A 72,089-nucleotide genomic window follows, 5' to 3' on the forward strand; every position below is an offset into this window, starting at 1 on the left:
TCTTACTTATGCAGCCAAATGAAGCGAGTTAGAAGATGGAGACCGTGTTCTCTAGCCTTCCCATGCAAATTAAAATGAGAGTGATTTTCAAAGCTGATCTTAATTTAAGTATTAACAACTTGCACAAACATCTTTTTTTTCATCTGAGAAACATTTCTGAAGGCGAACCATTTAACTCAGCAACAATGCAGAAATGCTTATGCATGCTTTTATGAGCTGTTGGTGACTCCATGAGAAAATTGCAGTGAATTCCAAAAAGCAACAGCAAGAATTTTAAGTAAGATTTTTGTGTTTTCACATCTCGATTCAGCCACGTTTGTGTACTCGTCTGTCTGCAGACATGCAGATCACTGCACGTCTCAGAGGGCAAAAAAGGTGTCCGCTGCTACACAATCAGTATCGGACCCCTGCTCCTTTTCACTGTGGTCCTGCAACTGAGACTGAACATGGGGCGCCGGGAATTGAGGTGCATTGATCTGTCCTCTGCAGCGACTCCCTGGACTGGTGAAATCATTAACCTCGCTGGTGCAGACACGGGAAGCAACAACAGAGCATCTTTGAGAGGTTAATTAAAAATAAAAGCACAAGGGGGGGAAGGGCAAGGGTGTATCCACCAGGGAAAAGAGCACTGACTTCCAAAAAAGCTCACTCCTGCAGCTGAGTGGAAAAATATGTGGTCAGAGTATTAAATATCAGACGTACCTGTTTTGTTTTTTTAAAGACCAACAAGGTGAGTCCAGCTTGAAGCTGTTAAACTTTATTGATTTTTTCCTTTTCACAATAAACATGGCACACGACATGTTTTAAGTCTCAATCTACAACTCACTCTCAACAAATAGCCTACTGGCTGATTAGTTAAGGCATTGTACTTGAATTGCAAAGACTGTGAGTCCCATCTAGTTTGTCCAAAATGTAACATAAAAAATTGTTGTTTTTTATGGCAACCAAAAAGTCACCTCAAAGTCATAAGTCAGTATGTTGTCCAAATTTTGAAAAAAAAGTCATAGGTTTCTATGTCATCCAAAATTGCACCAAAAAGTCCTAGGTTAGTATATCATCCAAAATTGCACCAAAAAGTCATGGGTTAGTATGTCGTCCAAAATTGCACCAAAAAGTCATGGGTTAGTATGTCGTCCAAAATTACACCAAAAAGTCATAGGTTAGTATGTCGTCCAAAATTGCACCAAAAAGTCATAGGTTAGTTGACATTGCGACAACAAATGGCCTACTGGCTGATTAGTTAAGGCATTGTACTTGAATTGCAAAGACTGTGAGTCCCATCTAGTTTGTCCAAAATGTAACATAAAAAATTGTTGTTTTTTATGGCAACCAAAAAGTCACCTCAAAGTCATAAGTCAGTATGTTGTCCAAATTTTGAAAAAAAAGTCATAGGTTTCTATGTCATCCAAAATTGCACCAAAAAGTCCTAGGTTAGTATATCATCCAAAATTGCACCAAAAAGTCATGGGTTAGTATGTCGTCCAAAATTACACCAAAAAGTCATAGGTTAGTATGTCGTCCAAAATTGCACCAAAAAGTCATAGGTTAGTTGACATTGCGACAACAAATGGCCTACTGGCTGATTGGTTCATGTGTTGTATTTGAAATACAAAGACTGTGAGTTCAAGTCCCGTCTAGTTTTTTGAAATGTAACAAAAAAAGTTGTTATTTTTATGTCAACAAAAAGTCACTTAAATGTCATAGGTTTGTATTGTCAACAGGATTGAAGAGGTTGGGCAGTGGCTGAAAGGGTAAGAAACTGGCCTTATAAGGCAAGGACTGTGGGTTCAAATCCCACTTGTGCTCTAGCCTGGTGAAATATCAAAGAGTCACAGGTTAGTATATTGTCCCAAAAAGTCATAGGTTAGTATGTCGTCCAAATTTTGACAAAAAGTCATAGGTTAGTATGTCGTCCAAAATTTGACAAAAACTTCATAGGTTAGTATGTCGTCCAAATTTTGACAAAAAGTCATAGGTTAGTATGTCGTCCAAAATTTGACAAAAACTTCATAGGTTAGTATGTCGTCCAAATTTTGACAAAAAGGTCATAGTTTACTATGTCGTCCACATTTTGATAAAAAGTCATAGGTTAGTATGTCGTCCAAATTTTGACAAATAAGTCATAGGTTAGTATGTTGTTCAAAATTTGATAAAAAGTCATAGGTTAGTATGTCGTCCAAAATTTGACAAAAACTTCATAGGTTAGTATGTCGTCCAAATTTTGACAAAAAGGTCATAGTTTACTATGTCGTCCAAATTTTGATAAAAAAGTCATAGGTTAGTATGTCGTTCAAAATTTGATAAAAAGTCATAGGTTAGTATGTCGTCCAAATTTTGACAAAAAAGTCATAGGTTAGTATGTCGTTCAAAATTTGACAAAAAGTCATAGGTTTGTATGTCGTCCAAATTTTGACAAAAAAAGTCATAGATTAGTATGTCGTCCAAATTTTGACAAAAAAGTCATAGGTTAGTATGTCGTCCAAAATTGCACCAAAAAGTCATAGGTTAGTATGTCGTCCAAAATTTGACAAAAACTTCATAGGTTAGTATGTCGTCCAAATTCTGACAAAAAGGTCATAGGTTAGTATGTCGTCCAAAATTTGATAAAAAGTCATAGGTTAGTATGTCGTCCAAAATTTGACAAAAACTTCATAGGTTAGTATGTCGTTCAAATTTTGACAAAAAAGTCATAGGTTAGTATGTCGTCCAAATTTTGACAAAAAAAGTCATAGTTTAGTATGTCGTCCAAATTTTGACAAAAAAGTCATAGGTTAGTATGTCGTCCAAAATTGCACCAAAAAGTCATAGGTTAGTATGTCGTTCAAAATTTGATAAAAACTTCATAGGTTAGCATGTCGTCCAAATTTTGACAAAAAGGTCATAGTTTACTATGTCGTCTAAATTTTGATAAAAAAGTCATAGGTTAGTATGTCGTCCAAATTTTGACAAAAAAGTCATAGGTTAGTATGTCTTTCAAAATTTGATAAAAAAGTCATAGGTTAGTATGTCGTCCAAATTTTGACAAAAAAAGTCATAGTTTAGTATGTCGTCCAAAATTTTGACAAAAAAAGTCATAGTTTAGTATGTCGTCCAAAATTTGACAAAAAAGTCATAGGTTAGTATGTCGTCAAAAATTGCACCAAAACGTCATAGGTTACTATGCCGTCCAAAATTGCACCAAAAAGTCATAGGTTAGTATGTCGTCCAAAATTGCATCAAAAAATCATAGGTTTGCATGTTGACATTGTGACAACAAATGGCCTACTGGCTGATTGGTTCACGTGTTGTATTTGAAATACAAAGACTGTGAGTTCAAGTCCCATCTAGTTTTTTGAAATGTTACAAAAAAAGTTGTTGCTATTATGTCAACAAAAAGTCACTTAAATGTCATAGGTTTGTATTGTCGACAGGATTGACGTGGTTGGGCAGTGGCTGAAAGGGTAAGAAACTGGCCTTATAAGCCAAGGACTGTGGGTTCAAATCCCACTTGTGATCTAGCCTGGTGAAATATCAAAGAGTCACAGGTTAGTATATCGTCCCAAAAAGTCATAGGTTAGTATGTCGTCCAAATTTTGACAAAAAGTCATAGGTTAGTATGTCGTCCAAATTTCGACAAAAAGTCATAGGTTAGTATGTCGTTCAAAATTTGATAAAAAGTCATAGGTTAGTATGTCATCCAAATTTTGACAAAAAAGTCATAGGTTAGTATGTCGTCCAAATTTTGACAAAAAAGTCATAGGTTAGTATGTCGTCCAAAATTGCACCAAAAAGTCATAGGTTAGTATGTCGTTCAAAATTTGATAAAAAGTCATAGGTTAGTATGTCGTTCAAAATTTGACAAAAAGTCATAGGTTAGTATGTCGTCCAAATTTTGACAAAAAAGTCATAGGTTAGTATGTCGTCCAAATTTTGACAAAAAAGTCATAGGTTAGTATGTCGTCCAAAATTGCACCAAAAAGTCATAGGTTAGTATGTCGTCCAAAATTGCACCAAAAAGTCATAGGTTAGTATGTCGTTCAAAATTTGATAAAAAGTCATAGGTTAGTATGTCGTCCAAAATTTGACAAAAACTTCATAGGTTAGTATGTCGTCCAAATTTTGACAAAAAGGTCATAGTTTACTATGTCGTCCAAATTTTGATAAAAAAGTCATAGGTTAGTATGTCGTTCAAAATTTGATAAAAAGTCATAGGTTAGTATGTCGTCCAAAATTTAACAAAAAGTCATAGGTTTGTATGTCGTCCAAATTTTGACAAAAAAAGTCATAGTTTAGTATGTCGTCCAAATTTTGACAAAAACTTCATAGGTTAGTATGTCGTCCAAATTTTGACAAAAAGTCATAGGTTAGTATGTCGTCCAAAATTTGACAAAAACTTCATAGGTTAGTATGTCGTCCAAATTTTGACAAAAAGGTCATAGTTTACTATGTCGTCCACATTTTGATAAAAAGTCATAGGTTAGTATGTCGTCCAAATTTTGACAAATAAGTCATAGGTTAGTATGTTGTTCAAAATTTGATAAAAAGTCATAGGTTAGTATGTCGTCCAAAATTTGACAAAAACTTCATAGGTTAGTATGTCGTCCAAATTTTGACAAAAAGGTCATAGTTTACTATGTCGTCCAAATTTTGATAAAAAAGTCATAGGTTAGTATGTCGTTCAAAATTTGATAAAAAGTCATAGGTTAGTATGTCGTCCAAATTTTGACAAAAAAGTCATAGGTTAGTATGTCGTTCAAAATTTGACAAAAAGTCATAGGTTTGTATGTCGTCCAAATTTTGACAAAAAAAGTCATAGATTAGTATGTCGTCCAAATTTTGACAAAAAAGTCATAGGTTAGTATGTCGTCCAAAATTGCACCAAAAAGTCATAGGTTAGTATGTCGTCCAAAATTTGACAAAAACTTCATAGGTTAGTATGTCGTCCAAATTCTGACAAAAAGGTCATAGGTTAGTATGTCGTCCAAAATTTGATAAAAAGTCATAGGTTAGTATGTCGTCCAAAATTTGACAAAAACTTCATAGGTTAGTATGTCGTTCAAATTTTGACAAAAAAGTCATAGGTTAGTATGTTGTCCAAATTTTGACAAAAAAAGTCATAGTTTAGTATGTCGTCCAAATTTTGACAAAAAAGTCATAGTTTAGTATGTCGTCCAAAATTTGACAAAAAAGTCATAGGTTAGTATGTCGTCAAAAATTGCACCAAAACGTCATAGGTTACTATGCCGTCCAAAATTGCACCAAAAAGTCATAGGTTAGTATGTCGTCCAAAATTGCATCAAAAAATCATAGGTTTGCATGTTGACATTGTGACAACAAATGGCCTACTGGCTGATTGGTTCACGTGTTGTATTTGAAATACAAAGACTGTGAGTTCAAGTCCCATCTAGTTTTTTGAAATGTTACAAAAAAAGTTGTTGCTATTATGTCAACAAAAAGTCACTTAAATGTCATAGGTTTGTATTGTCGACAGGATTGACGTGGTTGGGCAGTGGCTGAAAGGGTAAGAAACTGGCCTTATAAGCCAAGGACTGTGGGTTCAAATCCCACTTGTGATCTAGCCTGGTGAAATATCAAAGAGTCACAGGTTAGTATATCGTCCCAAAAAGTCATAGGTTAGTATGTCATCCAAATTTTGACAAAAAGTCATAGGTTAGTATGTCGTCCAAATTTCGACAAAAAGTCATAGGTTAGTATGTCGTTCAAAATTTGATAAAAAGTCATAGGTTAGTATGTCGTCCAAATTTTGACAAAAAAGTCATAGGTTAGTATGTCGTCCAAATTTTGACAAAAAAGTCATAGGTTAGTATGTCGTCCAAAATTGCACCAAAAAGTCATAGGTTAGTATGTCGTTCAAAATTTGATAAAAAGTCATAGGTTAGTATGTCGTTCAAAATTTGACAAAAAGTCATAGGTTAGTATGTCGTTCAAAATTTGATAAAAAGTCATAGGTTAGTATGTCGTTCAAAATTTGACAAAAAGTCATAGGTTAGTATGTCGTCCAAATTTTGACAAAAAAGTCATAGGTTAGTATGTCGTCCAAATTTTGACAAAAAAGTCATAGGTTAGTATGTCGTCCAAAATTGCACCAAAAAATCATAGGTTAGTATGTCGTCCAAAATTGCACCAAAAAGTCATAGGTTAGTATGTCGTTCAAAATTTGATAAAAAGTCATAGGTTAGTATGTCGTCCAAAATTTGACAAAAACTTCATAGGTTAGTATGTCGTCCAAATTTTGACAAAAAGGTCATAGTTTACTATGTCGTCCAAATTTTGATAAAAAAGTCATAGGTTAGTATGTCGTTCAAAATTTGATAAAAAGTCATAGGTTAGTATGTCGTCCAAAATTTAACAAAAAGTCATAGGTTTGTATGTCGTCCAAATTTTGACAAAAAAAGTCATAGTTTAGTATGTCGTCCAAATTTTGACAAAAAAGTCATAGGTTAGTATGTCGTCCAAAATTGCACCAAAAAGTCATAGGTTAGTATGTCGTTCAAAATTTGATAAAAAGTCATAGGTTAGTATGTCGTCCAAAATTGCACCAAAAAGTCATAGGTTAGTATGTCGTTCAAAATTTGATAAAAAGTCATAGGTTAGTATGTCGTCCAAAATTTGATAAAAACTTCATAGGTTAGTATGTCGTCCAAATTTTGACAAAAAGGTCATAGTTTAGTATGTCGTCCAAATTTTGATAAAAAAGTCATAGGTTAGTATGTCGTCTAAAATTGCACCAAAAAGTCATAGGTTAGTATGTCGTTCAAAATTTGATAAAAAGTCATAAGTTAGTATGTCGTCCAAAATTTGACAAAAACTTCATAGGTTAGTATGTCGTCCAAATTTTGACAAAAAGGTCATAGTTTACTATGTCGTCCAAATTTTGATAAAAAAGTCATAGGTTAGTATGTCGTTCAAAATTTGATAAAAAGTCATAGGTTAGTATGTCGTCCAAATTTTGACAAAAAAGTCATAGGTTAGTATGTCGTTCAAAATTTGACAAAAAGTCATAGGTTTGTATGTCGTCCAAATTTTGACAAAAAAAGTCATAGTTTAGTATGTCGTCCAAATTTTGACAAAAAAGTCATAGGTTAGTATGTCATCCAAAATTGCACCAAAAAGTCATAGGTTAGTATGTCGTTCAAAATTTGATAAAAAGTCATAGGTTAGTATGTCGTCCAAAATTTGACAAAAACTTCATAGGTTAGTATGTCGTCCAAATTTCGACAAAAAGTCATAGGTTAGTATGTCGTTCAAAATTTGATAAAAAGTCATAGGTTAGTATGTCGTCCAAATTTTGACAAAAAAGTCATAGGTTAGTATGTCGTCCAAATTTTGACAAAAAGGTCATAGTTTACTATGTCGTCCAAATTTTGATAAAAAGTCATAGGTTAGTATGTCGTCCAAAATTTGACAAAAACTTCATAGGTTAGTATGTCGTCCAAAATTTTGACAAAAAAGTCATAGGTTAGTATGTCGTTCAAGATTTGACAAAAAGTCATAGGTTAGTATGTCGTCCAAATTTTGACAAAAAAAAGTCATGGGTATGTCGTCCAAAATTTGACAAAAACTTCATAGGTTAGTATGTCGTTCAAAATTTGACAAAAAGTCATAGGTTAGTATGTCGTCCAAATTTTTATAAAAAAGTCATAGTTTACTATGTCGACCAAATTTTGACAAAAAAGTCATAGGTTAGTATGTCGTCCAAAATTGGACAAAAAAAGTCATAGGTTAGTATGTCGTCCAAATTTTGACAAAAAAGTCATAGGTTAGTATGTCGTCCAAATTTGGATAAAAAAGTCATAGGTTAGTATGTCGTCCAAATTTTGACAAAAAAGTCATAGGTTAGTATGTCGTTCAAAATTGCACCAAAAAGTCATAGGTTAGTATGTCGTTCAAAATTTGATAAAAACTTCATAGGTTAGTATGTCGTCCAAATTTTGACAAAAACTTCATAGGTTAGTATGTCGTCCAAATTTCGACAAAAAGTCATAGGTTAGTATGTCGTTCAAAATTTGATAAAAAGTCATAGGTTAGTATGTCGTCCAAATTTTGACAAAAAAGTCATAGGTTAGTATGTCGTCCAAATTTTGACAAAAAGGTCATAGTTTACTATGTCGTCCAAATTTTGACAAAAAAGTCATAGGTTAGTATGTCGTCCAAATTTGGATAAAAAAGTCATAGGTTAGTATGTCGTCCAAATTTTGACAAAAAAGTCATAGGTTAGTATGTCGTTCAAAATTGCACCAAAAAGTCATAGGTTAGTATGTCGTTCAAAATTTGACAAAAAGTCATAGGTTAGTATGTCGTCCAAAATTTGACAAAAACTTCATAGGTTAGTATGTCGTCCAAATTTCGACAAAAAGTCATAGGTTAGTATGTCGTTCAAAATTTGATAAAAAGTCATAGGTTAGTATGTCGTCCAAATTTTGACAAAAAAGTCATAGGTTAGTATGTCGTCCAAATTTTGACAAAAAGGTCATAGTTTACTATGTCGTCCAAATTTTGATAAAAAGTCATAGGTTAGTATGTCGTCCAAAATTTGACAAAAACTTCATAGGTTAGTATGTCGTCCAAAATTTTGACAAAAAAGTCATAGGTTAGTATGTCGTTCAAGATTTGACAAAAAGTCATAGGTTAGTATGTCGTCCAAATTTTGACAAAAAAAAGTCATGGGTATGTCGTCCAAAATTTGACAAAAACTTCATAGGTTAGTATGTCGTTCAAAATTTGACAAAAAGTCATAGGTTAGTATGTCGTCCAAATTTTTATAAAAAAGTCATAGTTTACTATGTCGACCAAATTTTGACAAAAAAGTCATAGGTTAGTATGTCGTCCAAAATTGGACAAAAAAAGTCATAGGTTAGTATGTCGTCCAAATTTTGACAAAAAAGTCATAGGTTAGTATGTCGTCCAAATTTGGATAAAAAAGTCATAGGTTAGTATGTCGTCCAAATTTTGACAAAAAAGTCATAGGTTAGTATGTCGTTCAAAATTGCACCAAAAAGTCATAGGTTAGTATGTCGTTCAAAATTTGATAAAAACTTCATAGGTTAGTATGTCGTCCAAATTTTGACAAAAAGGTCATAGTTTACTATGTTGTCCAAATTTTGACAAAAAAGTCATAGGTTAGTATGTCGTCCAAATTTTGACAAAAAAGTCATAGGTTAGTATGTCGTCCAAAATTGCACCAAAAAGTCATAGGTTAGTATGTCGTTCAAAATTTGATAAAAAGTCATAGGTTAGTATGTCGTTCAAAATTTGACAAAAAGTCATAGGTTAGTATGTCGTCCAAATTTTGACAAAAAAGTCATAGGTTAGTATGTCGTCCAAATTTTGACAAAAAAGTCATAGGTTAGTATGTCGTCCAAAATTGCACCAAAAAATCATAGGTTAGTATGTCGTCCAAAATTGCACCAAAAAGTCATAGGTTAGTATGTCGTTCAAAATTTGATAAAAAGTCATAGGTTAGTATGTCGTCCAAAATTTGACAAAAACTTCATAGGTTAGTATGTCGTCCAAATTTTGACAAAAAGGTCATAGTTTACTATGTCGTCCAAATTTTGATAAAAAAGTCATAGGTTAGTATGTCGTTCAAAATTTGATAAAAAGTCATAGGTTAGTATGTCGTCCAAAATTTAACAAAAAGTCATAGGTTTGTATGTCGTCCAAATTTTGACAAAAAAAGTCATAGTTTAGTATGTCGTCCAAATTTTGACAAAAAAGTCATAGGTTAGTATGTCGTCCAAAATTGCACCAAAAAGTCATAGGTTAGTATGTCGTTCAAAATTTGATAAAAAGTCATAGGTTAGTATGTCGTCCAAAATTGCACCAAAAAGTCATAGGTTAGTATGTCGTTCAAAATTTGATAAAAAGTCATAGGTTAGTATGTCGTCCAAAATTTGATAAAAACTTCATAGGTTAGTATGTCGTCCAAATTTTGACAAAAAGGTCATAGTTTAGTATGTCGTCCAAATTTTGATAAAAAAGTCATAGGTTAGTATGTCGTCTAAAATTGCACCAAAAAGTCATAGGTTAGTATGTCGTTCAAAATTTGATAAAAAGTCATAAGTTAGTATGTCGTCCAAAATTTGACAAAAACTTCATAGGTTAGTATGTCGTCCAAATTTTGACAAAAAGGTCATAGTTTACTATGTCGTCCAAATTTTGATAAAAAAGTCATAGGTTAGTATGTCGTTCAAAATTTGATAAAAAGTCATAGGTTAGTATGTCGTCCAAATTTTGACAAAAAAGTCATAGGTTAGTATGTCGTTCAAAATTTGACAAAAAGTCATAGGTTTGTATGTCGTCCAAATTTTGACAAAAAAAGTCATAGTTTAGTATGTCGTCCAAATTTTGACAAAAAAGTCATAGGTTAGTATGTCATCCAAAATTGCACCAAAAAGTCATAGGTTAGTATGTCGTTCAAAATTTGATAAAAAGTCATAGGTTAGTATGTCGTCCAAAATTTGACAAAAACTTCATAGGTTAGTATGTCGTCCAAATTTCGACAAAAAGTCATAGGTTAGTATGTCGTTCAAAATTTGATAAAAAGTCATAGGTTAGTATGTCGTCCAAATTTTGACAAAAAAGTCATAGGTTAGTATGTCGTCCAAATTTTGACAAAAAGGTCATAGTTTACTATGTCGTCCAAATTTTGATAAAAAGTCATAGGTTAGTATGTCGTCCAAAATTTGACAAAAACTTCATAGGTTAGTATGTCGTCCAAAATTTTGACAAAAAAGTCATAGGTTAGTATGTCGTCCAAATTTTGACAAAAAAGTCATAGGTTAGTATGTCGTTCAAAATTTGATAAAAAGTCATAGGTTAGTATGTCCTCCAAATTTTGACAAAAAAGTCATAGGTTAGTATGTCGTTCAAAATTGCACCAAAAAGTCATAGGTTAGTATGTCGTTCAAAAACTGATAAAAACTTCATAGGTTAGTATGTCGTCCAAATTTTGACAAAAAGGTCATAGTTTACTATGTTGTCCAAATTTTGATAAAAAAAAAGTCATGGGTATGTCGTCCAAAATTTGACAAAAACTTCATAGGTTAGTATGTCGTTCAAAATTTGACAAAAAGTCATAGGTTAGTATGTCGTCCAAAATTGGACAAAAAAAGTCATAGGTTAGTATGTCGTCCAAATTTTGACAAAAAAGTCATAGGTTAGTATGTCGTCCAAATTTGGATAAAAAAGTCATAGGTTAGTATGTCGTCCAAATTTTGACAAAAAAGTCATAGGTTAGTATGTCGTTCAAAATTGCACCAAAAAGTCATAGGTTAGTATGTCGTTCAAAATTTGATAAAAACTTCATAGGTTAGTATGTCGTCCAAATTTTGACAAAAAGGTCATAGTTTACTATGTTGTCCAAATTTTGACAAAAAAGTCATAGGTTAGTATGTCGTCCAAATTTTGACAAAAAAGTCATAGGTTAGTATGTCGTCCAAAATTGCACCAAAAAGTCATAGGTTAGTATGTCGTTCAAAATTTGATAAAAAGTCATAGGTTAGTATGTCGTTCAAAATTTGACAAAAAGTCATAGGTTAGTATGTCGTCCAAATTTTGACAAAAAAGTCATAGGTTAGTATGTCGTCCAAATTTTGACAAAAAAGTCATAGGTTAGTATGTCGTCCAAAATTGCACCAAAAAATCATAGGTTAGTATGTCGTCCAAAATTGCACCAAAAAGTCATAGGTTAGTATGTCGTTCAAAATTTGATAAAAAGTCATAGGTTAGTATGTCGTCCAAAATTTGACAAAAACTTCATAGGTTAGTATGTCGTCCAAATTTTGACAAAAAGGTCATAGTTTACTATGTCGTCCAAATTTTGATAAAAAAGTCATAGGTTAGTATGTCGTTCAAAATTTGATAAAAAGTCATAGGTTAGTATGTCGTCCAAAATTTAACAAAAAGTCATAGGTTTGTATGTCGTCCAAATTTTGACAAAAAAAGTCATAGTTTAGTATGTCGTCCAAATTTTGACAAAAAAGTCATAGGTTAGTATGTCGTCCAAAATTGCACCAAAAAGTCATAGGTTAGTATGTCGTTCAAAATTTGATAAAAAGTCATAGGTTAGTATGTCGTCCAAAATTGCACCAAAAAGTCATAGGTTAGTATGTCGTTCAAAATTTGATAAAAAGTCATAGGTTAGTATGTCGTCCAAAATTTGATAAAAACTTCATAGGTTAGTATGTCGTCCAAATTTTGACAAAAAGGTCATAGTTTAGTATGTCGTCCAAATTTTGATAAAAAAGTCATAGGTTAGTATGTCGTCTAAAATTGCACCAAAAAGTCATAGGTTAGTATGTCGTTCAAAATTTGATAAAAAGTCATAAGTTAGTATGTCGTCCAAAATTTGACAAAAACTTCATAGGTTAGTATGTCGTCCAAATTTTGACAAAAAGGTCATAGTTTACTATGTCGTCCAAATTTTGATAAAAAAGTCATAGGTTAGTATGTCGTTCAAAATTTGATAAAAAGTCATAGGTTAGTATGTCGTCCAAATTTTGACAAAAAAGTCATAGGTTAGTATGTCGTTCAAAATTTGACAAAAAGTCATAGGTTTGTATGTCGTCCAAATTTTGACAAAAAAAGTCATAGTTTAGTATGTCGTCCAAATTTTGACAAAAAAGTCATAGGTTAGTATGTCATCCAAAATTGCACCAAAAAGTCATAGGTTAGTATGTCGTTCAAAATTTGATAAAAAGTCATAGGTTAGTATGTCGTCCAAAATTTGACAAAAACTTCATAGGTTAGTATGTCGTCCAAATTTCGACAAAAAGTCATAGGTTAGTATGTCGTTCAAAATTTGATAAAAAGTCATAGGTTAGTATGTCGTCCAAATTTTGACAAAAAAGTCATAGGTTAGTATGTCGTCCAAATTTTGACAAAAAGGTCATAGTTTACTATGTCGTCCAAATTTTGATAAAAAGTCATAGGTTAGTATGTCGTCCAAAATTTGACAAAAACTTCATAGGTTAGTATGTCGTCCAAAATTTTGACAAAAAAGTCATAGGTTAGTATGTCGTCCAAATTTTGACAAAAAAGTCATAGGTTAGTATGTCGTTCAAAATTTGATAAAAAGTCATAGGTTAGTATGTCCTCCAAATTTTGACAAAAAAGTCATAGGTTAGTATGTCGTTCAAAATTGCACCAAAAAGTCATAGGTTAGTATGTCGTTCAAAAACTGATAAAAACTTCATAGGTTAGTATGTCGTCCAAATTTTGACAAAAAGGTCATAGTTTACTATGTTGTCCAAATTTTGATAAAAAAAAAGTCATGGGTATGTCGTCCAAAATTTGACAAAAACTTCATAGGTTAGTATGTCGTTCAAAATTTGACAAAAAGTCATAGGTTAGTATGTCGTCCAAAATTGGACAAAAAAAGTCATAGGTTAGTATGTCGTCCAAATTTTGACAAAAAAGTCATAGGTTAGTATGTCGTCCAAATTTGGATAAAAAAGTCATAGGTTAGTATGTCGTCCAAATTTTGACAAAAAAGTCATAGGTTAGTATGTCGTTCAAAATTGCACCAAAAAGTCATAGGTTAGTATGTCGTTCAAAATTTGATAAAAACTTCATAGGTTAGTATGTCGTCCAAATTTTGACAAAAAGGTCATAGTTTACTATGTTGTCCAAATTTTGATAAAAAAGTCATAGGTTAGTATGTCGTCCAAATTTTGACAAAAAAGTCATAGGTTAGTATGTCTTCCAAATTTTGACAAAAAAAGTCATAGTTTAGTATGTCGTCCAAATTTTGACAAAAAAGTCATAGGTTAGTATGTCGTCCAAATTTTGACAAAAAAGTCATAGGTTAGTGTGTCGTTCAAAATTTGATAAAAAGTCATAGGTTAGTATGTCGTCCAAATTTCGACAAAAAAGTCATAGGTTAGTATGTCGTCCAAAATTTGACAAGAACCTCATAGGTTAGTATGTCATCCAAATTTTGACAAAAAAGTCATAGGTTAGTATGTTGTCCAAATTTTGACAAAAAAGTCATAGGTTAGTATGTCGTTCAAAATTTGACAAAAAGTCATAGGTTAGTATGTCGTTCAAAATTTGATAAAAAGTCATAGGTTAGTATATCGTCCAAATTTTGACAAAAAAGTCATAGGTTAGTATATCGTTCAAAATTGCACCAAAAAGTCATAGGTTAGTATGTCGTTCAAAATTTGATAAAAACTTCATAGGTTAGTATGTTGTCCAAATTTTGACAAAAAGGTCATAGTTTACTATGTTGTCCAAATTTTGATAAAAAAAAGTCATGGGTATGTCGTCCAAAATTTGACAAAAACTTCATAGGTTAGTATGTCGTTCAAAATTTGACAAAAAGTCATAGGTTAGTATGTCGTCCAAATTTTTATAAAAAAGTCATAGGTTAGTATGTCGTCCAAATTTTGACAAAAAAGTCATAGGTTAGTATGTCTTCCAAATTTTGACAAAAAAAGTCATAGTTTAGTATGTCGTCCAAATTTTGACAAAAAAGTCATAGGTTAGTATGTCGTCCAAATTTTGACAAAAAAGTCATAGGTTAGTGTGTCGTTCAAAATTTGATAAAAAGTCATAGGTTAGTATGTCGTCCAAATTTTGACAAAAAAGTCATAGGTTAGTATGTCGTCCAAAATTTGACCAGAACCTCATAGGTTAGTATGTCATCCAAATTTTGACAAAAAAGTCATAGGTTAGTATGTTGTCCAAATTTTGACAAAAAAGTCATAGGTTAGTATGTCGTTCAAAATTTGACAAAAAGTCATAGGTTAGTATGTCGTCCAAATTTTGACAAAAAAAGTCATAGTTTAGTATGTCGTCCAAATTTTGACAAAAAAGTCATAGGTTAGTATGTCGTCCAAATTTTGACAAAAAAAGTCATAGTTTAGTATGTCGTCCAAATTTTGACAAAAAAGTCATAGGTTAGTATGTCGTCCAAAATTGCACCAAAAAGTCATAGGTTAGTATGTCGTCCAAATTTTGACAAAAAAGTCATAGGTTAGTATGTCGTCCAAATTTTGACAAAAAAGTCATAGGTTAGTGTGTCGTTCAAAATTTGATAAAAAGTCATAGGTTAGTATGTCGTCCAAATTTCGACAAAAAAGTCATAGGTTAGTATGTCGTCCAAAATTTGACAAGAACCTCATAGGTTAGTATGTCATCCAAATTTTGACAAAAAAGTCATAGGTTAGTATGTTGTCCAAATTTTGACAAAAAAGTCATAGGTTAGTATGTCGTTCAAAATTTGACAAAAAGTCATAGGTTAGTATGTCGTTCAAAATTTGATAAAAAGTCATAGGTTAGTATATCGTCCAAAATTTGACAAAAACTTCATAGGTTAGTATGTCGTCCAAATTTTGACAAAAAGGTCATAGTTTACTATGTCGTCCAAATTTTGATAAAAAAGTCATAGGTTAGTATGTCGTTCAAAATTTGATAAAAAGTCATAGGTTAGTATGTCGTTCAAAATTTGATAAAAAGTCATAGGTTAGTATGTCGTCCAAATTTCGACAAAAAAGTCATAGGTTAGTATGTCGTCCAAAATTTGACAAGAACGTCATAGGTTAGTATGTCATCCAAATTTTGACAAAAAAGTCATAGGTTAGTATGTTGTCCAAATTTTGACAAAAAAGTCATAGGTTAGTATGTCGTTCAAAATTTGATAAAAAGTCATAGGTTAGTATGTCGTCCAAAATTGCACCAAAAAGTCATAGGTTAGTATGTCGTTCAAAATTTGATAAAAAGTCATAGGTTAGTATGTCGTCCAAAATTTGACAAAAACTTCATAGGTTAGTATGTCGTCCAAATTTTGACAAAAAGGTCATAGTTTACTATGTCGTCCAAATTTTGATAAAAAAGTCATAGGTTAGTATGTCGTTCAAAATTTGATAAAAAGTCATAGGTTAGTATGTCGTCCAAATTTTGACAATAAAGTCATAGGTTAGTATGTCCTCCAAATTTTGACAAAAAAGTCATAGGTTAGTATGTCGTTCAAAATTTGACAAAAAGTCATAGGTTTGTATGTCGTCCAAATTTTGACAGAAAAAGTCATAGTTTAGTATGTCGTCCAAATTTTGACAAAAAAGTCATAGGTTAGTATGTCGTCTAAAATTGCACCAAAAAGTCATAGGTTAGTATGTTGTCCAAAATTGCACCAAAAAGTCATAGGTTAGTATGTCGTCCAAAATTGCACCAAAAAGTCATAGGTTAGTATGTCATCCAAATTTTGACAAAAAAGTCATAGGTTAGTATGTCATCCAAATTTTGACAAAAAAGTCATAGGTTAGTATGTCGTCCAAAATTGCACCAAAAACTCATACTTTAGTATGTTGTCCAAAATTTGACAAAAAAGTCATAGGTTAGTGTGTCATCTAAATTTTGACAAAAAAGTCATAGGTTAGTATGTCGTCCAAAATTTGACAAAAGCGTCATAGGTTAGTATGTCGTCCAAAATTTGACAAAAGCGTCACAGGTTAGTATGTTGTCCAAAATTGCACCAAAAAGTCATAGGTTAGTATGTCGTCCAAATTTGGATAAAAAAGTCATAGGTTAGTATGTCATCCAAAATTAGACAAAAAAGTCATAGGTTAGTATGTCGTCCAAAATTGCACCAAAAAGTCATAGGTTAGTATGTCGTCCAAAATTGCACCAAAAAGTCATAGGTTAGTATGTCATCCAAAATTGCACCAAAAAGTCATAGGTTAGTATGTCGCCCAAAATTTGACAAAAAAGTCATAGGTTAGTATCTCGTCCAAAATTGCACCAAAAAGTCATAGGTTAGTATGTCGTCCAAAATTTGACAGCCAGTTTCACTGACATGTTTTGTTTTCTTAAATTTCATTCGTACAAACTGATGGTTTGATTCAACTCCACATTAGACCCAGGAATTCTAGAAGAAGCTGGAACACTGAAACGGAAAACAACAGTGAGGGAAAACATGGAAAAAATCCAGGCAGGTATACATGTTTTTAGACTAACAAGGAGACAGTTTTTGAGTGTTTGCTCTGCCAGCTCAAATAATGGAATAGTTTTGAAGTCATGGATGGTTGGAAGACTTGGAATGGCCGGTGACATACGAAACACTAGCCAGATAAATCAGAAACTGCCCAACACCTACAGTCTAAAAGAGGACATACAGTACCACTACCTACAAGAGCAGAGTTGAACACATTTAATTCACTAAATTGATTTTCCCTGAAGAGCTTGTACACTCGGCCAAGGACAGAAGTCCAGTTAAAGTTCTCAAAATGGTGAACAAAACTGAGTTTGCCAGAAAAGGTAGTGTCCATGCAAAAACCGATACAACTCTACTGTATTTCAGCAATCTTCTTGTATTTTTCAGATAGAATTGATTCACTGATTTAATAGTGACAATAATGGAGAGCAGACATGTGAAAGAAGTGTGTTTCAGATGTTAAATTATGGAGGCATAGACAAAAATATTCCTCTGTTTACTTAAGAAGATGAAAAAAGAAGAGTTGCCATAAGTGCTGCTACCATTATAAACCCTGACGTCGTACATGGAAACAAGGTTATCGTAATACCCACACACACACACACACACACACACAATAACCACAATACAAGCAATAACCGTCCACAGAGAGACGTGATTCAGTAAAGTGCCACTCAGCAGAGTGAGGGACATGACTCTCAGGCGTGACAGCATCAAGACAAACAGTGAGTGATGTTTAAATGTCAATGAGGCGTCACATCAGACCTGCGTGATGAGGTTTGTGAAGTCGCCGTCGATAAGAGCGGAGCCGGGAGACTCGCGACTCTTTCACCGTCACAGGACAGTGACACAAAGTGAAGCCAGCACTTTTGGCAGAGCTCGTCGAGTTCTGCCCCGAATTCATACATTCTTTATGAATGTGTTATTGAAAACTCTCATTATGTTCATCAAAGACATATTGGGACTAACGTTTCTTTGCCCCAATATTGTGTACAGTACAAGAGGCATTATTTAAGACGGCACTTCATCGGATTACATCCACACACAGCAATGAGTTGTTTTTATTAGCTCGCTGCTGTTGTTTAGAGCATAAATGGGTTAGGTGTTTGCAATTGTGCGGCAATGTGATGTGGATCATCTTGATAGGCCTGTTGAGTAGTGTTATTGCAGTCTGCGGTCCCTGGGAACACTCGGGGAAATGATGCTGCCCTCCCCGTCAGCACTGCAGCGCCGCTCTGCCTCTGGATCTGTGGGTAATTACTGAGACTCTGCTGACTCAGGACACGATGCACAAAGACCAAACATGCGCACAAACAGCTCACACATGAACACGGATATGTTTTAGATTTGACATACATGTACACCACCACCAGGACAGATTGTATCTCCCTGGCACAGACTGCAGGTGAGATTATTACCGCTACTAATATTTAATGAATCTTCCTCCAGTGCTTGGTCTAATCTGACCAACTTTGTAACTCCTGAACCATAAACAGTAGTTTTCATCATATTTCCTCAAGACCTCATGATCTTCTTCCCACTAAGAATCTAAATAAACACTTTCTAACCTAATCTGACTGATTTTACAACTTTGCAGAAGCATAAATATTGTGTTTTTCATCGTATTTCCTCAAGACTTTATCATATCTTCCAAAATTAAGCATCTGAACAAGAAAACGATTCATTCTCCTTCAAACGATTATTGAATCTTGCTTGAGTTCTTGGTCTAATCTGACCAAATGTTCAACTTTCCTAAACCATAAATAATTAGATTTGTACTCCCACAAACATTTCTTTTAACCTTACTCCAGAGTTTGACCTAATCTGACCAATTTTATAACTTTCCAGGAGTATGAATACTGTGTTTCCTCATCACATTTTGTCAAGATCTCATAATTCTTTCCACTCAAAGCACCTGAACAAGTCTGAGATTAATTCGCCTACAAACATTTATTGAATCTTCCTCAAGTTCTGGGTCTAATCTGATCAAATTTTCAACTTTCCTAAACCATAAATAGTGTTTTTCATCGTAAGAATCAAAATAAAGGTGAGATTTGCCCTCCCACAAACACTTTTAACTTAACCAGACCAATTTTACAACTTTCTAAAAGCATATGTATGTGTTATTCATCATATTACCTGAAGACTTTATATCTTCCACACTAAGCATCTGAACAAAGGTGAGATTTATAGTCTACAAACATTTTTTTAAAACCTTATCACAGTCTAATGTCCAGTTGCATAAATACTGTGTTTTTTCCATCATATTTTATCAAGACTTCATGATTTTCTCCACTCAAACATCTGAACAAACATTTGTTGAATCTTCCTCGAGTTCTTGGTCTTTAATACGACCAACTTTTCAACTCTCCTGAACCATAAACAGTGTTTTTCATCGTATTCCCCTCAAGACCTCATGATGTCCTTTCTACTAAGAATCGAAATAAAGGTGATTTTTGTCCTCCCTAAAACTTTTTAACCAACCTCTAGTTTCTGTCTAATCCGACTGATTTTGCAACTTTCCAGAAGCATAAATATTGCATTCTTTCATTTTATTGCCTCATATCATCCACACAGAGCATCTAAACAAATGTGAAACATTCATTTATTTATTTATTTATCTGTCCCCGAATGTTCAGTCTACGCTGGCCGATTTTTTATGACTTTTCCCCCCACAGCAATATTCATAAATACTGTGTGTTTTTTTCATCTTATTGCCTCACACTAAACATCTGAACTAATAAAATTGGGTAAGACGATACTAAGTTCTGCTGTCGGCGATGTCATCTTTTGGCAAACGTCCTGTCTGTTGTTGACATTAGCGTTTCCCTCCCTTCTACCTACATCACCCCATGGAGTTGTTAGGAGTTGTTTATTCACCTCACAAGCGGAGATCATCGTCCAAGTGTTGTGAGATACAGTAAAAGTGTCATCTGTGCTGAGGCTGAGGGACAAATATCACCCAGAAAACACCCAGTGATCACAGACTTTAGCTCCAGATTGTTTTACCGACAGTAGATTTAGTCGATCCACTGTCGACTGCTTCATCCTCCGTGAGGTCTGCGGGTCACAGCAGACAGGATACAAGTCGCCAGTCCGTCACAGGGACAACATACAGAGACGAACATCACATCTACCAATTTAGAGTTTCCAATTTAACTCTGTATGATTTTGGACTATCGGCGAACCCGGACGAAGCCCACACACGCGGGGAGAACATCTGCCTTTTAGCTGTTTCTCTAAAAGCTTCAAGCCCCTTTTCCACCTATGGTCCCGCCTATGGTCCCGCCTTGTCTCGCCTCGGCACAGCACGGTATAGGTTGGTAGTACCGAGTCATCTCTGCACGGCTGCATGAAACTGCCGTGACTTTGTTTTACGCACAAATGAGTGAGTAGTGACTTGTTTACAGTGCAACTGAATCATTAGAATCAGATCATTAAAACTATTTGTTCAGTACTTCCTCCATGACCGGAGCAGAGACTCCGCTCGCAATCACGATCAGCAGTGCTGTCGCTGAATACACAAGACGAGATTTTAGATGGTAAATGTTGGAGATTAACCCACGTTTTTTAGGATTGTTAAGTCTTTTTAACTGATCTAATAGTTCACCATTGTTCGGCTTGATTCTTGTGACCGCACTCTGACCAATCAGTGGCCGGCACTCTGACGACATGGACTTGGAACCTCACCAGAGCAGGTACTAAAAAAAGTACCAGGTGGAAACACAACTTAACGATGCCGTGCCGTGCCGAGGCGAGCCGGAGGAAACATGCCAGTAGTTTTGACGCTAATATGTTACTATACCCCTGTTTTTCACCCCCATTATTAATCTATGTACACTAATGAAATAACATCAACTACACTAAACTTGCTAAATAGCTTCATAGCTCAAAATACCATTAGACCTTGTTCCTGCTCATGTTTACCTGTGATTTTCTTTTTTTAATCATTTTTGATGTGAAATAACGGACACACCCACGGGACCTGATGATGTTTCCGTGAGAGGAAGCCCCTCCCCTCTCTGAGATGAGACGATTCCCAGGTTTATTAGCTTCTGGAAATTGGCTTCATTGGAAGGCAGAAATCATTTGAATACATACCCGGGTGTCCTAATGTTCATTTCACCGCTGTCACTTAGAAGTGGGGGAGGGAGGAGGGACAGACCGAGCGTATTGTGCCACTGACAGGATTGGCTTTGTGCGTGATGAATGGGGCTGTCACAGACGCTGACAGCTTTGTGTTCAATACATGTGGACGTACAATACGCTCTGCATCCCGTGACAAGCTGGGAGGCTTTTTGTCCTGATAATCTCCATATCGTTTTATCTCTGGCTGCTTACGGCGGATGTGGTCACTGAGGGGTGAGCTGTGGCCGCTGCACGCGCACACGTCCATCCAGGGAGGCACAAAAATGGGACAGTTGTTGTTGTTTTTTTTGTTGTGTTTTTTCTTTAAAGTCACTGCGTATAGTTGGAAAATGCAGATTGTTCCTTCCTGTTTCCCGCCCTGTTCACAGAAGACCTGGAACACCTGACCACAAGCACCTGGATACAGACTAACACACACACACACAATGATAAATACATTGGAAATATGTCCTGAGATCTAAAGAGTACTTGGAGCAAAACTGAATACATTTATACTAATTTACTTGTGATTTTTAGGATTGTTTTTTAATTTATTTATTTACTATAATTGAAAGGAAAATAATCAATAAATGGAACTTGAAATGTACTTTTTTTGTTGTGAAATGTGAAATTTAGTTTAACAGTTTACTGTTAAACGAAACAAGATTACATTAAAAAAACATTAAAAAAAGATTACTCTGAAAAACAGAAAAAAATACTCAGAAAAACTGGAAAAAAAGCATTAAACAGAAAAACGGGGGAAAAAAATTATTAAAAAAAAACAAGCCAAAAAATATATTTTTTTCTTTCTTCAAATGAATGCAATGCGCTTCCGTACAATATGTCATTAAGGCTCTAAAACGAACATTAAAATGTCTCAGATATTAATCTACACCCAATCCCATTAATAAAAACGGGGGAAAATCCCTCAAATCAACTCCAAAATCCCAAAATATTACTGTCCTGCCAGGATCAGTTTCTTTTTCTACAGTGCACCAAATATGGAGCTCTAATATTCAACGGCCATTCAGCATCACTAAAACGTGCAGCTCTGTTTTCTTAAGTCAGTTAAAAGTTGAACAAAATCAGTTAAGGTAATAAGAGTTTAAATAACACAAAACACGTCGGAGGTGAAATATCGAGTTTTTCCCCAATCTTGTTTCAAGTATTTACTGGATAAACTTGCACGTCCACACCTGCATGCAACAAACAACAAGTTAAAAGAGAATTTGTTTGTTGTCCTTAGTGTGTGTGCATGAATAGAAATGGGGGAAATTTATCAAAATGGCTCCAGTGCAGGAAATAAAATCATGGAGGAAACGTAGAGTGGAGACTGAGTGAGTGTTTAACTTACCGTTAAAAAACTCACAGCAGAGCCGTTTGTCACACAAATCTGGAAAGTTGACAACGATTAAAACATGGATTGCCGTCGTGTTACGAACAATAGAGAAAACAGCTAACACCTTATTATTGACACTGGACCAAATCCTCGCATGTGAAAAACACCGACTTTGACTGATTTGGCAAAAAAAATGAAAACACAAAGACAAAAGAGTTTCTCCCTCCACGGATTCATTGTTCATGGCTGCGATGGAGTGTGAACCTTTTCTTAATATTTATGAACTTGTGTGACAGAGTAAGTTATGGACACAGATCAGGGCCAAGACCTCGCTCAGTGTTTTCACTCCCTCCATATTTATGCTCCCGACATTTCTGTTCTCTCCGTTTTCCTCTCCGTTTGAAAAGTAGGAGAGTGTTTCAGGGTAAAAGTAGGAAAAATGAATTAAATACAGTAATACTGTTTGTGTAGCTACTTGCTTTATTTGAAGGATTAACACCAACATCAAAACTCTATATAACACTGATATATAAACATTTTTTATGTTGGAAACTGTGTAGGAATAATCCCCATTTTATGTATCAAAGGATTTGCAAAATTTGATAAATGAACTAAATTTAACAGTGTATTTACTTAGGTTGTTTGTTTTATAGTAATGTGATGGGACTTTTTTATAAGAAATAATTCAGATATTTTAGTGGCGATTCAGCGTCTGGAGGAAAAGGATTCCCCCCAAAAGTTTTCTGACATTAGCAAGACCTCTAACAAAAGACCTCTAACAAAAGACAGGTCCCACCATCTGGCTAATGCTCTTACTTTTGAACTTCCTGCCCATTATCATGGTTCGAATACTTTCAGAGGCGGAAAAAAACGTTTTCCAAGAGCAGAAACCTCCATTCAAATCCTGTGTGAAAAATAGAAGGCAATAATAATGATTTAACAGCTGGCGAAAAACATGCAAACATGTTCCAGTGAAGTGCTGAGGGCTTCACTTTAACAGCTTATATTTCACCTGTGTGGACGCTCCGTCATTCCAGCGCAATTAAGGCCAAAGTAGCAGCGCGCGTTAAAACACTAATAATTCTTGGTGTTTGTTTTGTCCTGCTGCGGAGAGAGAGAGAGAGGGAGAGGGAGAGGGAGGGAGGGAGGGAGAGAGAATTTACATTTTAGCATTAAATCTTAATCACAGGGAGGTTTAATATGATTATGTTGTAACTTTCTGGCAGTTGACCCATAAGTGTGTGTGTGGGAGAGTAAAAACTGCTCTCATATACATATACTGTACATACTGCACTGAACATATACACTAATGTGTTGTGTTCAAAAGTGTAAGAAAATTCAAAAAATACTCACCAAATTTTAAATTTTCACTTTCATTTCCCACTTCAAATATTTAGTATCAAAATATTCAAATAACATATATTCCAGGTCCATGGTTCTCAAACTGGGGGGCATGTACCACTGGTGGAGCTTCCTCTGTATAAACCAGTGTTTGTGACAGAAGTGGAGTGGACGGATTTTGACCTGACTGCGTAGAAAATTAGACAAAAGACAAAATAATAATAATAATAATAATAATAATAATAATAATAATAACAAATAAAACAGTAATAATTAAAGTCACCTTATCTCTCGCTAAATCTTAATCTAGCGCGTGAAGTGTATGTGAGGAAGAGGTGGATGAGAGAGTAAAATTATCTTATTGGGACTAAATCTGCCTCCTTAAATCAGACTGAAAATTTGATGCAGAAAATTCAGTTTCCTTCTATAAGGAAGCAGATGATGCGGTTATGAATAAAACCGTTAAATGGACACTTTTGAACGTCTAATAAAGTATTTATCAAATCCCACGACACTTAAATCTATTTATTATTTATGCAAAAACCCCAGAGTGCAAGTATCTGAATATGAAAACAAACTGTTCCTGTGAGACTTTCATATCCAACTGTTGTTTAAACTGTGAAAAAAAAAAATGTGGGTGTGTCATTTGTTTTTCCTGAACACCTTTTCCCGTCACTAAATAAAGTTTAAACAGATTTACTGACTGAGATCCAGATTGTATGTAGTGTGAACGGCTAAAAAACACATGAGAGACGAGTTTTCCAAAGCTGATTCAAACCACACACAGAGGTGGTTTTCAACGTGATTCAGTAGGATTTTTACAGAACGTCTCAGTAGGATTTGTAAATGTCTTCTCCCGGGATTCCACTGTGTCTCTGTCGCGACATTGGGAAGTGACACGCATCCATTTTAGTCAATGTGTTCACCTCCATCGACTCAGTTTGCTGCCGGCTCCGTCGTCGTACACAAGTCTTCTATTTTTGCTGGATGATGGAACACAACGCTATAACTCATCAGAATTTAGCACGAGCTGGACAGGAAGTCAATATTACGCGTTCTTGTAGAATAAAAGCCCTTGTGTTGACACTATAAAATAAAATCCATGTGGAAGACGAGACTAAACAATGTCAATATGGATTCGCTTGCAGTATATATGTGAACATTTCAGGTCAGGAAGATCCGATTGTGATTTGTTCTGTGTAATCCTGTGGTTGACGTAAATACACGTCATGGATTGTTAATCCTCTCCTAAGGTGGATTCTCTGGGATTCAGTCGTTCTCTGCTCAGAGGTCAAGTTTCACTGAAGAACTCTCCATCCATCAGCAGACCATCACGTCCGTCCTGCAGCCTCTGAATATTGATACAGTGCAGGTAAATTATACACAGTGTTTTCACCTTTAGCCTCAACTTTAAATAGAAGATAAGGCAAACTCAATCAGCCTCTTCCCCAGAGGATAAACCCTCTCCTCCGTCCCCTCCCCTTCTTCTCTCCCCCCATTTTTTTTCACATGGACAACATGATTTTCATCCTTCAGTCATGACCTCACCTCCTGTTCAAAGGCCAAATGAGATGCATCTTAATATCTGGGTCATAACTTCTATAACTTTCCAGATTATCTGCCGACAGATACGTCACAGACTTAAAGGTCCAGTGAGTACAATTAAAGTAAAGTAAAACAATTCTACTTGTATTTTTCATAAGTGTACGGTCACCTGATCCAAGAGGCTGCCATTCTGTTAGCATGCATTTACAGGAGCCCACAAGGGACAAACTAGACGACACACTTTGAAAGGAAACATGAGGTCAGGGACAATCAGCTGCAACATGAAACTTCACCAATAAATGTGCAATAGCTTTAAATAACCAACAGTTTAAACACCGGAGAGTTTGGTTTTGCAGGCTAATGCTAGCAGTGGTAGTTTTGTATTTAAGGCCAGTGTCATTAATGCTATTGAACTGGATAAAGGGTTTTCACAGATCATGGATTTTCATCATTATTGTTGTGGCTGGAAAACTCAAAAACTCCTGACATTTTTGTAAGTGTATTTGCCTTTTTGCGACGTAACTTCTGCTTCTCAGTACTAGAATATGTACTTATCCTAAATATTGTTTGACCTTCCCAGTGCCCGGCTATTACTCTCTTGTGAGTACCCGCTCCCCTTCTTAACCCCCCTCCTTTTCCACAGATGGATTTTTTGTTGCATTAATCCCACAGATCAGGTGGGTTTTGTCAACGTGTTAAACTTTAATACTTTGGGTCATTTATCTTTACGGCCAAACCCGGAGTCTGTCAGCGACCAGACGAGCTATTTCCTCATTTGGTTTGGGAGCAAAGTGGCGCAGAAGAGAGAGAGAGAGAGAGAGAGAGAGAGAGAGGGAGCAAATGGAGGAGGAGGAGCAGGGGGAGGGGGTGGTGATGGAGTGGAGTGAATTTGGGGGTGGTGGGGGTCTCTACTCACCACTTAATGAAATCCTGATGTGAGAAGACTCAGTAGAGGGGTGATCTCGGAGGTCAAGGCGCCACACCATCTCGAGAAAGCGACGGCCCTCCAGAGAGGTGGCTTCACTTACTCTATTCTTTTTTTTCTTGACTTGTTTCAAGGAGCAGCTCGGGCTCGTGCTCGTAAAGGAGCAGTCAACAATTTGCCCCTCATTACCCCTCGGATGCTGCATCGGGGACCGACCGAGCACCCAAGTGGACAAGGGTAGAATTGCAAGTGATTAATTTGTCCAGAGCTCCCCTGGAACGTGGTGTGCTCACACAAGCATTTGTCTTCATTTGCCAAGATATGTGCAGTGACATGAGAGGACGGGCCCTGGGAGTATGATGGTTTCTTCCCTCTCTCATATCTGAGAAAACAACTGTACAAGCTTTTGTAAACAAAATCTGGTGCCACTTTACAACACAACTGCCCCTATAAGGCTTTATGTGTGGTTAGAAAATGGGTTGTAAACACAACTCATTAATAAGATGTTATAGCATGTTGTAGAAAAGGGGAAATTATTAGGGGCTTGCCAAAAAGTGAGTCATAAGTCTGCACTGTGTACACTGGTATGATTTATTATTAAAGCTAATGCTTTGAAAGCTGTATAGCAATCTTGCCAAATAGTGAGACCATATCAGAGTAAAAATTTATAAATTATAAATAAATGATGTGTTTATTATAAGGTTGTTTATTGTTTTAAATAAAAATTAAAATATGTTATGACAGAGCAAAATTTGGGAAATGGTGATCAGCTGCTTGCCAAAAAATGAGCCTGTGTGTGTGTACAGTGTTGCTATTTATAAATAGTAATGCATTGGTAACACAATTTTACCATAAAGTGAAACCATATTGATGCATTGTCTTGTTTATTGATTAATTATAAATTGTGAACAACCAAATTATTGATTATAAACCATTTATAAATCCTTTATAAGATCCTGACAAACCCTGTCCTGAGTCTCGCTGTCAGTGGTGTTCACATGCTCCTGAAAATCAAAGTGTTCTCTCGGTTCATTTCAGAGTCAAACTCGTGGAACTAATGGACAAATAATGAGAGTCATAATGCTGCGACATACTTTTTGTTTTGTTGCAGTGGCAAGTAAAAAAAAAATGGTGTAACTGCAACATGCAAATTAATGTCAAGACAAGATTAATGTCAAGACACCATTTTATCCTTCATACTCTAATAATATGCAGAGGTATTTACTTATTTTTAAGTGAACTAAGACAAGATTAGAACATGATCTCTGCAACAAAACAACATGAGGTTTGTCTGCAGATCATTAGTCACATGTACAATCTTCATATTTGCAAACATTAGACTGAAATGTGTTGATATTCATAACCTTGTGCAACTAACAAATAATAGAGTGAGGGTTTCTTTGCAGGAAAGGAAGTGTCCTTACTTTTCAGGAAGAAATAAATCATCCTTAGGAAAATGTACAAAACACATTTAACTCACAAAACAACCAAAAAGTGTTTGTTTTTTTAACTAAAAATATCCAGTTTTTTTGCTTCTACACATCAAAGGTCGCGAAGGTCTCGAGTCTGCAGTCGAGTTTGGACGGAGCGTCCGTTCATCCTGTGGTCAGTGCTGATCACAGAGCAACGCAGCAGCAGCAGCATCCCATCATTACCTATAAATAGATTTGGCCTTGTGTGTGCACAGTGTGTGTGTGTGTGTGTGTGTGTGTTTTCAATCTGCTGAATGCTGGTCAGTCTTTTTAATCTCAAACAGAAACATTTAAAACCCGACAGTTTTAGACTAATAGAAACAAAATGCTCCCCGACCGCCGAAGCCCGGCCGCTGACCTTTTACTGACACTGAATTTATTGAACCCTTAGACCTCAGAGCATTTTTCCATGACTATGTTTAAACATATACTCTTTAAACAGAAGCTATAAGAATGTGAAACATAGAGTGTTGTTTTCACCAATTACTTTATATAAACACACCTGAGCAAAAATCCTCACAATGTTTAAAATCGCACTGAATTTGTGAAATTTGGGAAACACGTCAGAGTTCAGAGTTCACTGGGCTCGTTTTTATGAACAAAAAGAAAAAGAAAAACACTATTTTTGTTACTTTATATCATGAATAAATATTAAATGTATAAATCATCTCACCACGTCCTAAAATTCCCAAATGTACTAAAAAGTGTATATTTTTTAAATTAATCATATGTATAGCTGTATTGCAGACACAAAGCCCAGTGCGTGGAGGTCACTGATGGAAAGACAAGAGAAGTAAGAGATGATTAAATCCATTTATATAAGATTGTTTGACTTTAATGTTTTGTCTAAAATAAGTGGTATAAGTCTATATGAGTCATTTCTAATAAAGAGTGTGTTACAGACGACAGAGCAGTCAAACATCTGCTCACTGCTTTGCTGACCGTGCACTGACCAGTCTGCATCCAGAGCATAAATGTGACAGTTTTTACCTTATTTTTATTTTTGCGTTTGCAGGTGAAAGTCAGTCATCAGTGAACGGTCCATTAACCCTTAAAGATAAACACAGCCAGGTAAACTAATCCACATACTGTTTTCTTTTCATAACATATACTGCTTTTTTTTAAGGATAATAATACAATTAATTTGATTTGGAAACAGCATAAATCGAGTGTGTGGTATCAGATTGCACACTGTGGACTCTGAGTTGATAGAATAATTAGATAATAATGAGTCTAATCAAGAGTCAAACAGGAGAAACATTCAGCTTTCATGCTGTAATCCTGCTTTTTAAGCCTCCACATATCCTTCTTTATGATGTTAAATGGCTCCCACTGGGCCATTACAGAGGAACAAGGACAACCACAGTCCACTCCACAGTCAGTGCGTGTGTGTGTGTGTAACAGAGAAACAAGACAAACATCCACAGTGGTTTACAGTATCTTCAGAGCTGTTGTGTTTACAGATTAGTGAACAGAAGGAGCATCAGTGTCCATGTGTGAGGTGATCTGCATATACATGAAGGTAGAGGTCTATATTAGAATTTTTGAGTTCATCTTCACTCAGGAAGTCCATGATTATCTCAGGAGGATCAGACAAGGCCTCAATCTCAGCATCATGAACATAGACTGTGTGTGTTTGACTTTCCTATTGAAAATGTCTATTGGTTATTTTTACACACACACGGTGCAGGAGTGGGCAAAGTTCAGGGGAACCCAGCCCAGGATTTTGAACCACCTTATGGCTACAAGTTTATTTCCTTTCCTCTTGGCCATGGGTCGCCCCATAAAATATCCTCCGTCCCTGGGTGGGCTCGAACCACCAACCTTTCGGTTAACAGCCGAACGCGCTAACCAGATTGCGCCACAGAGACTTCTTTGTGTTTCATGAGAATCAGAATGAAAATGGAGCGTCTCGAGCCATGGACGGAGCAAAACTTGACAAATATTCTACTTTGAACAATTAGTATTTACAACTTTCATATGATTAAAGAGTGTAATTAAGAGAAAACGTGTTTTCCTCCAGAAGTCAATCAACATGAGTCTATTCAAAATATTGTTTTATATTAAATATCTTCTCAGATTTGTGCACTTCTTATATAATTTAGTGTTTCTGTGTTAATCTTTTAATCTGAACTAAAACGCTGAACACATCACATTAAGAAGAGGCCTAAAGGAAATTATTATTACTGTTGTTGAATAATGTAGATAAATGGAATGTTTGTCGATAACAAAAATAATAATACTGCAGCTCTGGTGTCAGGTTTTTGGCATTAATTTACCAAAGTATTTGAGTCAGTATTTGGACGTTTTAATTAAAAGTACTGATACAAAAAAGACGACCCACACACCTTCACTAGTGATGTCACATGAAGCCTCGACCAGTGACAGCTCAATGTGTGGAGATGATGAAGCATCACCTCAAGGCAGAAGACAAGAAGAAGGAGACATGAGGAGGGAACACCTGTGCCACTGTGATGGTGCGTTTAAGGACAGCTCAGGAAAAAAATGGTTTGATATCGGCCTGATTAAAAGCTTCAACTCCCTTTTAAAATATTATAAAGAAGCCTGATATCTGCAGGCTGCAAGGATTTCACCGCAGCGTCTCACACTGGAGCCTCCTGAGCTGCAACAACAGGCCTTTATTCTGACAGCAGGAAAATCACAGGTGGAAATTATCAAACGTCTCATGGCTGAGTTCCTTTTAGCTTCCCCCAGCTTCACCGTGCAGAAGCTGGTTCACTGTCACACTGTCCTGAATTAACAGAGCTGCCCCCCCACCCCACACACACAGCCTCAACATAACCAGGTAATGCTTAACCTTTACCTTAAATCTTAACCTATCCACAGCTCAAGCCCTTAACTTAATCAGTTCCATAAGAAATGAGGTTCTGCCTCATTAGAACCAGGTTTTGGTCCTAACAAAGACACACACAATACTTCTTGTGATAAATTTGAAAGAGCTTTTTGTTTTATGTGTCTTATAAATCTTCAATTCTCAATTAAAATTGTGTAAAAAGCCCAAACATTGCATTTACTGTGTGATTTGGAATAATTTTTAATGCAGTAATCGTGTAGAGCCAATAAATATCTGCATATGGTCATTGTATTAAATAAATATGTGGCAGTGGTGTGCACAGATGTTCCGAGGGGGCAGGGGCTCATGTGGAAAAAGGGCATTTCTCAAGAAATGTGTTTATTAATTTATTGTCACTACATAAGAAGACACCCATTCTATTTAAAAGAAAAAAAACATATTTAGGTGTAGAATAATAATCATTTAATTTTCAAAAAGCTAAAAACCTATAATATATTATTTACAGCTATTTTTATATGTGTATATGTGTGTATGTATTTCCTCTTTTATGTAACATTTGTATTTTTGTGACCTCTCATGTCCCAATGTTTTTTTTCATTTTGATCCCTTATATAAGCAGAAATTAGCCTCAGGCGATAACTTAGCATATTTACATTTTAATGTTTATTAATATACCTCGTCCCTCTCCATAAATGAATAAATAAATAAAAAAAATATATATACATACATACACATATATGAGAAGTCAGAAGAAGTCGCACTGTAATTTTATTATTTTCCATTTATGATTATGCCGTTTTCACTTGAGCCCCCTGTCCCCTGCAATGTCTGTGCGCGCCACTGTATGTGTTGAATATTGATGCCACACACACACGCGCGCGCGGATACAGTCTATCACGCGGCCAAATCCATGTAGGATCAGATATTTCCTGCAGAGCCTCATCAACACACACCTTTGTGAGGCCACACACACACACACTTACAGTGTATCCCGTGCGTCATGTTATACTGAGGGGCGTTTACAGCTGTTTAGTTTCATAACACAGGCCGACACGCTGCTGCTGCGCGAGCACACTTTTTTTTTGTTCGTTTTGCAACAGGAGACACAAACGCAGCCACAGTGGCCTCAACACCACATAAATGTAAACTAGTTATAATATAAAACCTCAGATTAAAACCTTTTATTCTTAGGAATACAATTATATATGTATGTATAGTCATTATAAATGTGTTTTCTGGATCAATTGTTTGATATATATGTTTAAAAACAGTTTCTGATAAAGGTAATTTGGGTGGAATGATTGTATTCAAATGCTATTTCAGTTTGTTGATATTTTTAGATTTAAAAACTGTTTTACAAAATTATCCAACTCAAGCAAATCGAAATTAAAGGGAAAATGCGTTAAAAGACAAAACTATATATGTGTGTGTGTGTGTGTGTTTATCTGTGCGTAAATCACGCATGTAAAAAAAATTCCAAACGTCTTGACCCGGCGATGAGCGGTAACGCGCACTGTAACTAATGCCATTATTTCCAGGATTATTATTGCAGTTGTTGCGTTTGTCATCACCTTCCTCTCCGGAGCGTTTTTTTTTTTATGTCATTCCACATCCCGCGGAACGCTGCGAATTAATTTGGTGATTAATGAGAGAAAGAATGACCTTTTCTACCGCGTGGGCGTTTGTTTCCTCGTTGATTTGTGTTTTCGTTCTCGAGCCTCAGGACAACACTCACGGCCTAAAGGTGACCAATGAAATGTAAAACGTGGCACATAATGAACTGCAGGAGGGCGTGGCTCTGTTTGATGAATTGGTCCATATGGAGACGTGATGTTATTATTATTGTTATTGTTATTATAATGATAATAATGTTCCTCCTAAACTAACTTCTTCTTTTCGGGAGGTAAAGGCGAAGCGAATCATCCAATTAAATCCCCACATGACCTGGTGATTGATGATGTCAGCTGCTCTGCTTCTAATTAACACTTAAATTAAAGGAGGGGGAAAAGTTTGGGAGCAGGTTGACTTCAGACCTCACAGTTTTTTATTCAGTCAGATTAAATGTGAGGGTTAATAATCTACAGTGAGGGTCACAGCGGCTGCAGCAGGGTCGTCTTTCCCAGGATAAATAAATGTAGTAAAATAAGAAATAATAATGTTCAGATAAGGTTTCCTCTTCCTCATAAACAGACATCAGTGCCACATGTGTTTTCTCAGCTCCTGGAAAATAAACACATTTCTATTTATGAGATTTTAAATTTTAATCCACTTGTTTTTTTTAAAGTAAATCGCGGCCAAACGAGTAGAAAATGATCCAGTGTGAATGTAAAGTCATGTCGTTAAAACAAACAACAACATTGAGGCAATTAAGAAACAACGAAAAAAAAACAAAAATAAAAAAAGGATTATAGGTCACAGTCTCTGCTCTTCAATCTCTTATTTCTGTGTCTTAAAACCAAAATGACATTAAGTGCTCAGACGCTGCAGCCTGGATTTCACCTGCTGTACCTGCGCTTTGATCACGAGGACGTGATCTCGTTTTGCCAAATTCCCAAGCTAAATTTACTCGCGCGCTCCTGCTCGTTATGGAGAAATATACATATATAAATATATATATACATTCAAAGCAGCCACAAAAGGCTGGACCTCCAAGGCACCTAATAGAATTTCCTGCTGTTTTTATAACGTTGTCCCTAAACCAATGTCACCATATGCTGCTGTTGGCACAGGGATCTCCGCAGTGGCTTCCTGCGCGCCAGGTTTTTACCCAAATACGATTTAGTATTAAAAGGAAAATACCAGCTATAGGAAGAAACAAAATTAACCCAGCGTTTGTTTTATCCAACCTCTGGAATGTGGCACAGGATTTTATATATTATATATTACGAGGGTCAAATGTGTGTAAAGTAAATATTCCACGCCTTTTCCTTGCAAATAATAATACAATCTGATGCGTATTTCGTTCTGCCTAAACGAATCTCGTGTCCAAGTGGCCACAGAAGCCACATGCGTAAAAAGCGTCAAATAAAACAAAGGTGTCTCGCCTCTAAACGCACGTACCTGCTGCTCTCCTCGGTGTCCAGCTCGATCCCGTTTTGTCTTTCTACATCAATAAACCTCCCCTCCAAAAAGAAAAAACCCTCTCAATCTCCGTCCTCAGACACTGAGTCGCAGCACGGCGTCGCCTTTATTAGACGCTCGTTTCACGCTGTAGCGCATTAAATTACACTGTAACACTGAGGTTTTTTTACCTGCTGGGTCATAAGGACGCACGGGTGAATTACCGAGGAAAAAGAAAAAAGTACATATGAGAATAAACGCTTTGAACAAAGGGAAATACAACTTCAGTAAATCAGGGATTTTCTTACATTTGCTTTTAATTTATTCCCCTGGGAATTCAAAGAAAATCCCTCATTTTTTGAAAGTTGAATTTGTTAAAAAAGAAATAAAACCTTATTTTCACACTTTAGTAATTTTTTGTTAATACTCTTTAATAAATGAGTTGCTCACTGTGACTATTTTAAGCCCCAAATTCCACTGCAACACGGTGTTAGATTCAAATGCGCACGTAACTCATATAACGCTCTGTGCGTAATTACGCACCGAAATGACAGAGTGGATATCACGGCTGGAGACCACTGTTGGCTCGGTGTTGCTCCAAAACTTTCCCGTGACTGCTGCTGCTGCTGCTGCTGCTGACAGTGTTTCAATGACCACCATCAACTCTCCCTTTCTTGAAGAAGAGACCAGCAGAGGGAAACAGATGCATAAACATTTGAGGCCATCTTTCTCCTCGGCAGCAGCAACAGACTCCTCCTATTCCCCACGTCCAATTAGTTATTATGGTCCGGCCCTTTAAGACGCAGCAGCGGGTCAGCAAGTAGTGTAGTGTTTCTCTAATTGAACTTCGCCCAATCAACAATAACTCGTTAGCAGTCGCGTTGCTTTTTCTTGCTGCTCGAGGCAGCTTTTTCCTCGCTCGCAGGGATTCACCCCCCTCCACTCTGTGACTTCCTAAAGATCTGCATGGAGCTTGGCAGAGGGACTGCGAATCTCTGAGGGGGAATAGCTGCAGTTCGGCTGCCTCTGCAACTCCGCGCCAGGAGCATGGTTATTTTGGAGGAAAGCTCTCATGCGAACTAAGTTGCGAGCTCTAAAAGTGTCAACATTTAGAGCGGGTCTTCGATTAACCGACGAAAGGACGCGCTTGTGGACGCTTTGAAAACGACCACTTGAATGAAATAATCAACTTTTTGGGGAAAGCAGCGACTCTTCGGGACTGCGATGACCTCTAGTAAAGACATGAAGGCGGGCTCTGTGTTGCAGTCCAGCGGCGAGGAGAGGAGACGGGCTCCGCTGGACCAGCTGCCGCCGCCGGCCAACTCCAACAAGCCTTTAACGCCCTTCAGCATTGAGGATATCCTAAACAAACCGTCGGTAAAGAAGTCGGTGGCCAGTATGTGTCCGCCGAGAGTCCTGGAGAAAGTCACGGGCTCTAACTCGGCGAGGAACGGGATCACCACTCCCTCGTCGCCGCTGTGCGCGCTGGAGGAGTTGGCGAGCAAAACATTCAAGGGTCTGGAAGTCAGTGTGATCCAGGCAGCAGAAGGTAAACACTTTTGTAATCGTTTACAGATTTCCACAAAGACCAGAATCACTTTTTTAAAACAGTCGTTGGTGCAGTGAAGCGTGCGCACACACCAGGCTGCTGCTGCTGCTGCTGCTGGGTTTGTTTTTGGCTTTGACAGCTGTGCAGGAATGTGTGGGACGGTGAAAATGTGACATTTACGCATGAAAACAGAACTGTGAAATAAATACTACAGCTGTGGACCACAGCAGTTTACATGCTGTTAAAAACAGAGTCATCATGAGCAGAAAGTGTCACATCCACATATTCAGATGATTTCTGTTTGATTGACGCAGATTACAGTAGAACAAGTTTTTAAAAGTTAATTTCATGTTGATTTTATTTCTTTTTTGTATTTAAGGACATAAATGAGGCTGTGAACAGAGGTCATGTCTCTGCTGAAGAGTTTATGAGAATTTGCGGTTGTTTGATTTACTCACGTGTCTCCATTTTTATGTTACCTTTAAGGTCGCGAGCACGTGAACGCATTCGGACAGAGGCAGACGTCGAAGAAGAGGAGAAAGTCGCGGACGGCCTTCACGAACCACCAGATCTACGAGCTGGAGAAGAGGTTCTTGTACCAGAAGTACCTGTCGCCGGCCGACCGTGACCAGATCGCGCAGCAGCTGGGCCTCTCCAACGCGCAGGTCATCACCTGGTTCCAGAACCGCAGGGCCAAGCTGAAGCGGGACCTGGAGGAGATGAAAGCGGACGTGGAGTCGCTGAAGAAGATCACGCCGCAGACGCTGCAGAAGCTCGTGAGCATGGAGAACATTGAGGACGCGCAGGGCGGCGGCTCTGAGCCCAGGTCGCCCAGCGTCTCCCCGACCTCGCAAGGACACCGGGCCTTCCCTCAGTCCCCGTCCTCCTCCAGAGACCAAACCACGGACGAGTTCTCGGAGGACGACGAGGAGATCGAAGTGGACGATTGACAGTGAGAGGAGGGCCTGTGGTTTTCAGCAGCAACGACAGAGAAAAAAAAGAGTGTTATACAGAAAAAAGGGGCATTTTTTTCTTCCCAAACTTTTGCACGGATAATGACAAAAAAGGAGAATATTCACATTTAAACATTTCAGGAAAAGTTCTCTCCTCTTCCTCCCACTTCTGCTCCTTGTTTTCGTCCATATTTAATTTATTGCTGGGACTTTTAAAGCCTGTCGTTTAAAATTTCACCACAATATCTGAGGAATATTTGTTTTTCACAGACAGACTTTACTGTGTAAACATTCTAATATTTCACTCTAGTGGACAGAGAGGGCTGTGTGTGGAAAGTTGTGCAATTAATTATTTTGTTTGCCATTTACTCGGATTAACCAAATATTTAAATGCCGCCCCCCCCCCTCCGTTTTTTTCAGTGCACAGCAGCTCCACCTCCTGTGTCACTTCATCATCATCATCACACCTCAAGATTCTGACATTATTTTAGTCTTATTCTTATTTTTAATTTTAATTTTTGTCCTGAGCGAAACGAACGTGTGTTTGTGCAAAGCATGCAGGCCTACAGTGCGCAGCGCAAAGGGGAGGCGTCGCCATGACAACACGACTCTCACACCACATAATGAATTTGTGTATATAGGTCAAACATCCTATGGTAATTTTATTGTAACATTCTATTTAATCAGCATCTATGTAAATAAAGGTTATATGATATTTCAAAAAAAGAGAAATGTGTGATTGTGCACAAATCGAAATCAGGTGCTGGGAATATTCTGATGAATAAATGTGTCTTTTTTAATTTTATAGATACAAAATAGACACATAATGTCATTGACATGTGTTACAGGGATGTTTGTGAGCACCACAGGGCGTCTGTGTCTCTATAGGAATGTCCTGAGACGTATAGGAAAATAACAAGTGCTGGATTTGTCCTCAGAGGTTAACACAGCAGGATTATTCACACTCAAACCTGCTCTGCGCCTGGTTAACAAAAAGAAAGAGAGAAAAATGGTCGCCTTTGAATAATTGACCCCTGCTTTTAGCCTACAAGTGGCACAACTTCAATTAGCAGCCGCCCGTTGCCTTTATTCCCATTCTTTGGGCGGTCTTTGAATGCATCTTGTCACAAGAAGGTCCGGGTCTGGCTGCGGCGTCAAAGAAAAGCTGCTGCGCCTCCTCCTCCGCCCCCGCGCCATATGTTTTCCTCCCTGCGTCCGCGTGGATGGATCGTCCTTAACACAACTAGTCGACATGATTGATTAGGTTAACCCGCCTTTGGCTCAAATAAAACAGCTTCCAACCAGCCGTGCAAGAGGCTATAATGGCACGCATCTGTCGCCCCTGACGCGGGTTTGTTTGGAAAGAAAGTAAAAGAGAGAGAGAGAGAGAGAGAGAGAGAGAGAGAGAGACACACAGACAGAGAGAGAGAGAGAGACAGACAGAGAGAGTCTGCCATGAATAGCAAATGGATGACTGTGATGATCCTAATGAATAAACCTCAATGAGAGGCTGTGGAAATGCGACGTGCTGCTGACCATTTGTGTGTTTGTGTGTGTGTGTGTGTGTGTGTGTGTGTGTGTGTCATGTAATGTAATGTAAGCTATTTAACCTCAAATAATTAGGAAAACTAAAATTTACCAAAAATATATTTAAAAAAAATATAAAGAATAATTTAATTTATTGAATCAATAAAAAGTAAACTAGTTATTTTATTCTAAAATGTCTCGCAGCAAGAGGAAAGTGTATCCTTCGTTTTATGTGGCATTTATTTATTTATTTATTTAATAATTGGGGTTTAAACAGCCATTAAAATTCAGCTGGAGTTTATATAAATTAATATATAGGAAAATAAATGAGATAAATGAAATCTAATAATTATTATATTATGAATAATAATACAATTCGTTTCTTGGCAAAAACATAGTGATTTAATTCAGTATTTTTTTCTCCGTCATTTATGCTTTAAAATAAATGACTTAATTAAAATAAGAATAGAAGTCAGCAGAAGAGTGTGAGTGTGTGCGTGTGTTTTCTTTTCTCTTCAGTGAAACAGAACAGACTGACGCTGACAATAGAAGTAATCGGCCGGAATTGCGGAGGTTGAAAAGTCAAGTTAGGCCTTTGTGTTGTTTGGAGACAGCGTGAACATCTGTAAACATCCATGTAAAACAACACATGTCTCCCTCTCTCTTCCTCTCCCTCTCTGTGTTCAAACTTAATACTTTTATTCAAATATGAATGATGTTAATGGCACCACGTTTACACTTTATTATGAACATCAAAACCTCACGGAATTCTCCTTTAAGTTTTAAAGTATTCATTATAATTTGACGTTGTCGCAAATGTCACTTTTATTTAAAAACAACATTATTATTATGATTATGAAGTATTTTTTAAGAATATAACACATGTCAGTTCATATGTAAATTTAAATCGAATTAATATTAAATATTAAATATTAGCTGTTCCATCAATAAATGACTGTAATAATAACCAGAGGCGGACACAGACATTTCAGGAGGCAGGGGCAGTTATCATTATTTATATACAGTATGTATTTATTTCACAAACCACACACATTAATGTTTATTAGGCCTATATTTTATTTTTATTTAGACTGAAATGTTTTTTGGGGGCCAATATTTCATAATTTAAACTGAGATTAATTTGAAGCTTTGGGCAACATGGGAAATTTAAAATGAGGGGAAAATGAATGTATAAAAACAAGGGCGCACATTTACCTGCTCAGAGGGTTAAAGGACAGGTGTGTGTCTGTCTGTCTGTCTGCCTGTCTGTCTGTGTCCATGTTCATAACTGACCAGTGATATTTTCACAGCAGTTTCCCTGTTTTGGAAAAGAAGCAGAAGAGAAAAAGAGGATGATGGATCTTTAATCCCAGGCCACATTTAGATGGATTTTATGGATTATAATGAGAACACATTTAAAGCCTAGAGGGGGGAGAGGGAGAGAGAGAGAGGGAGAGAGAGAGAGAGAGAGAGAGAGAGAGAGAGAGAGAGAGAGAGAGAGAGAAAACAACTCTTCATTTTGGGGAGTTTATTTTTCCATCATCACAGAGCCCTGGAGGAACACACTCAGGCTTTTTCAGGGTTGGCTGTAATTTGCATGTGCCAGTGTGTGTGTGTGTGTGTGTGTGTGTGCTGCAGACTGGTAGTTGTGTTATTATTCATTCAGAAACCTTCTTGGCCACAGGGGCCTGATTTAAAGAAGAAGAAGGAGAAGAAGGGGAAAAAAGAACCAAAGGTTCCTTTTCACTTTAAGATACATTAAGGTTAATAAGAACATATTCAAATATCTTTTCAAAAGGGCAAATATAAATTTAAAAATGTAAATATTTTTTTTTCCTTTATTCCACAGTTACTACTAAGAAAAAATGCTCCCACTCCAAAGAAAATGATGAAATATAATCTTCATTTATCAGATTAAGTCTGGAAGATAAGTCCCAAAATGATTATCATGATAAAAAAAAGAGATCACTAAACAGTCAGATATTGATGATGATTGACAGGTGAAGACAAAGCTATCTGTGGGTTTAATCTCCTGTATGAAATAAAATGTTTGTACAGGGCATAAATATTATATTTATATATGGGTCGTTCTAGTATTAATATTGAAGGAAAAATTACACCACAATATCTTTGTTATTGGTGTTGGAAACACATACACATAGATATCTTATGTCTATCATCATAGAGCAGTGTGTGTAAAAGACAAAGTAGAGATTACAGAGACAGGATTATGTTCATAACTGTGTCATTTAATCATTTAATGCTAAAAAAAAACAAAAACACATTTTTCTATCCAGTGGGTGCTATCAGGTGCTGCAGCTCAGTCTGCTTAAAAGTGTGTGGAGACAGAATAAGATACTTAATCAGCTTCTGTCAGGTTTCCAGACTTCCTCTCTCAGAAGAAACAAGTCTGCCACCTAGTGGCCACTGAGATCAGTGCAAAACAAGAGCCTGGTAAAGAGAGACAGCGTCCAGTGAAAGAAGTGGATTATGTTTGCATTTTAAATAAGTTTCTTTCTTTTGTTTTACTTTTCCACATATGATGGAATCAGATGAAAGATCAATATGTATACATACATATATATGTATATATACATATTTATATGTATGTATACATATATAGACATAATATATAATCATATATATATATATGTATATTTTATTTACTTAAAAAAATACCATTATTAGTAAAAACTTCATTATCGACAATAGAAACAAAATCATAGTTTAGTTTTGGCAACACACACACACACACATGGCTTCTGTGTCAATATATTGAAGAATATCATACAATAATATAAATAAAAGAAAAACTGTTTTAGTATTAAAGTAACACTAAAAAGTCATTTTAACTCTGATTAAGATGACGACCAAAAACACTCTGGAATAATGTTAAATTTGACTCTTCTACTTTTAAAGTAACGTTAAAAAAGTGAAATTAAACTCTATTCCAGAGTGTTGTTGGTCCTAATTGTTACTTCGACTCTTTCTAGATTTACTAAAACATCTAAAATGTCCTTCGTAGACATAATATATATATAATCATATATGATATTAAGGGCCATACTTCTTATGAAACTAAAGGGAAAAAAAAAACATTTATTTCAGTCTGTAGAGTCAATAAGACTGTAACAATGAATGAATTACTGATCGACTATTAATGGGACCTTTTTGACAGGTCACAGTAAATTACAGGTGTAAATAATTTTAAAACAAGTCAAAATGGCCGTGAAAAGGTTCTATATTTAATCTAGTTTGAAAATTGATGAACGTTGAGGAAATTTTCCAACATTTTATGACACTCTGTGGTCCAAACAACGAATCAAATGAAGAGACAAAAAAACACTTCATTAATCGAGAAAATGATCAACAGATTACTCGATTCTAAAAATAATCCTTAGTTATAATGATAAATGTGTAAATAAACTTCAGATAAATGTTTGTCGTCACAGATTTCAAACAAAATGGATCATTGTCATATGACACCAGCAAAATATCAAAGCAAGGGTTAAAAACTGTTTAAACTGTCATGTTATATATTTGAAATTGCAGTTAGAACTGAATAGAAAAGCATTTAATAGAATATACAACAACAAAAACTGCTAATTGTGCCGTTTCAAATCATGAATTTTCAGTTACTGCACAAACATGAACAAATGTGGGGATGAGTTTCATGGTGGACAGTGTAAACACAGAGAGATGAATGTGTGCCATGTGAACATGAACGTGTTATTCTTAGTGCTCGTGTCTGAAACAGCAAACCTTGTTGAAGGAGCAGAATCCACCAGTGTTTTTTCTCTGCAAGCCTCTAAAAACCTGCAATAAAATATCAGCACAGTTAGTGTTGTCACATAAACATTTAAAAGACGAGTTGGAATGTCAGCTGGCTCAGCCGACACTTTTTTCATTTTTGGTAACTCTGGCAAGTATGAGCTGCTAAAAGGGGGGGGGGGGGGGGGGGGCACTCTGACGGACGCTGTGTTTACACATCATAAGGAGCAGATAACTGCACAGAGGGAGCTTTTCCAAAGTCTACAGAAAAGAAACCTGACAAGGGTTTATCTCCCAGTGAGTTTGCAGGTCATAAATCTACAGCAGAGTCTGTAAAGCTGAGGATGGAGCTGGGAGAGATGTGGGCATTTGTTTGGCAACAAGTCTCTGTAGAAAAGATGCTCTTGAGTTGCATTATTGGAAATGTGGCACTCCAGCATTTTATTTTCCCAGCTTGGCTCGCACTACTGAAACCAAAAGTCAGCAACACTCGCCGTCTCTTGCAAAATAAGCTCTCCCAAATTTATGGAAACGCGAGACTTTGTGCCGAAGGAGAAAAAAACTCCTTCTGACTTTTAAACACAGGTTATCATGATAACCTGCTTCTAAATCTTTAAAAAAAAAAACTCTTCTGCACATGTACTGCAGTTTCTGGGTATTTTATATTAAATAATATACATTTCTATTTATTTAACTAAAAATTCACATTTTTATGTTATCTTTCATTTTAGTTGTTATTTGTTACCAAATAAAATACAAATTTCTTTATCTAGCCAACCAGAAAGCAGCAATATATTAAATAGCCACCAGGGCGCGACTCCATTAGTTGCAAAAAAATAACTCGTAAATAACGTCAGTAAACATGTTCCTATGGAGTGAGGCTCTAAATCATGAGTATTTAAATAGATTACTAACATTGATACATCATTTTTGCACTGTAGTGCGGCACAAAACGCAGATTACAGAGATTTACACAATAAATGTTTAAGTTTAGCAACTTTTTTCCACTTACCATCTTTTTTTACCATCAGAGGCAGAAAATGAAAATAATCCAAACAAAAATCAGACATCAGCTGCACTCATTTATGAAAATCTGCATAGAAAAACCATATTGATCAACACAACCATTACAAATTTAACATTTTCCTTAAATGACTGGAAGAAAGTCTGAGATTTAGAGGGAAAAATATGATCAAGTGTCAGAGCACATTAGTTCTTCTGAAATAAAGTTCATTTAAAATAAATTACATTTAAAATGAGTTAATTAACTGGATGTTTTACATAAGCACCAATTAGAAAAAAATAAGACAATAAAAATGAAAATTCTGGAAACTAAAAAAACAAGATGGCAGCTTTCCTGTTGAGTTTGGATGATGGTCATAATTTATTTTTCTTCAACCCGACCTTCTACACACGTGTACTGATTTTCGCGTATGTATGATAATTGTGCTGGGGGCGGCACACTTCGAGGCCCCTCCCACATCCAAATTTCAACGCACATTCACCAAAACCACTTTAAGACGTAAATGTTCACCAGGTCTGATGCGGTCGCAGAAACCTGTGAGTTGTGGGGGCGGGGAAAGGCCTCGAAGAAGAAAAATAGTGTAGGTTTAAAATGTAACATAAGTTATGTTAACTAAAAAGAACAAAGACATGCTCACCACACTCGTAGTTTTTCCCATTTAAAATTTATTCTCAAAAAATACAAAACAAGGAAAATAAGTATATGTACACAAACACTATTAAAATAGAATATGTATTGTACAAAATATGTACAGCTTTCCTCCGACTGAAAAACCACTCCTATCTGCTCCTTTTGTCCTTGATGGTGTAGTGAAGCACTAACGGCTGAGCCTAGGAGAGAAAAAAACATTATTTCTGTTCATCCGACACAGTCAACGTCTGCTAATGTAGTGATATATAAATATTAGCTTTCAAGCCTCAGGATGTTTGTTGACAATTTAACTTTTATTTTTTTTACAGTGAAATATTTATCGTAGAGTAAAATAGAAAATGTGCTCATGTGTGAAGGAATGTTTGACATTTGTTGGCGGCGAGGAGCCGACACTGGCTCTTACTGTACCTTGCCAAACCAGTGTGAGAGCCATAATCGTTTCATGGTCATGTGATCGGGCAGGGACTCGTTATTGAACAACATCTGGACCTGTGGGGGAGACCACACACACACACACACACGTGAGGGGGGGGGGGGGAACCTGAAACCAGCGTCTGTGCTGATTTTAACGTGTGAACAATGACTTCTGTTCATGACAAAAGGAAGCAGGAAACAAACACGGGGACACTGTTGCAACATCAATGCAAGTTTGAAAAATTAAACTTAATCACAATTATAAAGTATATATTTTAAGTGGGTCCTTTTTTCTTTTATTGAAGATTGAACCAAATCCACCTTAAACAACCATCTCACCTCTGCTTGACATTTACCAGGGTCTATGAATGCATCTCGTTAGCTCTGCATTACTATCTCTCACGTGCTGAAATTCAGAATATTCAAACAATACTTTTGCAAGAATTGCCTAATCCCTTATCTCAACAGATTACAGGAAATCCATATCAAACATGAATATTTATTCAGTAAGTATAAGAAAATGATCCAGATTACTGCTACATTTATTTGCAGTTAAGATTTTGTTTAAAAGCAACACTATGCAACTTTTTTTTAAACCCTTAAAATCTTTTACAGTCGGCCGAGCTGCGAGGACTAACTGACTGAAACTATTTTAATAATTTAATTTCAATGTAAAAACCAGATCTGATTATGTGAATATTTCCTGGTTTGTTTCCTTTACTTTATCATTTAAAGTGAATAGTTAAGGGTTTTGAGAACATGAGTATTTTGGGAAACACTAAATCAACATTTGATGACAATTTATGGCCCAAGTAATGGAAGGAGTAATTGAGGAAATAATTGACAGATTCATTGATGCTGGTCACCAGCACTTACATAGAATACATAGAATCTTTCATGATTGAACAGCAACATTTTGTGTTTATTTTTATCTTTAGCCATAAATACACTGATGAGTCACAACATGTAAGATGATAACAGAGAGAAGAAGAGATAAGATGTTAAAAGTCTAAGTGACGAGGAGCTGAGTCCTCATATACATGATTGTATGAACTGTGCTGTGGACGATGACTGACCTGGTGTTTCTCCACGTTTAGCCGATGACACAGCACTTTCCGTAGGTGTCTGACTTCAGCGCGGACAGAACAGCGGACAAACTTCTGCTACAGTGACAAATGAAAAAAAGAAGAAGACGACACAGTAAATAAACAGACGTGTAACGACAGCAGTCAAAGACTCAAACACGTGAGGCGTGTTAGGCAGACGCCTTGATGTCTGCGTTGTATCGCAGGGTAAGATGCACATTTACTCCGGCGCGCAGCTGAACCGTGGAAAGTTCAACAGAATCAACTGCTGTAGAACTTACTTTACGCTGCGAGCACTGACTCACATTTCTGCTCTCGCTGTTCAGTTCAAGTAAAAAGTGAAAAAAAAAAAAGAAGCCTGACAGTCAATAAATATCTCTTTAGTTTTGCTTGTAACACGAGCAGAACTGACTGTGCCGTCTATAAAGTGCTGTTTTTAAAATGTGAGCATTTTTAAGATGCCTTTTTAAAATGTTTATGCAGCACTGACACATTTCTACATCTGTAGGAAAAACAAACTAATAACGAGGAAACGGCGTATTGACAGGGTGTGGCGTTCTCCTGTTACAATTTAGATTTACAGCTAAAAAATAAAAAAACAAGCCTGGTTTCTGCTGGATGTTCTCCAGTCTCACTTGACTTATTACGCACGGTTAAGCCTTACAGCTAAATTTCCCTTTCCCCCCCGAACGCAGCACAGGACAGTATTTCTTCTAAAGCCGAGACAGAAATATCATTTACCAAATTTCCACCTCTGTAGAAAGCGTGGAGGACGAGCGGTCGTGCTGCGTGTCCAATCAGCGTGAGAGAGTAATGTGTTAGCAGAGGTTAAAGAGTCACAACGCAGAACGCTACGCGAGGACAACGCTCACCTCAGGAAACTGAGACGACACAATATCAAGGGTCGTGTTCTTGTTCCTCATCGATTAGTCTTTTTATGAATCTTGTATTAGACAACAATGATAATAACAATAATTATAATATTATATGACCAGCTAAAGGTATGAATTTATCGACATTTTGTTTAAACCCTAATTACAAACAACCATAATCAATGTGCTGAAACATTAGCAGACTCATTAACTGTATTTACTCGGCTAAGAACAGGACATTTTCCCCTCGCTCTTCATGTGCCTACAGCCTGGAAAAAAACAAAACACCAGGAGGCTTCATTTTGTTAAATATTACTTTGTAATTTACTCGTCTCGTCTGGCTTGCTGGTCTGTGTCTCTAAATAAATGTGTCTTGTAAGCACTTTTTATTTGGCCTGAGCATATTTTCTCTGCATGACACAACAATAAAAAACTGATTAAAAACCAGATTAAAAATCTGGTTTTTAATCTTTAAATACATCACAGAAACATTACATCATACATTCATATTGCACAAGAAATAAATTCTAACATAAACCTAAACTATGATCAGTGACTTTCAGAGCCACACAAGTGTTCCTGTACGATGATGGCGCCCTCTGCTGGCCAACCGGCCTCATCACAGCGAGCCTCACTGACAGCTGGGCAGTGTGGAGAATAAGCAGCACAGCAGAGTTTGACATGAGCTGTATGTTTCAGTTAAACTGCTCCACCCAACAACCGTGACTCAAGTCTCGACTCAATCCAACCTGAGCCGAGTTACACGCTTCCACTTCCCACGTCCAACTATGCTGTCTGCCAAGTACTGAGCACTTATGTTTCCATTTGTCTTTGTTTGGATTTGATTTGTAGACGTTCAGAGAACAGTGTCGTGACAATTTAGGCTTTGCATAAAAAAAACACGGAACACTTTAGCTCCACACTGCAGATCACAAACAACGGCTGCAGTACATTTATAAAAAATAAATAAATAAAATACAGTGGGCCGGGCAGGAAATGAAGAGAGATTATTTCTATGCTTCACTGATGCACTTGTCCCACTTATCCATGTCCCAGTGAGAGAATGTGGCGTCATCAGCAGAGCGCTGATTTCTGCTGCTGCTGCAGATGTCACAGTGCCGTGTATTTGCTTAGCAGTTATGGGCAGAAATGACTTGTTAAGGCCTAAAAAAAAAAAGAAAGAAAAAAAAGAAAGAGTCCCCGGAGACTCTGCAACCACCAATTTGACCTAAAACACTGAATAAACTCACCTGAAGCGTCAACTTTGTCTTGTCTTTTCCAGCAAACGACGGACTGTGAAAGATAAAGCAGAAGAGACACGGCGGTGAAAACACACGTCTGTGTTCACCGAGTCGACCTGTGGAAACTGTGTTTCATCTCTGTCTTACCTTAGCCTTTCTAAACAGAGGGAAACCTGCTCGTCATATCTGTAGAAGTGAGCTTTGGAATGGTCAAAGCTTGTGTACGGTAAACCTGCAGCATCGGGTACGGAATCTAGTGAAGGGGAAACAAAGACAGATGAAGAGTGACTTCAACTCAATCATTGGGTCTCTGTATCATCCTGGTGTCACTTTGCCTCTCAGTCTCGGTCTGAGTGCTGCAGGATGTAAGAGTCACTGCACGTTTACATTTTCATCCACCACCTAAACCTGTGGTTGTGCTGTAGAGTGAGGAGGAGGAGGAGGAGGAGGAGGAGGAGGAGTTCCCCTCTGACAGCTCAGCAACGATCGCTGTAAAACACAGCAGGATCTCCCCACAGCAGCAGCGACGTTTAAGACTCTGTTACAGGCTCATGGTGAGCGGCCGGGTGGGTGAATAACCACAACGAAGAATGACCGGAAAATACCCGCCAGATATCATACAACACATTAAACACTGGATGAATATAACTTGAAGCAGGTTTGGTTGAAGAGAAGAGAGAATGACAGGATTGTTAAAATCCTGTCATTCTCTACACTTCCAATTTCCCCACAAATGTCTCTCCAGTTGAATGCATTACATTTGTGGAAAGTGTCCGAGTAGTAAAAAGAAAAAAATAACAGGCTCATTGTGTCGTGCAATAATTCTACATAAATAGAATTAAACCAATTCAATGTATTAAAGTGTAAAGAGAAGCTGAGACTTACCGTCCCCTGCAGGTTGGATGACTCTCTCTAACCCACGCGACTGATAAAACTCTTTTATTCTTTTGTCTTCACCTGTTCAGACAAAGACGTGGACGTCATTTATTAACAAACATCACAGGGAAACTGTGGCTAAATAAGTTTACAGCACAGAGAGCGGGCTCGACGTACTTTCCTGAAGTCCAGGCACCAGTTTGTAGACGATGTCTTGCATGACTCGATCCAGCTTGAGGTTGAGTAAGGGCTGCGTCTCGTGGATTTTGATGTTGCACATGGGACAGTATTTACTCGTTTGCAGGTATTTAACGATACAACTTTTACAGACTGCAACGAGAAGAAAGACGTAGAAGTTTGTGAATATGAGAAGAAAAAACTGTTTGAATAACACGAGTTGAACAGTTCTAAACTCACAGGTGTGCAAACACTCAGTAATTGTCGTGGCATCGATGAAGTAGCCCGCACACAGGTAACAGACGATGTGTTCGTTCAGGTCCTTGATCTTCAACTTCACCTCCTCCTGATGAGACAAATGTGTGGTCGGTAAAATCCACAGAGCAACATAACGAAACAGAAAGTGTCACAGATGGCTCTCAAAACTCGAGATAGACTGATCGGGCAGAAATTTGCAATTTTTCAAATATTACAACTGGCAAATTATTATGCATTAATTTGCAAATTCACAAAAACACAAAAGTTTTTCATCCAATTATTTATTCTTTCTCATGTTTTTAAGTTAGGTTTTCATAAATACTGTAAAAACTGCCCTGCAGTGTGGACATAAATTGTAAACTGGAGGGACAGAGCATAGCTACTGAAGCATTTGATCATTAAAGGGCTCATAAGGTGTTCTATCAGATGAAGATCAGTAACTGTACCGATCCAATACCTACATCAGTTATTAATGACAATATGCGCCAATCTATTGAATTATGTGAAGAAAAGCAAACAATTTATGCCAAAAAAATGATTGATTCCAAGTCCAGGCACTCACAAATGGTTTTGTGAGTCAAAGAGCCTCTTATCTTTACTCTTCTGGGATCATTCATCACACCAGTAACTCTACTGCACTGGGTATGTGTGTCAACGACATTTTGTATCAGGCGAGCTAACACAGCACACACACACACACACACACACACACACACACACACACACACACACACACACACACACACACACACACACACACACACACACACACACACACACACACACACACACACACACACACACACACACACACACACACACACACACACACACACACACACACACACCAAAAAAACAAAGCATCAGCAGTTGGCAGCTATTTAATGTTTGCTTCATCAACAAGCAGCGCAGCCAAGAATAATCTCATCCCGGCCACTTCCCCTCCACATACAGTGATTTGTGCTGCTAACTAATTTAACGCCGCTGTCAGATCCTTACATGATTTACTCGGTCACTTAGCAAAACCCCGGTGTCACCATCAAACTGAGAAAGTCTGACATGATTTGTGCAACATCGCTAACCAAAAACACAGCTTGAGAGAAAATGGTTTCCATATTTTTACAGCTTTTAAGAGGCTGTCACTACAGAGTGACAGGTCGTGTGTGTGTGTGGGGGGTGGGGGGGGGGGGGGGGGGATCAGCGGAGGGTGTGCGACAGTGTTGAAGTTATCGTCGATGATGTTATCATTTATTTTAAACATAGATTCAAGCTCATGATAGAACCCAGCTGTTGCTATTAATCGATCTTCATGTTGACTTTGTACAGTGTGTTTCCCAAAGACTAGGTCATCTCGCAGGAGGTTTTTCGGTCCCCAAATAAATTTGTATTACTTCTCCAAAACTTTTGGTTAAGATCTGTATGTATATGTTTGAAAAAAAATACTATAAATTAAGTTTTAACTTGCCTACGATACATCTCTTAGAATTAATTTGTTTACCATTTCAAAATTATATTAGATGTCACAGATGTTGCCATAAATGAGTTGCTACATTATGCACACATTTGACTGATTGTGATTTGGGTCAGGTTAGTTTGAAGCCTGATTTATAGTCCATCACTTGACACTTTTAAAGTTTTGAGCAACAGAAATGGACAAGGAAAAAAAAGGCTCAACATAACCTAAAGCCCAAGCCTGAGTTCAAATAACATGTATCTCTAAACCTGCTGCTTTGTCAACCCAGGTTTTCAACACCAGGCTCTGAACACGTTTACATAAAAAGGGGCACGTTACGCGTCATCTCACTCAATTTCGGCACAGATTGAACCAATCCTGCGACGCCTGCTTTGGTCAGAAGGTACAGGTTATTACAAAGGCAAGCTATAAAGCAGAACATTACAGCTTGTTAGGGTTAAGTTATATAGCCTCAGTGCATTCTCATTTCCTCCTGTTAATGTCCGACAGGACAGCTGCTCACTGTCCCGGGCTCCGTAACTGACACTGTCCTATAAAAGAAGCCCTAAATGTGGGATAAAGCATAATCAGTGTTCTAACAATACAAACATATTCGGTTAAGTGAGTTCAACATCACAAGATCTCAAAAGTCTCCCGCTGAACAACACTTTCACACCTGAGTTGAGTGGAACTCACCCCGAAGAGTGACAAGTGAAAGTGCAGCGTTTCAAGCTCAAACTCTGAAATTAAAGTTTGAAGCAGCATATGTTGCCACGGTGATCTTGCCAGGGTCAAAGAGAGACACTTTCATGCCACAAAAAACCTCTGGCTTTTGTTTCATATAGCTCGTAAATCCACTAATCTGTGCGGTAATGCAGGTTGTTCCTCTGCTCTCAGTGGAACACATGTAACTCATCCCATGATGATCCATTCATGTGCAATAAAAACACTGTCATTCACTGCAAGCAGTTACTTAATGTCTTTAATGTAAAGTCTATTGCATTTTCAAAACTTAATAGTGTTAAGTTGTTTAATGTTCTATATTAAACATTCATAGATGTGAAATGTTTTACCGTGATTATCTGTGCTGATTATCTTATCTTATTACAACCATCACATGACTGAGCACTTTTCTTGTTTTATGGGTAAAAGTGGAGCTTAAGTAGAGGTTTTCCGTGTTTCACTGTGAATAAACCTGGTTATAAAGAACTCAAATGTGCCCGCAAATCAAACAGAAAGCGTGTTTAAAGTTTAAATGGCTCCGCGCAGACATTCATTCTCTGACCTTTATCGTCCGCGTGTAACAAGAAAACTAAAGAGCGTTCTTACGGGGACGTTAGATTCCACACTAAAAGTGGGTTTTGGTCCGTGAACAAAGTGGCGTCCTTGTTCCCGATAAACAGTCGGTGGGTCAGTAACAACAAAACCAAGAGCAGAGAGCCCGAGAGCCCGCGGAGGCAGCAGCGGTTCCCGCTCCCGTTCGCTCACACGGTGCTTTAACGGCTCACTAATCCCCAGTTACGGCGATGAAAATTGGCCCACGTGTGTGGTAATGTGAGTAAAACAACAGTTAATTCACGCGGTTCGGGCAGTTTGGGTCAGAACAACACGGGTGGACACCCCCACCCCCCCCGTCTCTCTCCCTCTCTTTCCCCGTTCACGCATGCTCACACACGGCTCTCTTCAGCATCGCTGTCGCTCTCGCTCCATCAGCGCAGCGGAGAAGACAACGATCTCCCCCGTGAGTGCACGCGTTTCGGTCGGCTCTGCCGCGGTCCCGGCCCCCGCACCCGTCCTCCCCGGTGCAACCGAGCTCCAAACTCGCGGCCACTCACCTCGTTCCTCAGCGGGTCCAGTTTGTAGACGGACTGGAGCTGATTTCGTAGCCGCATCGCTATGGCCATCGGACCTTGCTCCGCCATCTTTGGGAATTATGCTTACTTCCGGGTAAACCGGATGTGTCATTTTTCAGCGCGCTGGAGAAGGCGGGTAAAATCTGCGAGTGAAAATAAAACAACAATAAATAAATAAATAACGACATAAACACATCAACGTGGATAAAAAAATTGTATTTAAAAACTTTAAAATATTGCATTTCACTTGTATCACTTTCCAACGAAGGAATTCACAAAAATAAAGAACTTCTAATCCAATCCAACTTTATTTATAAAGCACTTTAAAAACAAAAGCTGAAACAAAGTGCTGAATCAGATAAATAAAACAAATAAAATGTAAAAACGTGAGACCCAATAAACAATAAAACAATAAAAAATACAATACAATACTGTAGAAAGTATAAAAAACAGCACTAATAAACAAGTCATATAATAAAACTATATATGTATATGTATGCATACACTAACATATATACATATATATATAAAGAAGAAAAATACCAACGTCTCATACTGGGTAGAAAGTCAGAAGCATTTAAATAAAGTCAGGGTAATGGAGAAATAACTTATAATAATATAACAAGAAAGGAATACTGAGTTAAATTTTCACACTTTTCATTGTGTATCTCAAGAAAACATAGTATCTAATCAAACTAAGTCCACTTGTCATAGATAATCATGTGCTTTTTGACCTAATAGATGTTTTAAATGTATAAAGACCAGCTGCTTACTTACTACTTATGTAGGCAAACTCTGGTCTGGCCTGGTGAAATATAATCATTTTTCAATCCAAAGTAGTTGTTGTTACCCAAAGCACGCAGCTGTCCAGGACTGTCCAGACTTTCACAGACCTCAGTTTCCCTGGTCAAAACTGTGGATTAAAACAGGCAGATGGAAACACAGCCAGTTTCAGGTATGTAACCTTAAAGCACAAGTCGTTGATGTTCTATCCTAAATCCCTATGATTCTCGGTTTGCTCTTCAATCAGAGATGTCTGTGTTCAACTATTTTGTTATTCTCTACTCTGGGCAATAGAGGGCACTGCAGTCATATGCTTCAGCCACTTGTTAGGACAGTGTTTGTAATTTGTTGATATGTATTTGATGTCACATGGCAAAACATCTCCCAGGACTTTATGTACTCATGAGTGAAGTAAAGTTGCTGTGAAGGAGAAGCCATTTCAAATTATGTATTCACCATAATCATTTTCTTCTGCTCAGCGGCTCCGGCCTTTGAGTCAGCATCAGACATAATGTTCAAAGGTGTTATATTCCAGCTTTTACCATATATTTCCATTTCATGTTTATTTAAGTACACTTGCAAACCACTTTATGGCAGGAACATGTGGGCTATAGAGTATACACTCCTTAATTACATGTTAGAAGCCTCTTGATAAGGTTGACAGATGTATTTGGCACCGGCCCAGGTTACAGAGCACGAGCTAAGACACAAACATAGCCAAAGGTGTTCACAGATAAAGGCTGAAGTGTGGGAAAAAACACTGTTAAACCAACCACAACCCTCAGCAACACGGTGAATGTGGTGGGTCCTGTAACCTGAGTCCCCCTCACACCCTGACACCGACAGAACACAGGCAGGCAGGCGGACGGACGGACGGGAGGACTGCATGCACTCCAATTAGATCTGGTAAATTATGGCCGACAACATGATGTGCTTCTCAAAACACGCACACACGCACAAAAACACTCCATCACTATGTTGTACAATTAAAAATATGCTTTCATACTCAACTATGGCGATGTAGTGTGATGTAATTTGTATTAATGTATGTTTACATTGTTATTTGGACAATTAAAAAGAAAGAAAACAACCAACAGCATGAATACATCACATTCACATTTGCAACATCAGAGCAAAAATAACAGATCTAAACTAAACTAAAACAGAAAAAAACAAGAATAACGTCATTGTTCTGTGTCTCAAAGTAGAAGAAAATAACTTATCGAGCCTATAACTCTCCTTCACATCATGTCGTTCACATTTTTAAAATAAAATCAAGGAACTGATTCAGCATTCGACGATCTATACATTTTGTTTGTGAACCTATTTAATGATATTTAGGTTTTCACTTATTTATTGAGCAGTTTAGATAACTTACATGTTAATTAAACTAATTATTAACAATGCATTATTATGAATTAAAAATAAAAATGGGTCTAATCTGAGTTTAATTGGCTTTACTGGCCTCATCTTTGTGGTGGTAACCCCTTTCACTCAGATGAGAGCTTGTGACTGTTGTGTTTGAACCCTCAGACTGTTTGGGGCGGTTGAATGAGTACTTCTCTCCCCTCCTTCAACAACAACCATGGAAAGGGCTCTTGAGAAAAGCACAGAGCCATTGGCCCCCGGTGGCCAGCGGCACAGAGGACTGTGGTTGAACTGGGCAGCTCCCAGACCTAAATATGCGTGGCTATGTGTGAATATGAAGCTGGGCGTTGAAACGAGACCGTGTGTGGCCTCGAGCAAACATTTCTCTAGATAATCATGCGGCTTCTGTGTTTGGGACAATTATTTAAATGGACAGTTTGTATTGTGTTGTGCAGGGAGACGTCTGCTGCTTTAGCTGCACACACAATGCATCTGGGTTTCTTACACAGACGTGGGCAACAACCAATTTGTTTTTCCAAATTCATACTCACAATTATTTCATTATGGAAAAGAATGAAAAGTTTTAGCTTTGTGGAAAAAAAATACATTTCCAAAATGTATTCCTGGAGTTGCAGCTGAATTAACGTCTGCCCTGTTTCAACAGGTCGTCGCGCTGGTGTTACATGTGGAGGTCTCGTTGATCCCTCCCCAGAGGGCTTCCAACCTGTGGACCACCCAAAAGCTGCCATCCGAAACAAAGGCTCGCCCTTCATTCATCCTTTTGTGATTTCCCAGTGTAATGGAATGACTGGCAAGTTTGTCTTATTCCTACGACCACAGTGAGTCTTGAACAGCAGAAAATGTCAAGTTAAAATCTGACATGAAAGCTTAGTTTCGTGGGTGTCAATTGGTCATTTGCTTGATCAAATAATCCCCCCGTGAAATGTTTAAATTACAAGGTGCTGTGACAGAAAATGACTGCCGTTTTAATTCAATAGGTTCTATTCGCTCTCTGTTTGATTGTTGTCTTATATTCTATATTGTACATGTGTTGCATATTATTTAATTCAACTGTAACTGGTGATCGGAGTAATAATAATAATAATGGTGATAATAAAAAAGCTGGTCACATTATCATTCATGCACTTATTTTTTTAGATTTTGACATTTTTAAAGGAATATAGCTTAAATATTGTAGTGTACAAACTATTTATTGATTGACATTTCTTTAAAATGTTGCTTGAAAAACAGTTCATTTTGCCATGAAAGCTTTGTTTTGTGGTGTCTGTTGGTCATAATTAAGTCTAATAGATGCAATTGTTTGCTTAAATGTGTGGCATTTGTCAAACATTTTGCTTAAAATAAATCAGTGTGCAAGCTATTGCATGAGAAATTTAAATTTGGCATGAACGTGTTGTATTTGTATGTCTGTTGCTCATGTTTCATGTTCATGACTCATAATCACTGCACTGTTCCTTGAGATGTTGAGATGCCTCCAAAATAACTAAAACATGCAAGCTCTTTATTTATAAAGTTATTTTGGCATGAAAGTTGTTTTGTTTTGTTATCGATAAATAAAACTCCTAATTGATTTTAGTCAAAGATATTGCTTAAAAGATAATTGGAACATGCACACATGTGGGCGTCTATCCTCATGATCAAGACTCATGATTGATGCAATTTTGACATCACTCCTTATAAAATAGTTTAAACCTCAAAACAACTGAAAGAAAACATTGTTTTCCAAGTGCATGAGCGCCTACACAGCATCACTCCTTTCTTCACATTCTCTTCTCCATTCATTCATCTGATAAAAAACGTTGTAACACCTTAGGTGTTTTTTGTTCAGACAAAAAAGACAAGTGCTTACGAACAAGGACTAAATCAAACTGCGTCAATTTCAAAAGAAATTGTGGGACGGAGAAAATCACACGCAATATATTTTCATTCTTGGCAGCCTCTTGCAGTTTGAAGAGCCGCTGCGATCAGTCTCGCTTCACCGAACTTTCATAGCTAGTCCTTGTGTGTCCCCCGCTGTCTGCCATTTCCTCTTGCCGTGTAACGTCTTATCTGCTGGATCTGCGAGGTCACTGCTTATCTGACTGACAGCTGGGCTTTGACTCTACGCAATATCCAAATATCCTGAGGGCCTGGAGGTGCAGGAGGACCACGGCATCGCACAATCCACCGGCTGGGGAAGCAGCAGAATGAGAGAAAGCGAGTGAGGAGGCAAAAGAGCCGGTGGCGAGGGAGAAGATCAAGACAGATCCTTTAATTTATTGTCATTACTCCACGTCAAAAAGATCACGGACAATGATCTCTTATTTTCGTGGCGTGTCTGTAGATTTGCCAGTTATATTTCTCCTGTCCTTCACTTTTATTGGAAATAATTAGTTTATCTCATGCATCAAACACCTTCCAGGGACACAAAGACAGGTATGGATTGTGTAGTGACAGGAATTTCAAAAAAAAGAAAAAAAGCAGCTATATTACAAACATATTCTGTATCTGCCTGTCCTGAAGTTGGATGTTAAATATTACTCCGCCTAATCAAATCATGCATGAGGAAACTCCTTCAAACTGCTGAGCTATGAATCATCTGGAAACTCACAGAACTGATAGAGACCCCGTTTACCTCGGTCCTACACACCGTGTGCCAAAACAACCAAACAACCACCCTGCTACTAGAATCTAGGTTCGACCAGGCCAAAAAAGAGGCCCCCATTCTCTTCCTCCTTCTCTCTCTCTCTCTCTCAGAGCAATCAGAGCATGCAGGGGTGGACTGCAGCCTTTGTCTACTCTGCTCCAGCAATTGGCCGCCAAGTGGCAAGCTAATGACAAGAGCCCTCTTGGAATGACTCCAAAACAGCACTGTTTGTGCTATTTGATGGGCAAGGGCATAATGACTGATGTAGGGCAAGCCCTTAGGCCTCCCCTTAGCTGGCACAAAACCCAAACTCTTCCAATATCACAATCTGAATCTCTTTGGACTGCTGCTGAAACAAAAAAACCTGCATAGGAATTTTTCTCTGTGAGAAAATTGTGCAAAAATGTCCCGACAGACTTAGAATTGCAAGGAAATCCTGCAGTCACACGCAGTGTAACTGAACATCATCTCAAAGAAAATGGCAGTGTTTTGATATTTATACACTTTATACAAGGACAGAATACTCACAAATCAAAAGGGAAGCTTTAAACGTCGCAGATACTTGAGCACCCGTGACTCAAATCTCTGCAGACAGAGCACACGACACAGAGGCGTCAAACAAACAGGAAGTCAATGAGATAACGTCTGCCGATGCATGCAGTGATTACAGTGAATCACTTTTTAAAAACATTGTACTCTTCTTTTTATTGACACATCTAATATGCCACATTAGTTGGCCATGACGGCATGTTGTTGTTTCTTTTCTGACTATGTCCATACTATGTTTTTATGACAAATATTATTATATTTCTCATAAAAACAGCACTTAAAAACAAGAAAAAGACAATCACACACTATGATGTAAAAAGAGAAGGGGAAAACAAGAAGTTACCAGCAGAGCTTAATCCACCAATCGAAGTGATCATCCAGACACACATGGGTTTAATATGTCTTTGATGTGGTGCTGGAGCAAGTCCAATTAACTTTGATGATAAGTGACAATATGTCAGTGTATTATCAAGCTCTTGATATCAGTAGTTATTGTAAAAACTGAAGTCCTCCGTCCAGATAAGATAGAGGCCGAATAATGAATGACATGAGTGGAAAAGAACAAGTCTGTCGATCAGAACAGTGTCAGGGAAACAGAACTCTTCGTATTCAATCTTATTAATGAGGCACAATAGAGCTTTGTATGTCTTCTGCTGAATTTTCATCAGTTACGTGTCTGTAGCTCTAAGATAATGGTCAAGTGTCTCAGTTGTATCCGGATTATCACGAGTGTCCTCACGACATCAAAAGCACCTGCAAGTCTGTAACACCACAACATTAGTGTCCCTACAACAACAAAACATGCCTACAAATCTCTATAATGAGGTTAGTCTCATTGTGAAGATGTCCTCACAAATCCCAAATGACCTCACTCCTTCAAAATGTCTTAAAAATGCCAAAATGTGCTCCAATCTAATCCAATCCTATTTATTTATAAAGCAGATTTAAAGTGACATAATTGACCAAAGTGATGTACAGTATAATGTAAAGCACAACACCAAAATGTCCATATAAAAGTCTGTCAAACTGCCCCCACAACATTGCACTGTCCTCACAACGGCAGCAAATCCTCACAACATCAGAATGTCCTCACAAAATGAAAATGTCCTCACAGCTAGCACACACACACACACACACACACCAACTCATAACACAAAACCTGTGTTGACATACATACATTTCAATTAACCTTCTAACTTTTATTTTCACAGCATGCTGATGTGAGTAACGAGTTTCAGGATCGTTGACTTTGTCCGTCCGACATCCTCGGCTCGTCCTGCCCACGTCGATCTCTGTCTTTGAAATTCAATCCCCACAAAGAGTGGAGGCACACTTGCTCTTCTTGTCATGCGCTGTATCTTCTCTGTGCAGGGAGGAACACACTCGCTTATCACGCAGCCATCTCATCTTCATGGGCATTTAAGAGAATAAGGGTGAAGGGATAACAAAAGTCAGCAGAGAGGAAGCGTAGCCTAAATCCTAAAAAAGGATGCAGGCTAGACAAGTGCTGCGGTTACAAGCTGTCTACACCACCATTAGACCGATATATTGTTTCTTGTCAGCATGAATCTGACAAGAGTGTTAAATCATTTATTTTTACAACAAAATACCACTGAATTCTCTTGCTTATTCTACTATAGTATAAAATGTGTTGTTATTTTATGAAGTAAATTAGTCTTTTGTATCGAGGTTTCATATCAAGTTTGAAAAGTACCACAGAAAGATGTTTAATGATGACATTTTGTTTGTATCCTATACGACAGCGGATGATGGTGTGTAAAGTTAGATTTATTTGAATATACAAACATTCTGGGTTAAAAGAATAATCATTGTGTAATATGTACAAGGATTTATTGGTAGAAACTGACTAAACTACCCACACATTTGTGGGTATAATCACCTTTGAAGAGACCTTTCACTGTAAATGTAGTTTAGGTAAAAGCCTTGCTTTATGTCATGTTTCTACAGTAGCCTGAGGACCAACAAGATACAGCGTGCATTTCACATTTATAAACTGAAGCTCACGACGTATATGATGAACAGAGACACCCACTTAAACACGAGGCATAAAACTATGAAGGACAAAGAAGGAGTCAACAAAACGAGTGGGAGAATGGTGTTTACATCCTTATTCTCGTATATGACAAGGCCACCAAAGTCGATTTGGAAATGGAGGAAAGATAGGAGTCGTCCTCTATTTGTTGCAATCTGCAGGCTCAACATAAGGTGTCACCAACTCTTACATACTGGACCTTTAGGAGACAGCAGGGATTGAATGAGATGAGGGTGGAGATACTGTAATCCTCAAAGGTCAGCAACTGAACTCCAACCAGAATATCAAAAAATATTCACAGGATATAACAAAGCAATTATAACCACAGGCTTAAGAACAAGAACAATAACCAGAAAATAAGATATGCATTAACTGTATGTGTACGGTTTATATAGCTGCTGCTTTTTATGCACTGATGTTTGGACAAATTTAATTCTGGAACTTCTGGAACAGCCCCACAGAATATGTTGAGTTGAGCCCAAGTCAGAATAAAGCAGAAAAATCCCTGGAAAAGAGTTTGGACCAGGTATCACTCCTCAGTTGCGTGTTCCAGAAATGTCTGCGCCTGACCTTGACAAACCTCTGCTGCATTCTTCAGTTGTGAACACCAAACCCTGGACAAAATGTCCAGACACAAGGTCCAGACCTGAGTTCACGTACGCAAACAGCTTCGTGGGAGAATGTCTCTGTTGACATACGGCTAACAAGATCATCCTTTTGTATGCTATGCTCATAAATCTCATTATCGGTCCCATTCAACCATCTGTACCTCGGTCGACTGCCTGTAACATGGTGGCCTAGTAATACCAACTTGTAGATAAATGCACATCAAAGCATTATGCTCTGTGAATGCTGGGAGTTTGTGTGTATTTGTGTTAGATAATGTCAATCCTTTGATGCCCGGGAGTGATTTGGTTCAAGCTCTCTGGTGCATTATTTCCATTTTTGGCCTCCTGGAAGGAACTTTGATGAGGACCTAGAAGAGGAGACCCTTATTACCTGCACCTACTCGGTAAGTAATGGAATTGTTTTGGAGACTTTCCCCCCCATCTCATCTTCTTCTCTTCCAGCCTCGCATGCAGGTGCTCTTTCATCTGCCTTTGCTATCTTCTTCCGTAGCATGCAACTGCTGAGATCACCCAGCCCAGCGCGTCACCGGCCCTCTCGCTGCTGGAGGAAGTGGTCTATCAGCAGGAGTCGTCTTGATGGCACTCAATGTTCACTCTCACTGATACACGCAGGATGAGATGATGATGAGTGCCGTGTTTACACAACACACTCATAATACGCATATGATATGATTCAAAGGTACTCATGAGTGAACAGACGTCAGTTCCTCTCTTTGTTACACATTTAGACGACACTTAGCAGTGAACCGCATATTTTGAAATGAAAATGCTGGTCTCCTGTCCTTCACACGGACATTTCACCTGAGCAATTCCTACGTATTTGGAACACTTTTCTAAATAAATGGCAGGAGCAGAACCCAGGGTGGTCTCCTGTTGCTGTGGACAATGTCTTTCAAGGCTTGATCTGTTGTTAACTCCAATTAACATGGTTTTGGACTGTGGGTAGGAATCCAGAGAAAACCCACAATCCAAATGTTAACACAAAAAGCTGTGGTCAAGCAGGATTGAACATGAGAATACTCTTGCTGTGATGCACCAGTACTAACCACAGTACTAACCACAGAACCACTGTGCTACCATTAGGTCAGTTTACAAATTGTCTTTAACTACAAATTGGGAGACACATTTGACTTCATCTACTGTAAACAGCTGAGTCGTTGGTATAGCCCTGGGCAGATTATGGTGTTATTCGCTGTATGTTAATAACCTTGAGTCTTGCTATTATAAAAATCAATCAAAGCCAAACCCTGCCTTCTGCACAAGATTCCTCCTTAGTTCTTGGTCACAGAAACCAGACCCCAGACCCCAGTCCCCATTTCCTCACAAAATTAAGAAATTGTTAAAGGCCATACATCACTTTTCAGACCGGCAGAAGAAAGCGGCTGTTCCTGGTAATTACAGGGAATCAAAGGCTAATTGGTGCAGGATCAAAGAACGGCATTCTTCTGTAATCCTGGGGTGTTACAAATCTTTTGTAATCTGCTTGTTGCGTTCCACCACTGTTTGACATCTATTTACTGTATAAAAAGGAATGCTGCCATCAATTATGGGCCTGCTAGTGCTATTGTTGACTCATGCCAAACCCTGAGTGCCGCGGTGCGCTTTGTGAAATATAGATCTCCCCTCTCCCCTGTTTGCTCGCCGCAGTCGAAGGTGTGCTCTCTTGCTTGCCCTTGGCTTTGGGTTGGGGGGGTTGTCTGGCTGCTTCCTGGTCTGTGATGTAGGTTGAGAGATTAAGGGGGATCAAGTTTTGGCAGCTCTGTGTTTGTTCAGTGCTAAGATGTGGGAACAGACAGTGTCCCTGTCTATCAAGTGAATGCCGTGTCACAGTGAGTCAATCTCTGCTTTCTTAGCCCTTTTTCCTGATTTTCAATTTAATATGCTTGAAACACCAATTTATTTCGATGTTAGGGATGGAGAATAAAATGAAACTTTGTGGTATCTATGACTGATAGGAATTAATAATGGTCTAAAGAAGATTTTCTGATTGAAATATCACTGCCCACTGCCTGCACCAATTTACGGATGATGTTTTGAAACGATTGAAACAATTGAAGGATTCACCACTCACCTCTTTCCCAAACCTGTCAGGAAACTTAGTTTTTTAGACAACAGAAAGTTTTCCTTTACCTTCTGTCAGGAAACTACAGTGGCCTTTGCATACCAGCTTTATGCAGGCAGAGCGTAGTAAACTTCCTCCTCAAGAAATATGGAGGTGCAAGATGGCAACCTCCTTTAAGGAAGACCCTTGTCTAAAGTCGATATAAAAGGCTTAATTTAAGGCTAGGAGGAAGGAACAATTTTCAAAGAGATCATACACTAAGACACACACATGTAAGGGTAGTAATTACTGAAATTAAACCCGACCTAAATGTTACTCAATGGACCTTTAAAAAAATAACTGTAGGAGATTACTGTAGTTAATTAGGACAAGTTTGAACTGTCTTACTTTAATCTGTGTACGTCAGCGGTTCACATTTACTGGCTTGTTAAATTTTGACCCACAGTATCAGCTACAACAATAAAACTCCCTGGTTCTCTTTGCCAACCACACAGCCATGACTTCAAAACAAGTGTTAATACGAGAAAATTAGGCACATACTGTGCTCTGCCACAAGATTAAAACTGCACTTGTTGTGTTGTGACGGATGAGTGTATATTTCTTTTCTGTTTTCATATTCTCTGTAAATATTCTGTGATGTAGAAATTGTGTTGGATTTCTTTTTTTTGGGTTATTCTGGGAAGCAAATTTTTGGAAATATTAGATTTATTTGGCACTGTGCCTTTATTTGACAGGACAGATTCATCATGAAAGAGGGAGTGAGAATTGTAGACACACAACAAACCTGCTGCCGCTGCTGCTGCAGACAACTATGGCCTCAATGCATAAGGATTAAGTAGATCAAATTTCTGTCTATTTACAATTAAAATGTTCGGTCAGACTTTGTTACACTTAAGGGTTTTGTCCTCATCTTTTCTTTTCATTCATCTTTAGACTGTGGCACGCAAATGTTCTGTTACCAGATGACAGGTAACTCTGGTGCTGTGTCACACAAGTCAGAGTCATAAGTTTTGAATGGTGACTCTCTAAAGCGTTCGAAAGGACATGCCTCTTTGTCACATATCACTGCCATCTCTTATCTGTGTCTGTGTGAAACAAATTCCATAAAAATGATCTTAAAAAGAATGCATTTGGCTCTGTTGGCTTGAATGCAATCATATAATCACAACATCCTGCCTGCAGGTCTGGCCTCTGATCCTCGTTGCATGTCATCTGTGTCTCTTTAAATGATCAAATAAACTCTTTCCTTTATTTGATATAAAACTGTGTTTGTTATAGATACGATAGAGATCAAGCGATGCCAGATCTGAAACCTGGAGTCAGACTGGGTGTACCTATTGTCTGGTTGTATTCCTCTATTGCGAAGGCTTGGCCACAGCTGGTAAATGTGGAGGTTTTGGCGAGAACAACCAGTCCAGTGCACACATTTCCCAGCTAATGGAGAATTTGCGAGTGAGAGACTTTAATTTTACAATAGGTGGGTGGATCAAAGATATGATATGATTAAAGGAGAACTAAAGCATGCTGTCCCACGTGAAGTAAGTGGACAACAGACTCTTTCAGAAGCTTGTTCTTTAGTTGTATGTGCTCAGCCTCTTTGAGGACAGAGTAGTTTCCTATTAAAAAGGGATTTTATAGCTAAAATCCAACTCAATGCTCTGCTGCTTGCTCATAGAGCTAAAATTATATCACCACGTCGTTGAGTCCTTTGTGCGGTTTTCTTAACAGATTGACAGGATCATTCCTGGACTCTGTGTTCACACAAGCAGCATCCACAGCAAATATTCTACCCATTCCAGACCCTAGTCCAAACCATTCCACATAATCATTTTTTTAATCCAGACTTCCAGAAAGAATAGTCAGTAAATTGTTCTCATCTTAGCAACTAAGTCTGAGTTAAGTTAACTGGAGATGTAGATGGATACTTTTGTCTCCCCAACTTAAAAAATAAGGGAAGTGAAACAATCAGCTAAAGAGATTGTGATGCAGATCTGGATAAAAAGGTGAATGATTGAATTTAACATGTCTGTTGGGCCTTGGCAGAAGTGCATGTACAGTATGTGCTCTCTTCTAGTTGTGTGGTAGGATCATAAGGAACACAATGGACAATTGATAAACTAAGGGAAGCAACCAAATCACGGGAACACCGAAAATGTGACTACATTAATTAAACCACTCATACTTCAATGAAAGTGGTGATGAGCAACTTTATTAATTCAGATGTTTAGTTTGGAGAATAACCAGGTTCTGAGTTTAATTGAGGTTAATGTATTTGGGTGAAGTCTGAAGTCACGTTTTCTCCCTTTTTTCCTACAATAAATGTTCTATGCTAAATATATCAGACCTACATTTGGAGCAGAGGTCACCACTCACTTTATCTTGACAGAAAACCAATCCTACGCCTCAAATGAAGGAATGTTTTATTGTTGCTGCTCTTTGCTTTGGAGTGGACAAGATTGATGAGTAGTAAAAAAAAAGTAAAAATTAGATAAAAGTAGACCTTTAATTCAATATTAGTGAGATAAAGTATGTCCTTTCCTTTTGTCCCTTTAATCATCTTGATCGCCATTTGTCTTTGGACGCCCTATATAGAGACCACTACATGCCAGTAAGATTAGTACATTTCCAGTAAAGTATTTTCTTAGTACCTCATGGTCCATGTTTGCCTCACTACTGGACCTCATATAAATAGTTTTCTCACATTTCAATGACATCATTAGCATAATTCTAATTCCCCTTTGATTTCTAGCTTGGAATAGGATTTGGTCATACTTCAAATTGTGGGTCTTTACAAACAATAGGAATGATACTCGTATTAACTCATGCATAATTAACTAAAATTAAATCAAGACGCATTCCTGTTGCATCAAAGGTCCCTAATCACTGCTCCTGCAGAGAGCTCTGATAAGACAGATGAGCCATGAGTCGGCTGGAAATGGACTAAATCTTCGAGACTGGTCAGTGAATCATTTGTAGGTGGTCTAATCATCCCAGCTCCTCACGCAGACTCATCTTCGTTTGCTTTATTTTCTCTCCATAGTGACACACACATCTCACATATGTGGTGCTACTGACCCAAGAAGACAAATCAGTGAAGCCTCAAGCCTCAGCTTGCCCAACCAAAGAGATGAGGTCATCCGACTGAACCTCATTTACCCTGAAATTGCACCTCTGATCATTGTGGTGTTTCCTAAAACAATTACACTGACCCCAAGTTCTCATTAGCAAATAGTGAGGAGGAGGGAAAAAAGGACAAAGACTACTTGGTTTGTGAAGAGCAGGATGTTTGCTTCAGACTCGGTTGCTGCGTTTTTCTATCCCTCTGCTTTATCTACCGTCATGTCTTGAGGCTTCTTCTCAACATCACCTTTTGATTATAGAATCCTGGGTTCTGCTTCACGTGCTGGCAGTCCAAAGATGAGAGGGTTTACTGTAATGAAGAGGTTCCATGATGCAGCGTCACTCACAAGAAGACAGATTGAGTTCTTGATAAATGGAAAGACTTGTTTCAAAAGAAGATGTCTGGCATTTAAATATCATGCACCATTAGGAGGTCATTTGCAGACATAAAAGCCACATTTTTGCAGTGCATGATTTAGCCAGGAAGCTACTTTTTGGGTTGTTACGATTAGGAACGAATTCTTTCTTAGTTTATTTACGTCACAATCTCATGAGGTCAGACTCAGAACATCTGACTTATAGACAAACTATATTGTTTATTGATCATTCTATAGGAGACCCAACCCGGACCCGATGGACTGAGTGTAAGCTACACTGACTTTGCGTTACCATGTCCCTCAACATGCTACTGTTACCATGGTGACTGCTTGTTTTCCCTGATTACAGACATGTGCAGTGTAAATGACCAATAATACACATTGTTTTACAAACACAGCGCTACACACATAATCAGGCTGGCTAAGTCAACGTGACTCAACCAGATCCAAAGCAGATTACAATTTCAAAGTACTTGTCAGTGTCCATGTCCTCTTTCTAATATTGGCTCAAGCAGTAGTACAAGTACTGTGGTTGATAATGTTCCACCACTTGGACTACTGACAACACCTAGTAGATTTATAGATTAATCATAATATTTAATCAGATGTTGACTTTGGTGTAGTACCACCAGCAGATCGATGCTTTTACATTACAGTTGAAAGATTGGCAAATTCAAAATTTGTTATATAATTTATCTTATCAATGGTTTGACATGAAACATCCTAACAACCCTTTGGGTGGTCCACAAACTTCTGTTTATGTCTTTGTTCACATTGTGTGCCAGTGCTAACACAAAGAATGTGAAGTAGGACAGAAATAGCGGTTAGGATCCTCGTCATTCTAGTTTTTTCACATAAGCATAGTCAGTCTAACTCATATGTTACGTGGATCTCATCCGTAACGTGTTACCTTTACTAAATGTATTAAACTAATGACTTCCTGCAGCTGTACCAAACATTAGCATGCTTGTAGACATTTTCTTATTAGCAGTATCCAAAATAATGAGACACCTAATGACAGGTATTTTGAGTCAAAATTATTATTTTTCTTAAGTCCTCACGAAATAGAATATCAATTAGTATTGTCATCTTAAAATAAGTCACTCAAACAAAGTTCCATACGCATCATTTTGTCCACTGTTTGTTTGCAGAACTAAATAAGTTTTAGAGCTCAGCACGATGTGACTAGTTAAGATGGACAATGAAGGAACTTGATTCATCCCCAAAACACGGGGGCCCTGTAAAAGCTGGAAACTGTTATAATTCATTCATGCTGCTCCAGGCCAAACGGCTCCCACTTGAGTCGGTATGATCTACGAGTGTCCATGAGGCCCCGACACATGTAAATGTACACCTAACTAATTGGTGCAGCAACAGTCAAGGGTTTTAAATCAGCAGTTATATCACCTGTTCTCTCAAAGCAGGGGGAGGCAGAGAAGAGAACCACCTTCTGACATTATTCCATGATTTGTTTCAGTTTCTCGGTTTCATATCTTCCTGGCTGTGTGCTGGGTTTGATCTTTGCGGTGAATTATTATGTTTTGAGATGCATTTTAGCTCAATATGTTCTTAATATATGAACTTTTAAAAATACACTTGTAGAGTCGCTGGAAGAAAGACAATGACGGACGGCGTTGGTGAGCAGGAGACAGAAACACAAATCTTTTTTTCATCGTTTCGATTTAATTCTGTTTTGTTGCATAAGGTGAAATGAAAAGACACTTCAAACAGCTAGAAACAAATTGATTAAATAACAAATCAGACAAAGCAATTCAGACCTTTATGTAGGGTCCTAAGTGGGTTTGTCCGTGGTTTCCATGGTGGTCCCACCCGTATTTGCTCACTTTAAACTCACGCCCACTTCGTACCCTTTCCAGCCTACTTGGGTACTAAGTGGGCATGAGTTGGAAGTGGGCAAATTATGCAGGTCCCACATGGTTGCAGTTACAAGGGCCAGATGGGAAGCCCATGTGGCCAAACGCAGGAGGGGCCACCATGGAAACCATGGACAAACCAAACGCTTGGAACCCATGTCAGCCTGAATATAACTCTTATGGGGCCCACATTCTCTTCATAAACACAAAACCCCAAAAATTGGCACTAAATGGAGAAGACGACCCTGAGTACAAACTCCACTCTTTGTCTCTAAGGTGGTTGGTTGCCTACATGAAAATGCTAGGGTGGCAGGGATCTGCGTTTTACAAGTCTCCAGTTCAAAGATAGGACGAGGAAGTACCTGGAAACTCATGCACACATGTAGAGAACATGCAAACTCCAAACTGTCCAAACCAGGATTTAAACCAAAAACCTTCTTGCTGTATCTCAGCCTGAAAAAGGTCGACCTTCTTACTCACACACGTCTTCAGCTGGTTCCTTTTATTCATCGCCACAACAAATCCACGGTAATCTCCATCCCTAACTCATAATTCAGAATTCCTCATTCCTGCAACCTGCCATCCAGCACTGACAAAACAGTTTTGACATTCAAAATATTTTCGCAGTTCTCATTACTGCCTCATTGTTCGTCGCTCTGACTGTCCTCTGACAGAGTTTGACCCAGAAAGTGAAAATCTGTCAAACAGCATGCTTTCATTTATCTCTGCTGACACCGCGCCACAACTGTCATATAAAGATGGGTGGGGATAGATTAAATATTTGACCTTAGCTAAGCAAAATATTAACATATTTCTGTAGTGATCTCGCGCAGGCTGCTACGCTTGTCTGCGAAAAGTCGAGACTCTCACAGGTTGTTTGGATGACGCTGAATCTAATGTCCACGCTGGGGTCTTTGATGTCCAAAGTTTGTGTCCGCCTGCAGAAAGAGCTAATGCAGCCCATACCTGAACTTCACCTGAAGGTTCATATAAATAGAGAACATAAGAGAAAATAGTCACAGGTTTGCCTGATCAAGCACCTTACCTTAACATAGATATTAAAGGGTTATTCTGAGGCAGTAAACACAAAATCATTTTAGTTTTAAAACAATTATACCTTTCATGTGCACCAGCATCTGCCAAATTTGCACTCAGCGTAAATAAAACAGATTTTGGGAGCAACGAGACCAAAGCCCTCCCTTCATACACAACCCTACTGCTACAGTAAGTCGCTTATGTGAAGCATTTCATCATCGATGTTGTTGTCACCATCTCTCTTTGGCAGAGGCTCAAGAACATACAGCCTGACGCCTGTCGTGAAAACATTTCCCTCATCGTCTTTGTCCCACCGTCGTGTCTGTAAATAGTGATTATGGAAAAGGCGTGTCATCCTCGCCGGTGTATGTCAGTGACCTTTCTTCATGCCAAGTCTTTCCCAAACTTCTAATCCCAGTATGCAGTCAGGAATTCATGCAGAAACACATCAAACTCGGGATTGAAAGACAGACAAAGTATTTATAGATTATTATGTCTGAGGCGCTGACTTCTTGTGTTTTTGTAAGCACTTCTCCTCGGTGAAACATACCTGGCTGCTACCAAACAGAGGCTTGCAAATGTTTGACAACTCTCTACAACAATTCTCTTCCTGCATTGCTCTTTGACAGCGAAAAATGGCCTCGGAGACGAACAATACAAAATGTACAAACAAGTTGTCATAGACAAACATATTTGCAATGTTTTAGTCAGTCGTTTAGTGCAGATGTGTAACCTTAGTCCTGCGTGGCGAGCTGACACCACTTTTCTTTTGTTTTCAGCTTAAATAGTTTTTTTCTCTGCAGCTGACACATCACTTGACTGCTACGCTGCTGATCCGGTGCCTCGCACATGCTCGTGCTTGCTCCCTGACACACGCTGGAGCCGAGTTTCCAGCTAAGACAGCGGCGCTGTCATTGCAGACACCTGAATAAAAATGTTGCAAATACTTTGTGAGAAAGATATGTGCTGGCTCGTCGGCGCGGTCGTGGGGCTTTCGTGGTTCAATGAGAGGCAATGGAGTCCAGAGAGCGTGGACACGAGAGGGAGAATGAAATGGTCTCTTACATGTGTCGATAAAGAAATGCATCCATGCACGTAGGAACCATAGTATCTGTTAATACACAGGCATGTCTGAGACGTGTCAAGGAAGAGAGGAAAAAATTCCCGGAAATCTAAAATTGAATGTACTTGTACTCTATGTTCTATTTCCTTCTTTTCTTCTTCTATATACACAAGCTTTAACTTTAATTGCATGTGTTTTCAATACATTCTTATTATTTAGTCATAAACAAGCAAATGTTTTGTTTTGAAGCCTCAAGATTCGCAGTCTCCCCCTGCTGGCCATTCAAGAAAATACAGGTTTTGAGTACTTCCACATTGGCTTAATTTTCTGAACCCAGAGATATCTGGTTAATCTATTGCTAATTTTATATAGTTACTAAACTGCACCTTGCTCCTTTTAGTGTTGCAGAGTAATAGCCCTCCTCACCAGTAGGGGGCTGCACCACAATGACTCTGTTAATGTACAAACTACAGTGTAATTACTGAATTAAGTCATTATAAGTGTAACTTAACTTGAACTTAAGGAAGATTTCAATTTCTGACAGTTTCTTTTTTATTGCTGGAAATAAAGAAACACTATAAAACTTAATTTGTGCATTACTCAATTTAAAATATTGTAACATGCAGCAATGGAATAGTACTTTCATTGTTTATTCAATTTATTTAATTCAGTTAATGTAAAGCTGCAGTGTGGAACATTTGGAAGAGAAACAGACAAGCAAAACTATCAGACTTGACTGAGAGAGTGTGTGTGTGTGTGTGTGTGTGTGTGTGTGTGTGTGTGTGTTGCAAGGAGAATTAATCCCACCAGAATTCTTAAAGACTGTTTTTTAGAAGTAGAATTCACTTCATGCGAACTTCTGTTTGCAGTCGTCTCGCTTTACTAGCGCAGCGCTTCCGTTGCCTCCGTCGGTCTTAACACAAAACAAATCTAAACACCACTATACTGAGAAACACAGTCATGTGGAGATCGTTGTGTGAACCCATTTGACAGTGGTTTGAATCAAACGGACATTTGTTCACATTTAAATGTTACGCACTGCAGTTTTAATCAAATAATTTGGGGGGGATCGTTTTCAACAGTTGTTTCGAGAGATTACAGCTGTCTTGTAATTAAAAAGCTACAGGACAGTGAATAACTGTTTTTGAGCTCTGTTGTGACAACGGTCGCCCCGGTTGTTCTCCACTCGAAGAAGCCGCTGTCTGTTTTCAAAAGGAATCACACTTCTGCAACCTGACAGAGCCAAACACAGGGTAACACGGGTCTAACATCTCCATCGACCTTCCACAGAACAAACACTCGCAGGACAACGAGGGGAAGATGATATCTGATGCCACCCAAAGACCGTAACAAATGACTCAACATTTCTGAGCATCAAAGCCACAGTGTGCAATGTGGCGTCTGACCTGCAAGGTCGCTGGACTCCATGACATCAGACTGAGTATCACGTCATGGTCAACCTAAGCCCCTGAGTGCTAATTAACACCAGACAGAGGGATCATAGACAAAGCTCAGGGCATTCCCATTCATCACTGAGAGGCTTAGTTTGTTTATTTGCAGATGTAGAAGGGAGAATAATAACAGAGGGAAAACTCGGGAGATGTAAAAAATTAACAAATAAAAAGGTGGGTAAACTTAGTTCAAGAGGTTTCACCGTCTGCTGCATCAGCCACAGCATCTGCCAAGCGCCGCGTCGCTCGACACACACCGGGCCCTCCTCTCATGTGACCCAGCAGTCCGTGAAGTGTCATCAACCTTTATGGGATGGAAGAGCAGAGGCCTAAAAGCCTGTACATAAAAGAGACAATGTTTGCTCTGCTGCCTTTAAATAGACTCATCAAAGAGCAGCGCGGAGATCAAGAAGACGAAATGAAGGTTGGAGGAGAAAATGGTGAAAAACAGATGCAACTGGTTTCGTGGAGTTGTTGCTCCCTGTTCTCTAAACAGGGAGCAACAAGTCCTCCCTGTGCTTTTAAACATGAATTAATGTAGATTCCAGGCGTAGTTTAGTTCTGCCTGTGACGCCTCGACTCACCGGTGCGGTGGAATTTCGTAGGGGTGCGAGAATCTTGCTGTAATGGGCATTCCAGCGCTGCAACATTAAAACTATTTCCCGACAATCAATCAAGGTCAGAGCGTTGCAGCAGGAGGAGGAAAGAAGAGGCAGCAAGAGTTTGTCTGCTTAGTGCACAGGTTTCTGTCTGTGTTTGTGTGTATTATTTTTTTTTTTACCTCTTCAAGACCTACTCTGGCATTAGCTCTGACCTTGTCAGGACCTGTAGTCCTCATGGAGAACAAAATGTGGTCCTAGTGAGACATAACCTGATTTCCGGGGAGCTGGTTAAATTTAAAGATGTGATATGAAATGTAGTTAGGTTAAGTTTAGGGTTTGGCATTAGCTAGTGATGGTTAAGGTTAGGGATTTGTTTTGTCTAATGGAAGTCAAGTCTGAGTAACAAGTAAAACGGTTTAATACTATTTACAGTAGGGCTGAGTGGTGTAACATGGTGGAGGAAAAAACGCACTGGTCACCCATTCTAAAATAATGCATGCAATAATGACACTGCAGTGTGTTCTAGATAAAAGAATCCATCACTCTGTCTAAATCACCTGCTCTTTTCCTTCCCCTCTCCTCTGGCCCCTATTTTTCCCTTTCACCACAACCTGCTGAGGCAGATGCTGCACAACTGTGAGTCTGATTCTGCCAGAGATTTATTCCTAAAGTTAAAAGAGAGGTTGTGTTTTTTTCTCCCTCTCTCCACTAACATCTAGTGCTTGCTCATTTCCTCTTCTCTCTATAATATTGTATGGTTTTGTTTGCTAAGTTTGTGTCAATGAGGTAAATCAAGAAAACACAACTTAACTGACCACAGTGGATCAACAACTCCTCTGCGTCATGATGTAAAATAGCTGATTTTCTTAATTGACTTTAGTGTGGGAAGAGAGCAGTTTACAAACTACTGTTTTTAGTCAAAAAATGCTGTCTAAAGGTGAGAAAAAGGGTTAGGTTTTTGTTTTTTCAACCTGAACTCTGAAGAGTTCCCATGCCAAAACTGCAACTTAAAAAGAAAAACAAAAAAATATTGCGTCAGCTGGTGTAGCAACAGCTGTTAAAAAGAGAAAGACAGAAAGGGAAAGTTCTGACATGAAACAATCATCACACAGTGTGATAAAAGTGGAACAAACACCTGTTTGAACAGCACCTCTTGCATGGAACTATGACTATGGGGTTGATTGATCTATGATTGTGCTGAGACATCAGTT

At 37.9% G+C, this 72,089-nt stretch overlaps 2 protein-coding genes and 1 non-coding gene across 4 annotated transcripts; 1 reads left to right on the forward strand and 2 right to left on the reverse strand.

The window, feature by feature from the left end:
• Positions 1 to 29,482: 29,482 nt before the first annotated feature.
• Positions 29,483 to 29,557, reverse strand: trnan-guu (transfer RNA asparagine (anticodon GUU)). The gene has a single exon. It is a non-coding gene; the product is annotated as a tRNA-Asn (tRNA).
• Positions 29,558 to 34,290: 4,733 nt separating this feature from the next.
• On the forward strand, positions 34,291 to 37,453 carry lbx2 (ladybird homeobox 2). Its single transcript, XM_058649942.1, has 2 exons — positions 34,291 to 35,110; positions 35,597 to 37,453. The coding sequence occupies exons 1-2, from the start codon at positions 34,786 to 34,788 to the stop codon at positions 36,058 to 36,060; spliced, it is 789 nt and encodes a 262-aa protein (XP_058505925.1). The 5' UTR covers positions 34,291 to 34,785; the 3' UTR covers positions 36,061 to 37,453.
• A 5,577-nt stretch (positions 37,454 to 43,030) lies between these two features.
• Positions 43,031 to 51,400, reverse strand: pcgf1 (polycomb group ring finger 1). Of its 2 annotated transcripts, none has more exons than XM_058648953.1 (9): positions 51,248 to 51,400; positions 47,942 to 48,047; positions 47,702 to 47,854; positions 47,534 to 47,605; positions 46,796 to 46,901; positions 46,658 to 46,700; positions 44,527 to 44,610; positions 43,445 to 43,525; positions 43,031 to 43,215 (listed from the first exon to the last, which is right to left on the reverse strand). In XM_058648953.1, the coding sequence occupies exons 1-9, from the start codon at positions 51,332 to 51,334 to the stop codon at positions 43,165 to 43,167; spliced, it is 783 nt and encodes a 260-aa protein (XP_058504936.1). In that variant the 5' UTR covers positions 51,335 to 51,400; the 3' UTR covers positions 43,031 to 43,164. The 2 variants fall into 2 exon arrangements, with proteins under 2 accessions (XP_058504936.1, XP_058504935.1); XM_058648952.1 differs by having other exon boundaries at positions 44,527 to 44,613.
• Between the last annotated feature and the right edge of the window lie 20,689 nt (positions 51,401 to 72,089).

This window comes from Solea solea, chromosome 14, assembly GCF_958295425.1.
Source record: "Solea solea chromosome 14, fSolSol10.1, whole genome shotgun sequence".
Lineage (NCBI taxonomy): Eukaryota > Metazoa > Chordata > Actinopteri > Pleuronectiformes > Soleidae > Solea > Solea solea.

Coding starts and splice junctions, on each gene's coding strand:
- lbx2 (XM_058649942.1), top strand. CDS start 34,786: ATGACCTCTAGTAAAGACATGAAGGCGGGCTCTGTGTTGCAGTCCAGC. Junction 35,111..35,596: donor TGTGATCCAGGCAGCAGAAG/GTAAACACTTTT, acceptor GTTACCTTTAAG/GTCGCGAGCACGTGAACGCA.
- pcgf1 (XM_058648952.1), bottom strand. CDS start 51,334: ATGGCGGAGCAAGGTCCGATGGCCATAGCGATGCGGCTACGAAATCAG. Junction 48,048..51,247: donor TGGACCCGCTGAGGAACGAG/GTGAGTGGCCGC, acceptor TTGTCTCATCAG/GAGGAGGTGAAGTTGAAGAT. Junction 43,216..43,444: donor TCTCACACTGGTTTGGCAAG/GTACAGTAAGAG, acceptor TTTCTCTCCTAG/GCTCAGCCGTTAGTGCTTCA.